This window comes from Amblyomma maculatum, chromosome 1 (assembly GCF_055883805.1).
Source record: "Amblyomma maculatum isolate TAMU_Amacu chromosome 1, ASM5588380v1, whole genome shotgun sequence".
Lineage (NCBI taxonomy): Eukaryota > Metazoa > Arthropoda > Arachnida > Ixodida > Ixodidae > Amblyomma > Amblyomma maculatum.
The window spans coordinates 304,834,194-304,906,282 of NC_139344.1; the positions used below are offsets into that span (position 1 = coordinate 304,834,194).

Consider the following 72,089-nt stretch of genomic DNA (forward strand, 5'->3'; position numbering starts at 1 on the left):
TAGTTGCGAAACGAATAATGCAATTTTGACACTTTCCTATGCAAGCGCTTTTTGTTCTAGGGCTGCTTTACATGCCTTTTTAAAAAGCATTCGGGGCACAGACACCTTTTAATTTACGTATTTCTTTTGGTTTGTGGCTCATATCTCCTTTGTTTTCCTGATTCATATTGTACCTGGCGTACTGAACCAGCTAGAACGTCTCGGTCGCGCCGCTAACGGCGTAACAATTTTCCCCCTCGCGCTCACTGCTCAACAGAGTGTGTTATTTATTTTTCTCTCAGAAGGTCAGCTTGAGCTCGCGAATCTTCTTCTCGATCTGCGCACTGAGCACCTTCTCGACGCGCGAGCGCACCATTCCCTTGAAGAGCCTGGTGAAATAGGCAGAGAAGAAGTTGAACATGTAACTCAGCGGCCCCAGACCGTTTATCTTGAGCGCGAAGCCGAGCAGCTCCTGGACCTTGAACCGCCGAAGCTGCACCACGCCGTCCACCCTGCGTCGGAGAAACATCCACTTGTTCTGTTGAACGTAGCACGGTCAAAGCCAGTTATCAAAAGAGTGGCGATTTAGCGGATAAGGGGAAAGGTTTCAGAAGCGGACCTCGTAGAACGTAAGGTCAAGTGACCCAATGGTGAGCCGGCAGCACAGCTCCATTGTTATCAGCTTCAACAGTGGTGGAAAAGCAAAACTAGTGATACAAAGAATTGAGGCCGAGGGAAACAAGATCGTTTTGTAGACTGCGTGGAGTTACAGATGGCCAATGTTAGGTTGAGAGTACATGCGAGCAATGCTTGAGCCGTGTGTTTCCTTTTTTTGATGGGCGTAGTTTTCCATCATGAACCAACTCGGCCGTTTCGGAGTATGTATATGCCAACAGCGAAGTCTGACGTAAGCAAGATGCGGTGTTGCTGCGATCGCAAGGCTCGGCCGACGGGGGGTGAAAGAAGGCTTAGCGCCCACACGAACCAAAAGGCTTCTAAGCAGATTTCTGATTTCACAGTGCACCTATGATGTCATTCGGTGCAGAGAAGCGATGAACTTCGAAGAACACATGGTGACACTATGAAACTTCATTAGATAAGGTGAGTATTCTTAAAACACCGTGAAACGTATTGGAATACGAGTCGGCAGCACGGTTCATAGAGACACATGCAGGAAAAACTTAAATCAATTTTCCGATTTCAGAAAGTGATAATAAACACGGATAGTGGTTAAAAGTTACCGAATGATTAAAGAAAAAGTGTGAAAAAGTGTGCTACATCATTTTGAAGCCAATAAGTCTTTTAAGTGCCTGAATTAATGCGCATTGTATTTACAAAGACCGACCTACCCCTGAAAATGTAACTATCCGCTGGATGCTTCTCGTGTTGTCCGATATGCTGCCCCGCAGGTTACGTCTTCTTTGAAATACTGCCATGATACAAAGTTTTCAGCTGAAGGCCGTCCTCGCACAAAACAATAAGCGAATCAGCAACAGACGACCAAAACGCCCAGGCCTGCTTCGTCCGCGCTCGATTGGAGTCTGCCTGTTACAGTGGGCCGTACGTTTTCGTTCCCTCGTCATGACGCTTGAGAAGCGCTTTTTGAATGGGGTTTTCTCAAGCCTTGAACGACCGTTATTAGTAAGCTAATTCAGCGTATATGGCAACGTATCAGGCTTCAATAGAAGCATGCAGAATTCGGAGAAACATCCTGCGATTAACGCGTTTGTCGGCGGTATGCTTGTGCTGCTTCACTACACGTATTTTTAGCGGCGTTTTAAAAATATTTTGCTTCCAGAATGAAGCACCAAACTTTGTCACACAAGTGTCAAACTTTGGCAAAACTCTCTCCAACGTTTGACGACCGGTCTTCACTTCTGGGGCTCTGCAAAATGAGAAAATGGTTGGCGTAAGTTGTGTTTACATGGGTTTTTATGGGTCGCCCTCCCTATTCACACGCCCATACGTTTCGCGGTGTTTTAAAAATACTGCACCTCTGAAATAGCGTTAAATGCTTTCACAATGTATAACCGGATGTTTATGATCACTGTAGAAAAAAAATCATCTTAGGTTGCCCGTGAAATTAGAAAACTGCTTTGAAAACTTTCACTTCTATGTATTCCTATTGGCGCTAAGCCTTCTTTTCACCCCCAGTCTGCTGCAGCCATAGAGTTTCTTACTCTTACCTAGAGGGAAAGCTGTGCTGCCGTCTATGGGCGTTTACATGGAGTTTCCAAACGGCCAGTTCAGCCACCATGGGCGCTCAAAGCATCATAGGCCGGAGAGCTACCGAGTGCAGAACTACAACTTTTGGCCAAAACTAATGCAAAGATAAACGTTGTTCTACCATAAATAATGTCCTAAGATTGAATATTTTGACTGTAAATTACAAAAAGAGAGAGAAAAAGCATGCCAGTGTGAGATTTATCCAATATAAGCGATGACTCTTTCTCCTATTGGCTTAGTTTTGAGCAGCACAAATACCAACATTTCGCACTTAATAGGCAAACTTTGAAATAAAAAAATGCTATGAAAATATTTATCGTTGTGCAATCATTTAAGGAAGTTTTTAGTTGCATTTCGGGAAACAGAAATCATTTATTGGCGACGTCTGCTTTTGCGCCTTCGCTACTATGGCTTTCGCGGTCTATGTACGCACCTTCAGATGATGATGATAACAAAAAAGAAACATTGCAGTAACGCCACTCCACGTACCCGAGAAAAACCGACTGTCCCGCAACAAGTAGTACACCGGCCCATGATTCTTAGCGCGCCCATGGTGGCTGAAGTGCAGCGCCCTCAGCTTTCCCTCTAGTTAGTGTAAGGAACTCTATGGCTGCAGCGTCACGAGAGCCGCATTTGTAAATATGGTGTTGGTCTATGGGCGGGTAGTCTGACAACACTTTTTACAAGACGGCCGTTTTGTGCCAGGTTAAAACATCGAAGGAATCACCAGTGAGATGGGAAGCTCTCGGTCAAGTGCGTGCCCATCTTGTGCCCGTCTTATGTATAGGGCAGCGGGAGGGCTTCGGTGGCTAACTGGAATACGTCTCGTTAACTACGGGGCTCAGGTTGGCCCAGTAGAGGGCAGTGAGAACGACAGGGTTCAGGGGTAGTAAGCTGGTATAACGTTTGCACAGGTATAGCCTAGCGGGGTTTATCAGTTATTTGAATTGAAAATTTCGAGAGCACTGTGGAACAGACACTGCAGAAATTCGAAAACCTAAGCGTTGCTGGTGCACGTGGTACATCCCGTTGGCTGTCATTACCTTTATCAATAAATGCACCGTCTTTATAATTTTTAATGTTATCATTGTCATTATCACTCTTGCAGCGTCATTTTCATCGCTCCTATCATCTTAACGGTAGACAAGGAGAATATGGTGTGACAAAAACTCTGTCGTGCCTTACGATCTATTCGTGCTGATGCATGGGATTGTTCAGTCTTTGGAAAAGCCGCATGATTGACAGGCATGCAGAACCACCAAGATCGTCCAAATCCGTGTTTCAGGAGCAGTGTGCTTTGGTGAGGAGTGTGTATGCTGCACGTGAAGAACCTCCAAACTGGATGCCGTATCTAGATGCATGTGTTTGCCTCCCAGAATTTTGATGTTTTGATGATGCTGCATTGTCGGGTTAGGGATATGGCGGGCCCGTATTAAGCAGCCCGGAAACTTTAGACATGGACAAGTTTAAGTAAGGAGAGTTTTTTCTTTTTTTTTACGGAGCTTTTCCTGTGTAATAAAGAAAAAAATGCTGGGCGTGGCGCAGTTGGTTAAAGCGCTCGGCTGGGGATGCAAGGATGGAGGTTCGATTCCCGGTGGAGACAGAATTTTTATTTTTTGATGACATCGTCATGGCGTCATTTGATTGGCAGCTATAGTGTGACCGGTCGAACGAACGCAGACAGTATGAGCCATTAAAGGCTTTCGCCTTAATACATGCGCTTCTCGGATCGTAAGGGACAGATGTGGCGGACTAGGATTTTGCAGCTAGACGTGGTCGCATGGGTGGGTTGTGTAGCTGGATGGCCTTCTTGAGGGTCATCCCATCGTGCATCCTGGGTGGGCTGGCCACAAAATGTATAGCACCCGGTGATAATTTTGCCAGCTAGTGGGCGTGCACCTGACAGCCAGTGGTCCCCATATGTCCAGGAATCAACCAAGTGTTATATCTTGATGTCTTTTAGGCCTGCCATTTAGGAACCTTCTAGTCACAGGCTACGTGAACATAACGAAAATCTGGAAAACGGTAAACGTAATCTATTCAATATCGTGCAGAGTGCAAGGGAAGTGTGTGTACTCCTGACTTCGACACCAATTGATAAACAAAAAGAGCAAACTGATAACCAGACTGATCATGCAGGCAAGACAGATAAAATATTTGGAAGTAAATGTATGAACATGCCTTCTGTGTCGCTAACAAAGAAATAATTGTTTTTTTCTTAATGACACGAATCGATCCACCTGGCGTAGCCAAATTAATTGGCTCTTTAAAAAATGATTCTTCACCTGGTTTCGATGCGATTAGCGCTAAATTCCTAAAAAATACCCGGGCTTATAGTTCAGTTATACTAACCAAACTTTTTCAGCAGTCACTCGACACAGCAAGCCTTCCTAACGACTGGAAAATTGGGAAGGTGGTTCCAATTCACAAGTCCGGTGGTAAGCACTCCCCTCAAAACTTTCGTCCCATTTCGCTCACAAGCACATGCTGCAAATTACTAGAACATATCATTTTCAAGCATGTCGTTACCTTTCTCGATGAGAATTCATTTTTCACACCTGCGCAACATGGTTTTCGTCAAACATACTCATGTGAAACTCAGTTACTTGCCTTTACTGATAAGCTATACCGCATACTTGACAACTCATCATTTGCTGACTGCATTTTTTTTTATTTTTCCAAAGCTTTTGATAAGGTATGTCATAAATTGCTGCTACATAAATTGAGCCATCTTAATCTCAATCCTAACGTCTTCGACTGGATTAAATCTTTCCTTCTTAACCGTTGGCAATTTGTACATGCTAATGACACTAATTCACCGATTACTAACGTGCTATCTGGTGTTCCACAGGGATCGGTCCTCGGACCCCTCCTATTCTTAATCTATATTAATGACCTTCCTTCTGCCATATCCTCTAACATTCACCTTTTTGCTGACGATTGTGTAATATTTCGGGAAATAAATAACGTTAACGATACTGACACTCTCCAGTGAGACCTCAATTTGGTGTCAGACTGGTGCAATGCATTGATAATGGAATTAAACATTAATAAATGTAAAGCTTCGCGTGTTTCCCGTGCATATAACGCTCTCCCTTCATATTATCTTAATGGCACTCATCTTGACTGAGTAAAAACATACAAGTACCTAGGTATTCATATCACTGAAAATTTAACATGGTCTATTCATATTGACTACGTTATTAATAACGCTAACCGCATGTTAGGATACCTACGTCGGAATTTCTCTGCCGCTCCCTCATCTCTTAAGCTTTTACTGTATAAAACACTTATACGTCCTAAGCTTGAATACGCATCATCAATATGGGACCCTACACATGAAAACCTCATATATTCCTTGGAACTAGTCCAAAATAATTCCGTCCGCTTCATTGTTTCAAATTACAATCGTACGGCAAGCATCACAGCCATGAAATCTAACGTTTCACTCCCACCGTTACAATCTCGCCGTAAAATTGGTCGCCTAACGCTATTTCACAAGCTATATCATCACGTTGCGCTTCACGACTGTTTCATATCACCTCCAGATTACATTTCACATCGCATTGATCACCGCCACAAGGTTGGCATCCGAACATGCCACACCAAATCAACTTTTCAGTCATATCTTCCCCGCACATCTGTGGAATGGAACCGCCTTCCCCCCGATATTGCAGCCATTTCAGATAACAAAACCTTACATGACGCAATAGCTAACAATGTTACTCTGAAGGAATTTGATCATATGTTATATCTGTTTCCACTGTGTTGTGTACATTGATTTTATGTTATTTACGCTTTGTGAATGTTGTTTGTTTTATTCTGGAGGAATTTGATTTTGTACTACTTGTTTTCACTGTATTATATTCATTGTTCTGTATCATAATTAACCCGCTCCCCTCTGTAATGTTTTTGGCCCTGAGGGTACAATAAATAAACAGTTAAACTGTGTGGCACAAGTCACGTGCAGTGTGACAGACTTGCGGAATATCTTATCTTCGTAGGCACACACTCTGTATATGAAAAATGCACATGCATCAAATAAACATGCTGTTCAATGTTAGCGCATGTGTTGTCTCCTTCGTGTTGTCCTTGTCTTTCGAGTTCTCAGTTCAGTCGTGTCCGACTCTTCGTGACCCTATGGACCATGTCACGCCACGCTTTCCGGTCTGTCACTATCTTCCTAACATCACATAACTTCATCTGCAGCGCCTCGAGGATGCCATCTAACAATCGCGTTCGCTGCCTACCCCTTCTCCGGTGACCCTCAACCTTTCCCAACATCAAATCTTTCTCCAGCGACTCCTCTCTTCTCATCAGATGACAAAAGTAGCTGAGCTTTAACTTTAGAATTTCACCCTCCAATGAGCAGTCAGGGTTTATGGTCGACAATATCGACTGATTTGATCTTCTGGCCGTCCAAGGAACTCTCAAGAGTCTCCGCCAGCACCACAATTCAAACGCGTCAATTCTTCGGCGGTCAGCCTTCTTCACCGTCCAACTCTCTCATCCAGACATAACAACTGGAAAGACCATAGCACGAGTTATACGGATCTTCGTTGGCAGTGTAATGTCTCTGCTCTTTACTAGGTGGTCAAGGCTAGCCATGGCTCTCTTTCCCAGAAGCAGACGTCTCTTCTAATTTCATGGCTGCAGTCTCCTTCCAGGGTAATCTTGGAGCCCAAGAAGAGAAAATCTGTCACAGCTTCCACTTCTTGTCCCTTGATGCTCCAGGAATTGATAGGGCAAGACGCCATGATCTTTGTCTTTTTAATGTTCAGTTTGTGGGATTCTCTACGGGGCTGCGGCTCCGCTCTCAAAGCAAACAGCGCCAAACAGCCTCCAAACTTCTCACTCTCTTCTTGTACGCGCATCAGAAGTCTCTTGAGTTCCACTTCACTTTCTGCCATTAAAGTGGTATCATCCGCGTATCTAAGGTTGTTGATACTTTTCCCAGCAATCTTCACTCCAGCTGAAGACTCGTCCAGAACGGCCTTCCTCATGACGCACTCATGATATTGGTTAAATAGGCAGGGCGACAGTATGCAGCCTTGTCTCACTCCTTTCTCAATCGGAAACCAATCCGTAAGACCATGCCCAGTTCTGACTGTGGCCTCTTGCCCTTCATGCAGGTTCCTGAGGAGACAGATGAGGTGAATTGGAACTCCCATCTCTTGGAGAGCTTGCCACAATCTGCTGTGATCTATGCAGTCAAACGCTTTCGCATAATCAATAAAGCAGAAGTAGATGGGTTTCTGGAAGTCTCTTGCTTTTTCTATGATCCAGCGAAGGTTGACAATCTGGTCCCTAGTTCCTCTGCCCTGGCGAAACCCAGCTTGCACGTCTGGAAGCTTCCGATCCACATACTGCTGCAGCCTACCTTGGAGGAATTTCAGCATCACATTGCTAGCATGCGAAATAATCGCAATCGTGCGGCAGTTGGAACAATCTCTGGCACTGCCTGTCTTTGAAATGGGGATGTAAACTGACCTAATCTAATCCTGTGGCAACTGCAGGGTTGTCCAAATTTGCTGACATAATGTATACAGAACGTTAACAGCGTCGTCATTGTTTAGGTTTTGAAGCAACTCAGCTGGAATGCCATCAATTCCGCTAGCTTTGTTCTCAGCAAGGCTGGCTAAGGCCCATTCAACTTCACTCTTCAGGATGCTCGGCTCGAGGTCAGTAATCACAACCGTCTTATGTTGGGTTTGCACATCCGGGAGTTCTACAGCCTTCACAATGATTGCGCTAGTGTATCATCCAGGGCCGTGCGGATGCCTACCGATAAGGTTCTAGGGTGGAAAGCTCTGAGGGCCTCCTGAGAATCCGTGTAGATAGAAGGTTTGATTAGCATGGAGAGGCGTAGAGGTTACGAAAATGGCTTAGCTGAGTGAATGTTTGGTGACGGGTGTTTGGAAGGCACCAGCGCAGGACACCACTACTATATGCCCCCCGACCTCGTTGGCAGCTGCGAAACGACAGGTTGTACAACGTGGAAAGCAGGAAATCTGTGTGTGAATGTCGATAGCATGTGTGGGACAGGCCTTGGTGCGTGAAAAAGAGTCCTGCCAGCGTCAAGGTAGATTAAAGAGCGTCAGAGACCTGTGTCAAAGACATTGAAGGGAGGTTGAGGACAGCTTTGAACAAATTGCGTAGAGTGGAGCTTTTGATGCTCGGTTTGATTGAGCGACATGTAGGAAAGGAACTTATTGCCAGCAAGGTCCATAGTTCGAGTTTGTTTCGTAAAAGAAAGTGTCGCAATCTCTCCGACATTGAGTCATTTGATTGGTGAACACACCGTAACACGATGTGATTACCACTTCTGGTTCCGACGTTTCCAGTAGTCAGACGACTTGAGGTCGGGGAGCTAGCGACTGTTAAGTGCGCGCCCTGATCGTGGACAGAAAAAAAAAAGCGAACGAATGGAAAGACTGCGACGTGTGTGTGTTTACGTTTGTGTGTGGTGCGGGCGGAGTCTGTCTTTGGACTCCATCTTACATTCTGTGTGTATGTGTGTGCGTGCAAACGGAGCGGCCGTGGCTAACGCCTCCCTGTGAAAGGTCCGAACTTGGGAGGAAGTCTGCGGGCTGGCGCCGCACGGACGGCCAGCGATGTCGGCCGAAGAAAAGCGTCGCTCCCGAGAGGACACCCGATCCTCCCTCAACCACCCCCAGCCGTGCCTGCGAGTTGTTTTCCAGGAATTCGGCGGGAGCTTGCTGATACGATAACGCCGGAAGACGATGGAAGAGGAGAACCCGGAGAGGGGGAGAAGCTCCGAGGAGTCAGATCGACGCGGCAAAAAAAAGAGAGACTCGTTTCGGGTGCCGTGACGAGAGGCCGCACCCTGATTGAAGTTGTGCTGCAGTTTGTATATAGTGTAAATAAATTTTGTATTCTGCAATTAGATTAATTGGTCCAAGTAATCTGGAGATGAGAGAAATTTGAAGAAAAGAACAAGAAGAACCTGATATTTAACTGCGACACTTTCGATAACGACGCATACTCGGAATACGGACCCAGTATGATGTTTTGGGCTAGTGGGCAGTCAAAATGATCATATTGAAGTGCATAAAACACACGTAGACGTAGGAAAGGTAACAGAAGTACTTTCGACAGAGCTGCTTTGCGTGGTTCCCTGTTAGGTCCGAGCATTCGAAGGTCACTCTGCGCACTAAATTAAAGGTGGATACATGGGCGTCCGGAATAGAGAGCAAGGGCGGGGGGGAGCCCTTGTCCCCTGCTCCCACGCGGAATTGTAGATTTTTTATGCAATGACATTAAAAACTACGCAGCTGGATTAGCACACTTAGGTCCTGCATATTCGTTGAAATCTCGCTGACGCCTCCGATAAACGTGTCCGTTTTTCACGTGTTCTCAGCCGAGGAGCGCTCCAGTCGCCACTGGTTTCAATAGAGGCCCGGGTGCAACAATTTACAATGGGCAATCGAAAAGATGGGTCCCATAGGCGGCGCCCCTTGCTGCCGGTTCGGCGGTAAGCAGTGTCACTTGCTCTGTCAGCTCTGTCTCCAACTGCCTGGAATGAGTCTGCGAAGAATGCCTTACAAGACTAATAAAAAACATCCCGTGCACAGTGTCGTTTTGTGAGCCCTCCGGCCACTTGCACAGGGCACTGAAATGGCGCAGAAACAACTGCGGCATGGGCAACGAAAGGTAGAATGCTAGACACGAAACTTATCCGCGCGTCTGGTGTTGATTAGAAAGGTTGGCGCGCGAAAAGTCTGCGAAACTGGCTGCCCGACAATACGGACACTCCCTTTCACGTCTTATACCGTTAGTTCCGCCGCCATGTGCTTGGAATGTCTCTGAGGAGGATTTGGCTCTGGTGGCAAGCAGAGTGTGTGCAGTTTCTCGACTCTGCGGGTGCGCGAGCGGGATCGAGCGAGGTGAGCGTGTTCTGTGAAGCAGATTTTCTTATAGAGTAATATTTCCTTCCAAGAAAAACTCGATTATTTTATACCCTGTAAACCCCAAGGAACTCCTTAGTAGGTTTGCCTCCCGCTGTCCCAGATGATGGATATCCGACGCTTCAGGGGGGAGGGTTAGCCAGCTGCCCGGCAGAGCACTCAAGTGTGACATGCGACCACATTAAAGCATTGGACCAAAGTGATGCCAGCTCTCATAAGCGGACTGGAGGTGACGCTGTAAGCCGTTGTGATTCTTCTTCGCCTTGGGAGTTTCTAGGCAAAGCTAAGCACACAGGCATATTCCGGAAGTTACGCCTTCTTACTCGCCAGGCGAACTTTTCGCTACCCCTTGGCTTGCTTATTAAGCTACAGCGAAAGGCACCCCTTGTCGTTTCTGCATTTTCCTCCGAGTGTTCACCGGGCTACTCAAGATAGTTTGATCGCGCGCGCTTTCAGCAGCTACAGAAACGAGGCGGCCAAGGATTACGTAAAAGGCACCAGGAAGCAAAGACAAAATCTTATGCATGTGATGACAGGCAAGAAGCTGCCCATTGTACAGCAGCAGAGCACTGCGTGAGCAAATTGAAAGGAACCGCGAGGACCTATTTTATATTATCGTTTGCGCAACGCATGACTTGAAAATTCGCGGGAAGCAGTCTGACAGTGGGGTCTGCAATGATTTCCTCGACTTTCGGGTAGATGCTGGAGATACTCGCCTTCAAGAATACTCCTTCTGCTGCCAGTGCCAAGTACACTTCCTTCTGCGTCCAGAACGAGATCCTCTCAATCTGTGGTCGCATCCTAAGAGAGCAAATGGTAGCCGAAGCTAGTACAGCACTGTCTTTTTCCGTCCTTGCTGACGAAACTGCAGGTATTGGAGGGAAAGAACAATCTCAGTAGGCATTGACTTCAATGAGAAGGCAGGAACGGAGTTTGAGAGCAGTTTTTGGCCAGAGCTGGAGCAGCGATCTGACGCCGGGCTGACTGTTTCAAACCTCGTTGGACGATGGATGCTCCACTCATGATTTGAACGAGATATCCGAAATTCAAAAGGGATCATTGAAGGGAACAAAATGTATCTGTATTCGGTCGTGCTTAGTCCCCATCTTATGCGATTTGTTTTTAACCCGGCTGGACAGGTCTTTTTCTGGTACTGTAACTGATCCCAATGTTATTAGGATTTGTAAGTATATTGACGTCATTGTACTTAACAAATGATGGTTCCTTCATGTACTCGCGTTGTTTCGTGGCCAGCTCAAATCTCTAGGACGAACGTTTGAACTTCATACTGCATCATGATCGGACGTTCTGGATGTTCAAACTTCGTAGCGAAAAACCTTCGTTACCTTCATCGTATTCTAAACTTGTGAAACGTTCAATTGCTCATCTTTCATTTCCTAATTCGCTCGAGAAGTCTTGCCCGCACCTTATGTATGAAATTTGTTTCACAACAGTATAAGCGGCTGGAATGCACTGAGTACCCTTCCCATCTTCTGGTGTCTGTGGTGGAAGGTTTTCTGAAGAAAGTACGCCAGAAATAGAGGATGTCAGTGAAGAGGCTCCGCGCAAGAAAGAAAATGTTGCCGTCATCGCATACATTCATAGGCTGTCCCATAATATTAAATAATAGTGCAGCGATCGGGCACTAGGGTGTTTTTTTCGGCTCCTGATAAGTTGAGTCATCTGTGCAATAAAACTTTGTCAGAAGTCAAAATGGTGGTCGGCTGCTCAAAGAAACACGGAAAAAAATTGTTAATTGCATCCAAAATGTAGTCTATCCAATACCTCTCTCCTGTGGAATATCTAGGACAAACGGACAGATGCCCCAATGATAGGCTTCGGGAGCATGGGCGGGAAGTCTGAAACATAATTTAGGAAATTGTTGTTCCCCCCACTGCCGCGTTTGCAAATGCATTCTCCTTCTAAAAAAAGAAGCTTGGTTTTAAAATTGCTCAAAATCCGGTTAACGCGTGAAATAGTTGAAGCAGAAGGGATCTTTGGAAAAAAATATTGTGTAAGTAGTCTTTCTGTCGCGTTGTTGGCAAAGGAGCTTGCTGATATGCTTTGCTAGCGCATGTTCTTAAGGCGGTGGTATAAAAACCCCATCCTTTCTTTCTAGAATAAATTGCTTTCTTTCTGCGTCCTTGTCTTGGTGCGGTATATATATATATATATATATATATATATATATATATATATATATATATATATATATATATATATATATATATATATATATATATATATATATATATATATTCCTTCGACAATAGGAATTATCAAGCGAACCACACATTTTTTTCTGTGAGAGTGTGCTCCGAAAGAAATCGGTGCCCAACATTCCGACGCTGTGTGAAACAAGATGGTCTGCAAAGTAAAAGTCAATTAGGATTTTCTCTCAGAATTACGTGGCCATAGTCGAAGAGCTGGAGGCGCTAGCGTCAAAGCAATCAAATTCGAACGCTGCACTAGACAGCGAGCTCACATCCTGTGCAACAAACAACAAGCTCATGTTTTTGTTTGCTTACGCATTGTAGCGAAGTACTGCTGGAACCCGTTACCAGCGTTCCGAAAAGTGTATCCATGGAATTCCATACTGTACACGACCATATCACTGAGTTGAGTTTCGCGACCACCAGACTAACGCTGAAAAACAGTTCTCTGGCATCATGAACTGATCAAGTGAGGCAGACAATCGCTTGAACGTGCTGATTTCACTACCAAAAGAGGCCTTTCGTCAGGCCACCCAAGACAACTACGGGATTCAGAGTGCGAAAGAATGTTATCGCGTGGCAATATATCAGCCCTATATGAACTCTCTGACGGTATCTGACTTGTCGTTTTTTTTTTTTTACAGCAATGCGAAGAGCTTGAAACTTCTCCACCCGCATATTGTTGCCCTCGTTGAAGAACTGCAAGGCTGCATCGAAAACTTCAAAGAAGAGGGTTTATTATAGAACGACATGTCGCGCAACAAAACTGGGGACAGTCCATTCTTCCTTTCTCTGGGAAAAAAATGTGGCTCTGGCCTTGATAGTTACGAGCACAATGAAGAGAGCACGAACCTCGCTAAGCTCAACAATCACAAACGACAGGCTAGACGGCCTTTGTATGAATAGTGTACACAGAAAACGTGTGAACAAGATTGACTTGAGCGCGCGGGTCATCACGCAATTTTCCCAGAAAAACCACAGACGTCTGTAGCTGCTATTCAAGGATGACTGACTGACTGACTGCATTTACATGTTGGTCAGCATATCCGTTGTGTGCTTTTCATCAGTTCACGTGTATCAAGAACCCGCCGCAGCGAGACTCTTCACGAAGTGATAGAAACTTTTCGCATTTGGTTCTTTGTTCAATAATACAATTCAATGTCTCCCAAGGCAGGCTCTGCTTATATTTGTCTTTCAAGGGGGCAGTTCACAGCTCAAATAGGTGTTTTTTGGTGCTAGCCTAAATCCCCTCCCCCACACACACCCGGCTAGCGTGCCTCCCTCTGCAAAATGTTTCACGGACGTCTTGGATGGATATGACCTGATGAATGGCCAGTGCCGGTAGACTGGACTGAGACGCATAGCTATGACCTTGCAGAAGGCAACTGTGCAGAATGGTGAATGTAGCAAGACGATTTTTACAGACTAGAAGAGCAATATCTGATGTCCCTGGTGTCACAGAAGGGCTTGCTTGTCAGTGTGTCTGTAAATTGGGCCTACGGCCTCTTAATGTGTTGCAGTAAGCAACCCCCCCCCCCCTCAGGTTCATCCAACTTTAACTAAAATGTGATGTCATCCGCATAGATGATATATGATATATGATAGATAATATATTTAAAGCAAAGGATTACGAAAAAGCATTTGACTCAGTTTAAACATCGGCGGTGATGCAGGCATTGCGAGATCAGGGGGTAGACGAGCCGTACGTGAAAGTGCTGGAAGATATATATAGTGGCTGCACAGCAACCATAGATATGCATAATGAAAGTAACAAAATTCCCATAAAGAAAGGTGTTAGGCAAGGAGACACAATCTCCCCACTACTATTCACAGCTGGCTTAGAGGAGGTATTCAGAGACTTGGAATGGGAGCAGTTAGGGATAAGGGTAGATGGAGAATACCTCAGTAATCTGCGTTTTGCTGATGACATAAGCGACTCGGGGGATGAACTGCAAATAATGATTGATGACCTAGACAGGAAAAGTAGAAAGGTAGGCTTAAAAATCAATATGCAGAAGACTAAGGTAATGTTTAACAGTCTCGGGAAGGAAGAGCAGTTTACGTTAGGTAGCGGAGCACATGAAGTAGTAGGCGAATATGTCTACTTAGGACAGGTAGTAACGCAGAAGCAATGAAAAGCAATACGCAGGCTTGAAAATCAATACGCAGAAGACTAAGGTAATGTTCGATCTTCTGGTTTGATGATCAAATCAGTCGATATGATCATCAAACCAGAAGATAAAATTAGTCGATATTGTCGACCATAAACCCTGACTGCTCATTGGAGGGTCAAATTCTAAAGTTAAAGCTCAGCTAGTTTGGTCATCTGATGAGAAGAAAGGAGTCGCTGGAGAAAGATTTGAAGTTGGGAAAGGTTGAGGGTCGCCGGAGAAGGGGTAGGCAGAGAACGCGATAGTTAGATGGCATCCTCGAGGCACTGCAGATGAAGTTATGTGATGTTAGGAAGATAGTGAGAGACCGGAAAGCATGGCGTGACATGGTCCATAGGGTCACGAAGAGTCGGACACGACTGAACGACTGAACTGAACTGAAAGTAATGTTCAACAGCCTCGGGAAGGAACAGCAGTTTACATTTGGTAGCGAAGCACTGGAAGTAGTAGGTGATTATGTCTACTTAGGACAGGTAGTAACCGCAGATCCGGACCATGAAAAGGAAATAACAAGAAGAATGAGATTGGGATGGAGCGCATTTGGCAAGCACTCGCAGATTATGACTAGCAGCTTACCGGTATCGCTCAAGAGGAAAGTATACAACAGTGCATCTTACCTGTACTCACCTATGGGGCTGAAATGTGGAGGCTAACCAAGAGAGTTCTACTTAAGTTGAGGACAACCCAGAGGGCTATGGAACGAAAAAAGGTAGGGGTAACATTAAGAGATAGAAAGCGTGCAGAGTGGGTCAGAGAAATGACTTAAATTACCGACATTCTAGTGGAAATTAAGAAGAAGAAATGGGCATGGGCAGGACATGTAGTGCGAAGAGAGGATAACCGATGGTCGCTTAGGGTAACAAACTGGATTCCAAGAGAAGGAAAGCGTAGCAGGGGGCGGCAGAAAGTTAGGTGGGTGGATGAGATTAAGAAGTTCACGGGGGTCAAGTGGATGCAGCTAGCACAGAACCGGGTTAAGTGGAGAAATATGGGAGAGGCCTTCGCCCTGCAGTGGGTATAGTCAGGCTGCTGCTGATGATGATGATATTCAAAGTTGGGTATGAAATCGTGTTCAGTGCTAATGGGACAATACCCAAGCTTGAGGGCAAAATAGGAGAGAATGGTGGGGATGCAAAGGATTACCTAAGGCAAGTATGCGACTTTCTAAAAGATTGTTTTTCCTTTCACCTGAAATGTGTGCTGTTGATTCATTAGGATGAATGAGTTACAGCCCTTACACTATGGAGAGAGTTGAGACCATTTACAATATGGCCAAGACAGTAGGTGGTACCGTAGGCACCATGGAGTTTACAGACAGCATAATTTCGATGTTTTCAAGATCACAGTGGAAGTATCAAAAGAATTTGTCAATGGAGCTGCTTCACTTTGTTCACTTACTGGAGCGCCTCGAGGAGCACACGCACGTAGTCGATGTGCACGTGCAGGTCGACTGTGGGTCCACGACCCATGAACTTGACGTGTGCCTTGCTGTCTAGGTCGAGGGCGCCCACGCCTACGTCGGCGAGCACGTCTAGGCCCTTGTCGTCCATCTGGAAGCGGCAGTTGCCCGTTCGTCGCACCGTCGACAGACCCGTTAGTGTGGTGTTGTAGAGGCGCGTCTCGCCGTGGAAGCGCAGCAGGAAGGTACGGTCGAAGCTTGCCACCTGTTCAGGCAGCTGTAGAGGGTCTAGTCGCTCCGACTGGCTTACGCTCTCGAGAATCTGGTCGAACACCTCATTGGCGTGCTGCTCGCCCTGGTCTGCGCGGGCAGCGAATATCAGAGAGAGCGACACTACGTGGGACCGAAAAATGCACTCACTCTGGGCTAGAGCGGAGGCGGCGAAGCACAGGAGCCAGGGCAGCGAGGACATCATGGCCGCTGCGAGGGGCGTACGTATGAAGGCCACTTTTATTCCAAGTCTCGCATATTAGGCGTTAGTGTTATGTGCGCACCAATGTTCTCAGCGTTCACCAAGCTGTCGACTTTTCTGAGATCCAGCGCACGTGGTCGTCTAGGTTTGCTTCCTACTCGGGTGTTAGATTAAGACTAGAATGACGTGGATAGGATGTGCGAGCACGAGATATGTACGTCAGATAAAGACAATAAGAACGCCCATAACTAACCAGGTAATTACCAGGTGCTTATTAGTAATACTATATAATCCGAACAAGATAAAGTAGCTAAGATTGACCACAAATCAAGTGCGTAGTAAGTAAAAACTAAACAAAAATAGACTGAAAAAGACAACAAATAATTATAAACAAAAAGTAAAAAGCAAGAAAAGTAAGGAAATCAGTAATAAAAAGTAGAGTAACAGTAAACTTGTATACTTGTATACTTGGGAAAAGCAACAAAATGCAGAACGGCAAATTACAAAGTATAATGGGGCAACCAGTGCCATAAAACCTGGGGCCCGGCATCCAGCCGTGAGTTCATATATATATGCTTCCTTAAACCGTTTCGTCGATAGTAGATTGATGCGATAGTAGAAAAACAACTGATCTGTGGTTTGACTGTAATTGGGCGCGCAGAAACAGAGATAAATTCCCAATAAGATGCAGTTAAGATACGGTTGCTACATCGTGCAACGCCTAGCTATCACTAGTCTACTTGTACAGTACAATCGATGATTCTGTGGTGTTTCGCTAGACTGTTATCGAAACCGCAGTCACGCGCTTGGCATGGAGCTCTTTTTCTCTGTGTATGTCTCAAGTGTCTCAGGTTGGCTTAGTTCCCGTTTGAATAAAGCGCCAGCGAGCGCTTTCTTCACGTTCGCACCTTCCTGTTGCCCTCAATAAATACCTATATTCATTGCCAAATATCGCCATGCGTGCTCTGCATTCTAGTATGCAGTGGTACAATGCATCTAGCTCTCCGGCTCGCCCGGAGTTCAAAACGAAGTCAAGAAAACTTTTTTTTCAGAGGAATTTCTGCGGGCTCAGCACCTTATCTACAAACATCCCTTCCCCAGTCATACATAAAAAAACAGACAGGAGCCACCGACGCATGGGGGATGTCTTTTTTATCAAAATGAGGTATTAGTGGCAATAAGTGGCCTGGAAGCATACGAAGAACCTCATGCCGCCGGTGATATCCTCATTTTTTCCACCCTTCCCCATTCTACTAAAGTCTTATCCGAGAAATTTGTATCACGCACGAGCAACAGAAGCAGCAAAATCATCATCTGCATTCGATACGATGTCCAACATTTGGTCCCCACCAACAAACAGTGCGTCTACTTGACAGTGAAGAGCGACGACCTCCGCTTGTGGCTGTGTACCTGTGGCCATCAAGCCGCTTCGACGCCGAGAGGTTGAGGGATGTGATCGTAGGCACATTCGGTGCGTGAGTAATTATCGGCGACTGCAGCAGTCATCACACCCTGTGAGGGGGGGGGGGGTGGCGTTAGGATGAACCTGAGCAGAAGAAAGCTCGTGTAATTGTCTCTGACCTGCAATGCCTTAACAAAAGAACTCGAACTTATATTCAGGACTGAGAAGCTGCCCGGACGTGACTTTCGTTCTAACAATGCCTTGACAGCAGCGGACGGTGGCTTTCGGATGTAGAGACCCATGGCAACGACCTGGTCATTCCCGCTCTAAACTCTTGTGCCCCATTAAACACGCAGCAAAGGCGAGGTAGCCGAAGATTTCTGCGCAAGAATAAGACGCCCTCCAAGGCATCTCGCAACGCTGAATTGCACTGCTTTTTGGAGGAACTTGACGTTGCGCTGGCTTGCTGTAGAAGGTCACCAGGGCACGATGGTGTGATGTACTCCGCACATGCTGGATGATATCTTTTGGATCTTACAAGTCCTGGACTGAAGGTACAGTTACTAATGAACGGAAGACTAATCATTTGGTTCCGCTTCTGAAACCGAGAATAATGGACCTTGCAACATTCCGTCCGATTGCACTTGCCATCTGCGTCAGCAGTCACGGAGAGAATGTTGCTAACAGGTGCGGAATGGCACCTAGAGCGATACCAACTCTAAGATTTTTGTGCGAGTTTCGACGTGGCCGCTCCTCTATGGAATATGTTGCTTCCTTGATAGCGTCCATCCAGAAACCAACGAAATTAAAAAAAAAGACAGTGGCGCTTTTTTGGATACTAAGGGCGCCTACGTAACATATCCGGCTATTTTTGAAGCTGCTGAGGTCGGAGACAGCTGCATATGCAATTATTGAGGTTTGCCCAGATTTAAGACCGACCAACGCCTTTACACCAAAATAGCTCCGCAGGGCGGAGTTCTGAGCCCCACCTTTTTCAACTTTGCACTCGTCGGCCTCCTCGACTGCTGTCACAGTCTACTGAGATCTTTATATATGCAGATATCTGTATTTGGGCATCAAGTGTGACGCGACCCCAAGTTCGTGCGAGACTTTAACAGGCGTCGTCAATATTGACGTTCTACATTCGCCTGCAGGGCCTAAATACTTCAATCGAGAAGTGCCCGTTCACACGCATAAGAATGTCACATTACGACTCATGTATCAATGACAAAGCCATTCGCTATGAGAAACGCCATCGTTTCCTTGGAGTTGTCATCGATAGGGATCCTCTCTACAAGAGAGATTGATAGCAGTTATCCAAGCCCTCTCCTTCTTCAGGGGAAAGTCCTGAGGCGCGCACTGTATGCTGCAACTGTGCCGGTCGCTATTTATTCTGGCCCATAGTAAGTAACATTAGAAAGACGAACATCCAGACTCATTGGCACAGCTTCCTTATAGTTAGTAACATTAGAAATGCGAATATCGAGACTCTTTGAATCCAGCATGCGCAAGCTCTTCGTATGTGCCTTGGACTGCCTAAATGTGCCACCAACAGCAGGCGTTATTTTCATCAGGGAGCAACCTGTTACTATACACATTACGGTTTACACTATGACAACACATATTTGGCACCTCGCATTGGTTTTGTGTCATCATCTCGCAACGCTTCCACTAATTGGGCCTCGTACTACGTTCGCCAAAGTCGCTAAAGCTCAGGCGCCCATCTCCCTTCGCAGACACCCCTACTGTAAGACGGTGCTCACCCACGTTCTTGCATTATGCATATTTCCACCATTAAGTTTTACTTTGTACTATTTTCTCTTTTAATCCCCTGACGAAAAGGCTATGGGATATCAATAACATCTACATGGCTTCTCATACCAAACTCATACTTTATTGAACTAATGAGAAATATATGAAATTTTGATATTTGTATAAATATAGCACGAGAAAACCTGCATTAGGTGGTTGTGACTATTATGTGGCAATTATGTATAAGGTTATTGTGAGGTTACTATAACTATTTACTAAGGTTTTACTGTGTACATCATGTTGTATGACCTACTTTGTTTTCTGCCTATGTCGTTTTCTGTCGCCTTAATATAAAACGTATTTGGGCCCTGTAAGGTACAATGAATAAATAAATAAACGAAACATAAATATATAAATCAGGAGTCTACATGGACCTCTGATTCAAATTTTTATTCCTATAATTAAGTGGCTCCGGGAGCAGCGTGTCGATGCAGGTGGCCAACCACTTCCACTTCTTCATTGTGGACATTTTGGCCTTTCTGACATCGAGCTGAGACGCCAACGGCGAAGACACTGCACTTTTTGCGCGGCATTGACACTACCTTCAACAGCCTTGGGATGACGAAGGGCCCCAGAGCGAAAGCTTGTTGCTCTATCTGCAGCATGCCTTTTTCAAGTCCGCTAAACGAACGTGCATCATCGGCAACGGTGGCGTCAATCTCCACGGTCCATATAAACCATCGTGGTGTTAAAGCGGTACAGGCAGGTCAGCTTAGCGTGTTTTTTACAGCAAAAACACACAAACCGGACATCCCCTTCCAGGTTATTGTTTCAGAACGCAATACCTGGCAGCACGTAGTGTCGGGCTACCTACAGAACAACCTGAAGTCATTGCATGGTTATAGCTTATCCCTTCCTTGTTCCTAGTTAAGACACAGTGGTTCAGTTCCTAAAGCGCAATGAACTTCACTGTGCTTCAACGTTCAGTATTCACGCTGAAGAACGTTTCTATTCACTGCCGCACGTACAACACTTAAAATATGTTAAGGAATGTATGATAACCGAATCAAGCCCTACTACGATCCGTCTCTCCTTTCGGCTCCAGGAGTCGCCAGGATGGCTCCCTTTCTACCCGGGGGGAAACTGTAGTGTGGTAATCTTCATCGTTATACCCACTAACAAGCGTCGCGTGCTGGCGCTCTCAAGAACGACGAAGTTGGTTGCTGTCTTTGTGATTCAGTGACGCTCCGCTGCAAATTCATCCTGAGTAGTTGAATCCATCTGCGTCGACTGAATAAACACACCCCTACACATGCTACACAACGATGAGAAGGCCTTCGTCTCCCGCTACAGAAGTTCGGTCAACAGTTTCCTCGAACTGCTGGCTTTTTATCTCACGTCAACCTTTATTGGATGGAACAGCAAGGTGTACATTCAAAAATCTGGTATCTGTATCGGGTCAAGGGTTGCCCCTGTCTGAGGTTAATAGGTGGCTGGAGCATGATTTAGAAGGGATGGTCACGAAAGTATTTTGGTACGTTGACGATTTTCTTGTTTTTGTGGACTGTTATGACCACAACCGTGTTATGGTCAATGTTTTGAAGGCTTTCAAACAAAGGGGCGGTGGTTTTAACTTCACTTGCGAAGCCCCTCATAACGGGAGAATCCAAATTTTGGATATGTCTGTTTTTTGAAGGTCAACGCGTGTGCTGGTCTTTTTCACCGAGGTCTTGTGCGCCATTGTTAAATTTTTCTTCAAGTCATTCGAAGTTCATTAAGAACGGCATTGCTTCTAATGCATTGAGTTCGACCGTTACCAAGTCATGTGCCCATACAACTAACAAAGCTTTTGCGAATCAGGTGACCAGGCTGAGAAACGCAGGGTTTCCAGACTGAGTGTTGGCAGCGGCAGCGCAGAGAATCCTGAAGCAACTAAAGCTAAGCCTAATGAACGTAAGGACACAAAAGAAAGAGGCCAGGAAAAGAAAAAATTCGCCGTCATCCAGTATTTTCACGGTGTTTCCCACGGCCTTAAGAAGGTGGCTCGCCGTTACGACGTGAACATGGTGTTTTCATCTAGAAACAGACTGGGTCGAATATGTGCTGCTATCGAGCGGAGAGACACTCCGCGGGTGAAGAATAATGGGTGTGGTGTGAAGCACTTTGATCCGTGGGTCGATTGTGCTTGCGGGGTGGTTTACACCATTCCGTTGCCCTCTGGCCTGCACTACGCGGGTCAGACGGGACGCTGCAATAATGTGCGACTTCGTGAGCATGCTAGGTCACTCGAAGGCGGGTCGGGGACACACTTCTCCAAGCATGCCAAGGGTCATGATTGCATACCGCTGTTTCATGAATCACGCGTTATCTGGAAACATAGAGACAAGACAGCCCGAGAAATTGTGGAGGCATTTAAAATAAAAGAGTCATCCGTCAAATGTTTAAGCGCGCAGTCGTTATTGTTGCTTGATGCTGAATTTGACTACCTCAAACATTTGTTACGGTGATACGGTTTGACACCAGGTCGCTTTTGACATGAGCCTTGTAACCATGGACCGGATTTCGCATGTGTAGCCTTTTTGTTTCTTTTTGTATTTTGCGGTTTTTTGACATATATTACATGTCGCAATAAAATTTGTCAGTTGATAGTAAGCACTTGGTCTTTCTCCGTATCTGTCCTCGTCCCTGTGGTGCCACAACAAGATGAATCCATACCAACTTGCCCAGTTTTCTTCTCTCGTTTGATATTGAAAAACTGCGGGAAGTTGAACGGTGGCCCGATAAGTGTAAACCACGACTATGCGAAGGAAACAGTAGCAGTACAAAAAAAGCTATGGCAAAGCAGTAAAATGAAAAAAGATAACGGAACAAAGGTAAAACTGCTACATGATAAACTTAAGAATAACAACACTATTTACACGTGTGATCACGAACGACATGAGTGTTGTCTGTACCAAACCCAGACAGGTAAGACAGGTCGACCTAGAGTTAAGAATAAATCTTCTGGTCACAGTTCGCTGTTATCGACCAAATAAAGTGAAGATTCTGATGATCATAGTGATTGTGAGCAAATATAGCTCATAATTATTCTGCTAAACGCCCACAGGGTAGCAAAGAAAACAACTGATTTGGAACATTTGCTAATTTCTGAGAGCCCTGACTCATTGCTAATAACCGAGACCTGGTTACATGAGGGAATTATTAACGATAGCATTTTTCCACCGGGCTACCACGTGTTTAGATGGGATATAAATTCAAAAGGACGGGGGGGGGGGGGGGGGGGGGGGCTATTGTCATGAAAAGCACAGTATCTGCAGTTCTGAAATGGTTTCTTGTGGGAACGTTGTGCATTTAGTAGGTGTTTTATAGAGGCCGCCTTCTACATCACTTGAATTTTTGGATGAATTGCTTTTGTTCCTTAACTCTCATGTAAATAAGAACATAGACTAATAATGGCTGTAGACTTCAATTTGCCACACATTAATTGGGAAACTTTGTCAACAGGTAATGTAGAATAAGCAGTGCGAATAAAATAATGGAAATTATGTTTGCGCATAACCTTAAGCTAAGGATTTTACATCAAGGTCGCAGTCATTGTTGGACTTGGTTTTCTTATCCAGTAAAGTGGCATAGCCGACTGCATCTGTCGAGCTGGCCTTATCTGACCACAAGATGATCTGTTTGAATGTCCTGTTGAACACACAAAAAATTACAGCCGTGCAGACGACACGGCTATTTTAGAAGCAAAGATAAGTCAATTTGCAAATGCATCACAGCCTGAAAATGTCCAGGAATTGTGCCAACGTTTCAAGGACACACCAAGGTATTGCATTAAGAAATTTGTTCCTAATCGCTCAAAGAAATCGAAGCAGCTCAAACCTTGGATCACTAGAGAGATCATTAAGTTAAAACGCAAGCTAAAAAGGCTGTCACGAAATCGGCGCACATTTTTATCAAGCCGGCGCCGCATGGAGGCTTCCACAATGTTCGAGAAAAGCCTCCTTCCCCGCGCGAGAGAGCGCGTAGCTTTGTACGCGTCGCCCTCTTTGCCATTGCACGGGGATGATGGTGGTTCATCAGTCTGGAATGTGCCACAGCTCTCCAGAATTTTCTACGGGTCGTGGCCAATGACGACGCGCGGCTCAACGGGAGGAAAAGGGAGCGCTCTAACCAGTGAAGCTAAGTGTGTGTGTGCGCGCTAGCCTTAGCGCTCCTTAACAGACAGACGCGGCGCGCCCTATTTATTGAGGCCGCGCCGCTTGTGCAGTCAGTCAGTCAGGCAGTGGTTGCGACGTGTTCGCCAGTGCTTCGGCTGGACTCCCAGGGATCACCCGCTGCTGGCAAGCCCACGGACCTGCGAGAGAGCGGCGCTCGACTTGCATGACGGCCACATCGTGACTCTCGAGGCGTCGGACTGCAACAGTGCCCGGTGAACAATTTGGTGTTTGTTTTTGTGACTCTCTCGTGTTTGAACTGTTTGTAAAGCCTCTGTGTTATTGAATACCTCTGTAGTTGCATGCTTAGCGTTTGTTTTTCTGTGAACCTCTCCTCTCTGTAATTTTAGTGTTTGTGTATTCCTCTGTATCGTCTCTTGCTGTGCATAAAGTGTGTTTTGTTTGTTACTTCTGACTCTGACCCTTACTCTGGCTTGAACCGGCGAAAGCTGGGCACCAAACGACCACCCCTTCTGTCACTACAAGGTAGTTGAATTCCAGCTGAGCTTGCCACGCATGTCGAGGGCATCTCTTTAGCGACCGGAACAGCTACCGCCACTCACTCTAATGGTGTCTGGGAGTGTGCGCACCGTTAAGGGCGCATCGTTAATACCCCCCCCCCTCCTAATTATTAACGGGTGACAAAGTTTACATTAGGTAGCAAAATACTGGAAATAGTAGGCGAATATGTCTACTTAGGACAGGTAGTAACCGCAGATCCGGACCATGAAAAAGAAATAACAAGAAGAATAACATTGGGATGGAGCGCATTTGGCAAGTACTCGCAGGTTATGACTAGAAGCTTACCGGTATCGCTCAAGAGGAAAGTATACAACAGTTGCATCTTGCCTGTACTCACCTATGGGGCTGAAACGTGGAGGCTAACCAAGAGAGTTCTACTTAAGTTGAGGACAACCCAGAGGGCTATGGAACGAAAAATGGTAGGGGTAACATTAAGAGATAGAAAGCGTGCAGAGTGGGTCAGAGAAATAACTCAAGTTACCGACATTCTAGTAGAAATTAAGAAGAAGAAATGGACATGCGCAGGACATGTAGTGCGAAGAGAGGATAACCGATGGTCGCTGAGGGTAACAAACTGGATGCCAAGGGAAGGAAAGCGTAGCAGGGGGCGGCAGAAAGTTAGGTGGGCGGATGAGATTAAGAAGTTCGCAGGGGTCAAGTGGATGCAGATAGCACAGAACCGGGTTAAGTGGAGAAATATGGGAGAGGCCTTCACCCTGCAGTGGGTATAATCAGGCTGATGATGATGATGATGATGATGATGAAGGCTACGAAAGAAAAAAAATACGTCAGCAGAGCTTTCAAACACCGAAAAGAAGTTCAAAACAGCGTTACCATATTCCAATTATTTGATACAACACTGGCTAACTTCCTCAAACGTTCACCGCAAAAGTTCTGGCGATATTTCTTTAAGTAGGAAGAACGCAATCAAACAGGTAATGGATGGGGATGATGACGTGACTGATAAAAAAATATTGCAAACATGTTTAATGATTTCTTCCAGTCGGTCTTTAGTAGGAATAAAAATAACATTGAGAGTGAAAATACTACAATTTGCACGTTGCCATACTCGATGCACGACATTCGCATCAATAGGACCCGAAGAAATCGTGCGGCCCTGATGAAATACTGACGGAGTTCCTCAAACGATATGCTGAGTGGTTGTCTTATTACTTGCAAAATGTATTTGAAAGGTAATTTAGGGATCATTATTTACCTAATGCCTGGCGCAGCGCAATAGTAGTTAGGGTTTTCAGAGGCGGTAATCTTGTAAAGAACTATAGGCCGGTTTCACTCACTTCCGTATGTTGCAAGGTTTTTGAACACATAATAGCTAAACGCATCCTTCACTTTTCGGAAATGAACGACCTATTGTGTCCATTCCAGCATCTACAGTGACGCAGTTGAACGATCTTTGCAAGGTTACAGACAGCAGGTGTGGTCTGTGTGGACTTCGCGAAGACTTTCTATAAACTTCTTAGTAAACTGCATCAGTGAAAAAATTCAGGCGTATCTGTCAAGTTGTCAAAATAGAAAGCACAGTATCACATAAGCGTAATGATCTGTGCCACAGGGCTCCGTTTTAGGCCCGCTTTTGTTATATATTTCTGCTATATCGCCTGTCAGAATGAAACGTTTTGCCGAGGACTGTTTAAGTTACGCTGGCGCAAGGTATAGGGAACCTGCACTGGCTAGGCAACGCTGCATTTGTTCCGCAGCGCGCCTAAAAAATGTTGCTGTTAGCCGCTTGGTTCGCGATAAACGACCGAGCATATTCATCGCTGTTATAGATACGCATTTGACAGATAACGTCCTTGCCCAGGCACTCTCCATGTAGCCCAGGGGCCCTATTCTCGACACACATGGCCGCCGTTCGGCGCCATTTTTATTTTCTCTGATTGGTTCTCAGAACAGTCGCGTGTTTCAAATTTGTGGCGCGAAATTTCGGTGTGTCGAAATGGCTTTTTGTGGTGACGTAAAAATGACGTGAGCGTGAAAACAGATTTTTAGCAGCGGTATTCATGATGTATTGAGGGATATAAGTAACTGCGGCGAGAAAAAGAGGTATATATGATAGAAAGGGAAGCACTTACGCTTGTATTACGAATGGGCTGAAATGAACTGCCCACTGTCAAGAGCCCACTCCTGAAATCTAATTGGCTGACGTTGTGTGGCGGGAAATACGTCATGCATCAACATTTAATGATGACGTCAAAATGACGTTTCATTACGCAAAGGATGTTCAGTCATTGCTGTAAATGACTAAAGTTGGGCGCCGCATTTTGAACCACTTGCGGCCGCGAAAAAGACATGGCGAATTCGAGGTGCAGGATAGGCGGCTGTTAGCTCACCGCAGTTTGGTAGAGAGTTTGGGGGGTGGTGGAGTAAGCTGACACATCTTGTTGTAATTGCAGAAAGCACTGAAACGACGTCATAAGGGAACTTTCCAGCTGCGTCATCTTTTAGAGGATTACTGAAGACGCAGATTTACAGCCGCACGAGGGTCGTAGCTACTATCCCGTTGCAAATGCTTTGCTCTCATAGAGAAAATATCCAAACCATCATGAATTTCAGAGAGCACCGCGACGCTTTCTAATTATCTGTCTGATCGGTTCGTCCAAAGACTTTCTTAAATGTCGGCCCTAAACACTGGCTTTTTTGCCTTGCACTAAGCACTGACTGCAATGTCAATGAATTGAACAGCCTTTCCACGATGGGCAAAGCAAGAAAAAATACTCACAGCTTCTATTTTAATACAGGAATGTATGTTCTATGTACATGGCGCATGTTTGCTTGCCACATCTGATGTGTTTGATATATAAAGTTTTAATATGCATACGGGCTCACCATTTGCTTATTTATAAAAAATAAGTACTCCGGAGCACGTTATGACGGTGCGCTCTAATTATATTATGTAGTTGAGTGACATTTTGTGTTGATTGCTTTTTTAATACAGCCTGCAATAATCTCCCTTAATTGACTTTACCGTTTCGACAGTAAGGAACACGCGTGCGCGGCGCCGCCCTAGCGTCATACCATGATTTCCTCAGTCATCTTTCGCTTTCTTTCTATTGCCGTTCTTGCTCTTCAGCTGAAACTCGCGCAGCCTTTCCGTGCGTAGCTGAAGCCGAATGTTCAACCACAAGTATGTCATGACAAACCGCAACGCCACAACATACTTCACTCTCTGCAACCCTAGGCTTTCGAATCACGGAATGCACCGCAGATTATCGGTTCTTGCTGGAGCATCGTCGTTTTTCATACTTGATGCCAATATACAGTAGCAGACCACAGCGCGCTTTTTTCTGTCACTATATTTCACTTTTTCTTCAGAATGCGTAACCCTATTGTGTGCTTACGTAACCTGGCACCGTCCTACTGCACACGTCATGCGTACGTCACAATTTGAACAAAATGGCGTCGAGAATAGGGCCCCAGTTATCTGACGCGCAAAGCTTCGGCAGAGCGTGCACTCTGATCCCTGTAAGCTCATACAGGTGGCGTGAAAACACCCTGCAAAAGCGCCTTAAAAGTATTTGCTCTTCTCGCTATGATATGTGTTACGGCGCGGCGACCACCATAGCAAACTTAATTGCAGAGTGCCTATATCCGCCGCTGCCGTAGCGCGCCTCGACGCGGCGGTAGGGGCAATGCATCGGACGATGCTTAAGCGCGCTATTGCCCACGCACGGTGTTATAAATAATTGTGATGTTTATAACCGCAGCTTCGTTATGCTGATCGACTAAAGGGTAACGGTTGCGAGCTGTGCAGCAGTGGTGAACTGCAATTCGCGTTAACTGCGGTCAAGTTGGATCCACAGTTAAGGCCGTAATGTCCTTAGCACCTTCATCTTTGCGTTTGGAATTAAACGGATCAAGTGGAACGCTGTCCACTTAGGTACGTTATTAGCGCCGTGCTTCGTATAGGTGCGTCCATGTTTATATGAAGCCAGCCTATAAACGAAGGCTAATATAGTGTATCTGAATATTGCCCAAATGCACGCCAAATTCGGCATGGTGAAATAATGTAAAAAAAATTGGAGGCAGTGTGCAACGGCGCATCGCGAAACGACGAGGGATATAGTGTATCCCATCGGCTCGTCCCGTGGTCCGACTTGTCGGCTGCTATTTTGGCCTGCAGTGTGGATGCTGTCACGGGCCGGACCGTGCGCGGTCGACATCATGTGGCCGGTCCGCGGCCCAGTCCGTGGTCCGTCGTGTGGATACGCCAGTGGTTACCACTCGCGTACCTGCTGGAGCATCCCCCTACGGTGAAAACCAGCCGTGCCCACATCGCAGACCTGAAGGCCTATGTGTCGCGGCGACCTTGCGTCGGTGCCCATTGTCACCACAGGCAAGCGACGAGGCACACCCGATGCGGCGGAACGAAAGCGTTCCCCACACCGGCACAATCACCTTTACGATTTTATGCTGGACGGCGGACTTTTTCCTCAACCGAAGGCATATCACCCAGTGAGCTTTCTTGTCGGACCCTACCAGGCCGGTCCATCCCTTTCTGTCCCGCTTAGTTCCAGCCTCTGTGTGTTATTGTGTTATTTTGTTTTTGCCTCTTCTAGCATGTTTGTTTTTTGCTGTTTGTTTGATTCTGTTCTCATTTCCCCTATAGTACAGTGAGTGCCATCTTTTCTCCTCTTTCCTTTTGAACACGCGACGATGGCTCATTAAGCATCTCCGTCTCGCGGCTGTGTTCGGTGCGCGTGGAGGAAAAGTTGTGGTCGTTTGGGGACGGGAAGCTTGGACGATGCCCCCCTTTCACCCAAGACCGCCGAGACTGCGAAGGTGCTCGGGACAGGTTTGCCGCTCAAGGTCGGCGTAACCTTTTGTGTGGTTTGTGCGTGCCCAAGAGCGGAGGCGACGACGTTGCGCCGTGTGTGTTTGCCGGCGTGTGCTGAGAGCAGTGGAAAGCCCGCGTGTGCTGGGCGCGTTAAAAAAAAAGAAAAAAAAAAGTCCCGCGCGGTCGCCACATGTGCGCCTTGGATTGCCGCGGAGAAGTTTCCACGCCGGCCCCTTCGGCGCGTTCACTGTTCCCGCACCGACTGCGATCGGAGATCGTCTGTAACCAACAGCTGCCAACTGGCCATCCAGAAGTCGACGAGCGGTGAGTCAACGGTTACCGCCGGCTCTCTGTGCTGCACCGACGAACTTTGGAACTTTGGCGCTGACACTTTCGTATTTACTTCGTATTCGGAACTTTGCATATTACTCTTCATGTCACCCTGTTCTTTTTTTTTTTGTGTTGCCTTTCTTGAGTGTCTGTTTTCGCGATTCTTTTTCTTTTTTTTTTTGCTGGAGCTGAAGTGCGTGATGCGTGATGCGTTACTTGTTGCGTGATGATAGCATGCTTTTCTTCATGCTGGGGACCTGCCGCGTGCTATCGCTGATGGGTAGAAGGGCAATTAAGGAGAGGAGGATGTGGGATTCGGGCTTACCGCGACTGCCCTTTGCGCCGCCATCGCCCGCTCCCCTGTTGTTCTCCTCTTTCCCTTTCTCCCGGCTTAGGCTGCGGAGAGATGTCCGGACGACTTGTCACTGTCGTTCGGCCACAGCTCCGCCCCTGCGTCCCGATGGCTGATCTCATTGGCGCCTTTTGGCGGGAACACGGTACCACTTCGACGGCCGCGCTCGCGCGACCGTCTGAGCGGGGGCCAGAGAGACCGCTCCGAGACATACAAAGGTGCGTACGCTACTGTTCTTGTCTGCCGACCTTTGTCCGCGCAGACCAGTGTGTACTTGAGTTCGCCCGCTCCGGGTCGTACCTGAGAGCGCAGCTCGAACCTGTCGATCGTGATCCAATTATCCGCGACAGGCGTACCTTGCGGTGGTTGCCCAGACTCTCTCAAAGGAACCCGTTGGTCACCGCGAGAGAGAGAGATCACAGCACGCCATTGCGTGCTTGCGGCGTGCAATCCTTGACACTTAGTGTGCGCAGGGGAGCTTTGCTCCACGCGTGCTCCCGGGACGCGGTGACCGTGCGTGTGCGTGCGTGTGTATGTGTGTGTGTAATGCTGGAGGATGGCATTTCAATAAACGTCTCCTTTGTGAACTTGGAGGCTTGTGTCCTTGCAGCGAAGCGCTCAGGTTGAGTGCGCGCTGTGGTGTTTCAGTGTGCTTGTGGTGACGGCTGATCGGGGCTACGGCTCGCGATGGTTGGTGGCTGATGCTCACTTAGAAACCACAAGTGTAAAGCCGTAAAGGTGACAGAGCAACATTTAACAATGTGCATGCAATAATTCGAGGCACATCTTGGCGTATCTCGAGCGGAAAGCGATCAAGCAGCGCCAGGCAGCCTTGATCGTTCTGCGTGTTACAAGCAAACCGATACGGCTTTTGGCAGCAACAAATAAACACTACAATTGTTCGCGGGAATATATCGTTCATAGGTTGCGAGATATCAGTTTTCTCTGTGAAAAACTGAACAATCATCCAAGCACTGCGAAACCGAGGTTTAGAGCAGGCATATATAGGCAACTAGTTTGGTTTATGGGGTTGAACGTTCCAAAGCGACTCAGGCTATGAGAGACGCCGTAGTGATAAATTCGAGCACATGGGGTTTGTTAATTGTGTAATGACATCGAGAAGCGGCTACCAGGATTCGATCCCTCAGGTGCAGTAGTAACCACTGCACCACCGCGGCTGGGGAGGCATGCGCAAATGTAAGCTGATGATATCTTGCTAATGAGCAAGGATGGCCGTGTGCAAGACAATCTCGGTGGCACGCAGTTCTTCACCGGATTAAATTTGCCCATCGAACTGCATAACCAGGATCACAGCCGGAGACGCACTGCCTCGAGCCACCTGGTGACGCAGCGGAGGGTAATCCACAGAGCCAGTGGAACAGTCAAGCAGTGAGGAAATAAGGGGCAATAATCACAAGGATTACTACGAGCATACACTCGTGGTTTGGTGGAGAGACGAGGCTGGTAGCCTAGATGATGCAGCATTACCCAGACGGCATCGTAATATATGCAGTATTGCAGGCCTGCGTTCTTACACTAGTCATGTCGTTCAGGCAATCATCCCTAGAAGACGTAGAATCGGCAAAAGCAAAATGCAGTACGCTGAACTTATGCACCCCTTCAATGTTAAGAGAGACAAGAAGCAGGATTCGAACCAGACAGTGGGTGTAGTGAGCAGAGGGGGGTATTGTATTCGCTGAACAGAACTGTTGATGATTATTCAACACCTTCTTCAGCAAAAGGCAGAGCTGGCAGTTGACAAGGAAGAGCCCCAATGGGGAGAAAAAAATGAAACCAACTTCATATTGCGCCCTAACCCTGGCACCGCGCAGGAAGTAGATGCAATCGGAAAAGTGCGATGCAGTGGCCACAGGATGGTCTCGAATTAGTTTAGATTTGAGGAGGGAATGGAGCTAGGTAGTAGCCAAGTACATTAACGAATCAGCGTTGAGAGGGAAAGTAGAAGAATTCAGGATCGTGCTACAGTGCAGATACTCAGCTTTAACCGAGGAAGAGAAACTTAGTATACAAACAATGAATATAACCTGAGATATCATAACTGATTGCGCAGTAGAAGTAGTGGGTAGCGTAGTTATGAGGGTAGCAGTAAACTATCTAAAATGAAAGATCTGTGATACGCCAAAACATCAAACTTCCAAACCAACAGCAAGAATATAACTGACAGACATATCAAATGAATAAATAAGTATAGAGTGTGCGGCATAAGGTCACATAATATCGAGAGAATTGAGCATGCTCTCTAAAGAACGGCGATAGCATAAAAACAGTTGAGAACTAGGCACAGGCAAAAATGAGAGACAAGGCGGGAAATGTCTATATGGATAAGATAGCAAGAAGTTCTATATTAAAATGCAGCCGGAATAATTAGAACGATATATACGTCCCGCCGGTAACAAAAATAAAAAAGGAGCAGGCTGAGGCCGCACAATGACAGCAAAGAACACTATCAAGGGCTTGGAAAACTGCAGAACGATCGGTTTACTATTTGTCTGGTAGAAAGTATTTACGAAGGTACGCGCTAATAGAATAGGGACAACCTTTGACTTGGATTGAGGCAAACTTTTGTGAACGTTTCCATGCAACAGATCATCTCTATACTACCAACCAGGCGATATATGTAAAAATGATAGGACTTAACTTTATACAAAGCATTTGACTCAGTCGAAACCTCAGCAGTGATTCATGCATTGCGAAATGAGGATGGAAAATAGCTGCTATAGTTATTTCAGTGCTTAGGGGAATCACCGCAAAGTGGCGTAAATTGTAATAAACGAATCATTACTCATTGGCATTCAGCCGAGCGTCTACATAGGAAAGCTAAGAACCTTTCTCAGAATCTTGGTAGGTAAATAAAAATTTGTCCTGGTTCAGAGTTGGAACCAGGGACTACTGCAAGTCTGGGACAGTGCAAGTGGGACAGAGCTAACCAGGAAGGCTAGCGGATGGTACACGGCGTGAGTTGATCAAGAATCGAATAAAGTGAACAACTTTGCTCCGGGGCGGAGTGCGAACAATGCGGAACTGCACAGCCGGTCCGCTAAACACTTGAACCGCTCATATCGCACAGCATATTGGTTTGGTTGACTTCTCCGTGGAAGCGTGCCGGAAGGAAAGGCAGGTGCCTACGAAGTAATGCCTGCATTCACATTGCACACGGACGGCTTTTCGCCTTGATCGAAACGCGGCCGCCGTGGTCGAACCCGGGTGCCATTGGGTACGAAAAGCCGTATTCTAGTTTGAGAGGTAGGATATCAAAATGGCGACGAATTCAATATTTGTGTAGGGTGGTGTCATACCATCTTCTACTCACGCTGGACGAGACGGCGAAGGCGCCTTCCTCATCTGCTTGTACAATGCATATTCTCAATTAAAGGCGGCTTTGCTGTCTTCTCTCTCGGCATTTTCAACGCCAAAGCACCCGAGACTGTCTCCGCCACCTTCAATTCACACGATGAGATATGACTTTCTAAACGTAAGAGAAAGTTCGTGCGACAGCCTGGAAGATTTCTTCAGTGCGAAAATTCACAAGGTCGAATTTGAGGCTAGAGCAGAAGCGTACTTCGGCTCAGCATAGACCTTTGTAGACAACTAAGAAGATGTGTTAGATTTTGTTGCGACTCACCCCGGGCCTTTTCAGCTCAAGTCATATACTAATCACTTCCTCTCTGCTTCAGTACGGTTTGGACAGCATTGTAAGCTTTCAAATGTTGATCGCGAAAGCGGTAAGAAAGAAAATGGCGAAGACAAAGGGCAAACACACAACTGCTTACTTTCAACTGCATGCAAGAAGCTGAATTTTATCCTTGACATGACCTGCGCATGTTCACAGGATATTTCCAAACATTGATGAATTACACACTTTATCGCGCATGTGAAGCAGAAAAAGCGCTGTCGTAGATGAGAGGTTTATTGGCGACCGTCCTCGTGACGGCTTAAAGCGGAGGTAACTCGAACCATTAGTCTCCCACGAAGAAACATGATCGTCCCAATGCGAAAGTAGAAAATTGAAAAGGGCAATGCTGCAGCATAAGAGGAAACACATGAAGAAAATAGTTTTACGTGCAACGTCACTGCTGCCACGCAAAAAAGTCAGTACACTGACGACCCTAGTCCCACGAGGAACAGCTTCGAGATACACGTTGTCAACATTTCATAAGGTCCGGAATAGCGGCGTACATGTTTTTCTGAGAATCCTTTTTGGCGGACAGCGGTCCTCAACCAAACGTAGTTACCTGGAATGTAGTATACATCCCTGTGGCACAGGTGTCCCGAGTCCGTGTCGCAAACAAGTTGGCTACTCGGCCAGTCGCCATCACTGCGTCCAGCTTTGTATGGGAATGCAACGTAAGAGAGTATTTGATGCCACGTTTTTTGTTCCAGTGTTCTGTGAGCCCATTTCTTTGGTCGCAGCATAATCTGTCACAACAAGTATCCATTTCCTCCCGACGAAAGGTTGCGATGTGCCAGCAGGGCGAACATCACCAGAAAGATAGGACAGAGCGCTGAAATTTCAACTTCATTTTATGCTGGCTATTTTAGCCAGTATCATCCTGCCGTACGATTCAGCCCACTGAAAACTCGTAGACAGAAACATCGTGATGTCAACTTTCGCACTCACAATGGGAGCACGGACAGCGAAGACTGGTTACTCGTAATCTCTCTGTTTGTCTGCAGCTGAAAATGAAGATGAAACGCGACAGCGGAACAAAAGGGTTGCGGTACATGCTCCATCGCATAATCTCAAGAGGTCGAAAAACGAGGAAAGGGAACAGTTGCGCACTGATACCTTTTTGTTTATTCCTTTACCTTGCGGTGAGGCATACATACGCCCAAACAGGAAGATGTTTAAACGAAAGGAATATCTGGGGCGTCATTGAGAAATGTTCCCGCACACTGCCGGGGAGGTGAAAGCAAAAAGAGATGCAATCCCCGAATAAACAAAACGTCCTGAAGAAGCATAAAAATCAACTGACGCGCCAAACCGTTGCAGTGACCCATATATCAGAGGGAAGGTTGCTTAAGAACGCCTTCATTTCACTGCCTGAAAAAGGGGTCATATTTCAGAGGCACCCTTCACATGTTGCTTTGCAGCGCTTATCTTTTTAACGTTTCTTCTCCGTTTTTTTCCGCTTTTTCATTTGCGACTTGCACGCCCTTTATCCCTGTCCATTTTTTCGATTCTTTCCTCCCATGTCATTTGTTCTTTACGTAATAAAATTCATTGTTTTGAGTTGTTTTATCAATGATATTCATGTTCGCGGCAACGAGTGATTCCCAGTTTGTTCGCGCGCTCTGACTGTCACGTAACCTTGATTATTCACCCTGGTGGGGGTTTTACCTTGTGTGTATATAGGTGCGAGTGTAAGTTTCTTCAAATTAAAGTTCAAAGATCAGTGCTCTGTCCTGCCTACGTTTATTCCTGGTTATGTTCGCGCTGCTGATACGTATGGACATAGGAAATGGTTCGAGAATGTCCATGCCGACTTGTTCAAATGGTGCTTTAGGATATGGTTTGGTTATGGGGTTTAACGTCCCAAAGCGACTAAGGCTATGAGAGACGCCGTAGTGGAGGGCTCTGGAAATTTAGACCATTTGGGGTTCTTTAATGTGCACTGACATCGCACAGCACACGGGCGCCTTGTTTTTCGCCTCCACGGAGAAGCGACCGCCGCGGCGAGGATTCGATCCCGCATCCTTGGGCATTGTAGTCGAGCGCCCTAACCACTGCACCACCTAGGTGTGGCGGTGCTTTAGGAGGCTCGTTAGACTGCAATGTGCCAGACGGTTTCAGAGGCGGTGCCTTCCTACGCAGACATTCATTTTTCTCATTTGACCTTTCATTTATTTTACAATCACAACCTAAGAAATTCTGGAAAATCTCCTTCCGGAAAAATTACATTACTCAATTCGAACTCTCAGACGCTAATGACAAACCAATTGAGGTTGACAAATGTCCGTCAGCTGCTAAAAATTACTCCTCATAACTATTCTATATCCCTCCTATGCCTGACCTCAAAGCCTGAAAGAGAAATAATTCGGAGGGAATACCGCAATCGATTAAATCCACAAAACTATTGTCGTGAGGTGACTGCGACCAAATTAGCTCGAAAAGGTTAAAAAATACTATCGCACTATCGAACCAGTGTACTGTGCTTGTTATTTTCATAGCCCCTGAGTAATGCGATTTAAAATAAAAGCAAAAATCACTTTAATTTTGAAATCAGATGATAGATCAAAAGCTGTCAACTATCGACAACTTCGCTGACCAGCATCTCGTCCAAACTCTTGAAACACATGACAATATCAAATATAAACGCTCTCCTTGAATCACTGAACTACTTCTACCCGCTTCAAAACAGCTTTCTTAAGTTTATCGTGTGAAATGCAGCTTCATACTTCAGTACATGGACGACCGTTAAAAAATTGACGCCATATTTCCCGGCTTTGCAAAGGCCTTTGACCATGCTCCGTCTAATTATCTACTAGTTAAGCTCGCCACATTTGGAATCATACAGACATTACTCATCTGGCTTGAGCATTTTCTGAAATGGCATGTGCAGTTTACATCCGCCAACTGTCGTAACTAATCGCAGTGGTTAGGGCTCTGAATAGCTATGCCTAAGGATGCGGGATCGAATCCCGGCCGCTTTTCGATGGAGGTGAAAAGCAAGGCGCCCGTGTGCGAGGTCAGTGCATGTTAAAGAACCCCAGGTGGTTGAGGGGCGCTGGATTATCAAAAACGACCTAGCAACTAAGAAAAAAATACTAGGACTTTTCGCGGCCAAGTGTTTTATTTATAACGTCATCGAAGAACCTTAGGAAAACATTATTCTACAAAATGTCATCTATCATGCTGCATAACATAAGCAAATGTCTTTCTTCCATAATCACATACAAGGACGTGTGATCGCACTTTCCGAAAGACGCCCCTGCTATTTGCGATGTCACAAAGTTATCCGCAGCCTTGCTTGAGGACGTTAATCCCATAAACCATAAGCGCCAACCTTTTAATTACAGGAGAAAATTACAAGTATGGGATTACTATAAACAGGTATCTAAGAATTAGAAGCAGGTGTTGGTCAGATGTGAATAAAAGAAATGTAATTTTTTGACGTGTTTGTTTAAGGCCGGTTTACATCAATTGAACAGATTGTTTTCACCACGGTGTAAGAAGTAGCTTAGGTGACTGAGCGGCGCGGGCTGGGCGCGAAGCGGAGGAGAAGGCGTGGAGTTCTCCTTTCTCCACGCGTCAAGAGAGGGCGCTAACAACTTGCGCCCGCTGAGACCCCCGCGCGCCGTCTTCGCGCGCGCCTACATCATCGGCTGGTTACCGCTGTGTTGCTGCCACGTGCAGCGTGGCCACATGGTTGCTGCCCACCGTGTTTTCTCAACGCATTTTTCACTTGGCCGTCAGGTACGTCTGAACCTTCGGACTGTTTCATGAGCCTGCATAATGGAAAAGTTCTTCGTACCGTTTTGCAACACTGGTTGCAAGTCTTGCAAAGAAAAGTACTCGCTTTTCAAGCCGCCAAACGATGAAGCAAGACTTGAAGCATGGAGACTGGCTATACCTCGTAAAGACCGCATACTCCAAAGGACGGACCGTGTTTGTGAAAAGCATTTCGCTTCTCATTTTATCCTGAAGACATGGTCGGCGGAAATCGACGGTCATGTGTTGATGTCTGGAACAAGAAGAGCGGGCCTTTCAAAAGACGCTGTGCCATCACTTTTCGAAGGCGCTCCAAGCTACCTCTCGAAAAAGATCAAAAGCCCTCGAAAGCATGTGAAACAGCTAGCGCTTCCTGCGGCTACTTCTGTGAGTGACCAGAACAGTGACAGCAGCAGCGCGCTGATGTCAGCTAGCAACATAGATGTTTTTCCAGCGGACAGTATGGAAACATCTTCTGACGACAACGCTTGTGTTGCAAAATCCAGTGAGAATGACTCATCGCAGCTTTTCAGTGGAGTATCTTGCCTACCACAGCCTTCATGGGCAGCGCATCTCATCAATGTAGCAGGAGTGAGGGACGTCGTGTTTATTGACGCCGCGGTAGCGCATAGGACCAGCGACGGATCGTAGGTACTGTTTAACAGGAAGGCGGTGCACATCAAAAGCGACATGACCGTGCAAGTCTACATATTCGACAAGTTGATCGACCCTACTGCAGTGGGCATAAGTCCCGTCGCCACGTCACCCCTTGAAGTTCAAACCATGCTGAGAGTTGACAACACAGATGTCTGTGGGGGAGGACCTAGTTTGAAGGACTTCCCTGATGTGTCCCCTGAATGTGCTTTTGTGGACTCTCAAAAAAACTGGAGACACCACAAATGCCTTTTGGTGACATCTCGGGGTGCCATCTGTCGTCTGTGTTCTGGCCTTGCTGACACCCTAAGGATACATGCTGATCACCGAGCTGCCCGAGCCAAGCAGCAAATACCTTTCAAGCGTTTCAGGTTGTCGGTGGGGCCTGTTCAGCAACAGAAGCTTTCTGCTTTGCGACGTGCAAGGTCAGCCCTTCAGCGTTCAAGAACACGACTGGCAAAGCGCAACAAGCTTCTACTGGTGCAGTTGCAGGCGGCAATGAAGCAGCTAACAGATTTGCAGGAACAAGATATCAAGGAGAAACTGAAGGGACTTGATATACCGCCAGCACAGCTGCTTTTGTTAGAAGAATGTATAGCAGCGGCTAAGTGCGCATCAAAATCAAGCAGACGGTACACGGACTACTGGATCCTGTTGTGCCTCTTGCTGCATATACGGAGCCCGGCCACCTACTCTTTTTTACGGAACAATGACATATTGCCTTTGCCGTGCGTCACCACCGTGAGAAAATATATTAGCATGGTTGGCTAGAAGTGCGGTTTTGATGAGAACTTATTCAAAGCCCTCAAGATAAAGGTTGCCGCAAAGACCGCTTTCCAGGGGAGGGGAATCCTTATCTTGGACGGAATTCAAGTAAGAAAAGAAGTGGCCGTCAACTCGCAGACAATGACGTACACCGGTCTTGTTGATCATGGAGAAAAAAATAATCAAAGCAATGAAATCGCAGATCATGGCCTCGTCTTTGCTTTTGCACTGTTTGGTGAAACATACTTACAGCCAGTAGCCGTATTTGCGTAGAAAGGACCAACTAAGGGGACGCTGCTTTCTCAACTCCTGATCCAATGTATCGTACACCTAGAAAACGCCGGCTTGTTCGTCGACGGAGTAATGTGTGACGGTGCTTCCACCAACCGGGCGATGTGGAAGCAGCTCGGTATCACTGGTTCTCTGGGTCACGTTCGTAATTCTTTTGAGCACCCAATGGACAGTTCTAGAAATGGGTACGTACTGTCTGATACACCTCATCTTTTCAAGTGCATCAGAAACAGGCTACTAGACAAGAAGGTTCTCAAAAGAGACGGGAAGCTGATAAGGTGGTCCTGCTGTGATGCCTTGTTCGTTGCAGACAGCAAGAACAAAACAGAGCTCAAAGTATGTCCCAAAATAACATACAGCCACATAAACCCTTCCAAGATGCTCAGGATGAGGGTAAAGCTTGCTACGCAGATATTCAGCAACTCTGTGGCTAAAGGAATTGTTTTTTATGCAAAGAGAGGTGCGCCTCGTCTAACCAATGTGGAGCCGACGGTCGAATTCACGCTTTTTTTTAATGACTTGTTTGACGCTTTAAACCGGCGCTTTCCGGTAGAAGGTTTAAAACTAGAGTGCAAGGATTTTCGTGTCCTGGAATCTGCATCCGAGTGGCTGGACTCGTGGGAGCAACAGGTCGTGAGCGGTGAAATCCACATGGACCTCTTTGTGACGCAGTCAACTGCCGAAGGCCTACGCGTAACATTGCAATCTGTGCGGGAGCTGTCAATTCACCTGCTGAAGAACTGCGGCTTCAAGTATATATTGACGGCAAAGATGAACCAAGACCCGCTGGAGCGCTTCTTTGGCATAATCAGGCAAGCTGGTGGGCAGAATGAGCACCCGACGTTTCCCACCTTCCTACAGCTGTACCGCATGCTCAGCTTATATTCTTTGGTAAAACCGCCGAAGTTTGGGAATTGTACGGTGCTTGATAAAAAGCAAGCAGCTGTTGTGACTTTGGCTGACATCAGAGAAATATATAAGGGCTCAGCTGCGCAACATGCGGGAAAGTTGCATGAACTGAAGCAAAGACTTGACGGGCTGATCGGAAACTGGGAGTGCGGCGATGTCTTCGATTTCGACGACCCTGACTGCATTGTCTACTACGTTAGAGGGTTTGTGTCAAGAAAACTTTGCTCTTGAAGGACAGAAAGGTCTCGCAAATGTGCCCGAAGCCGATCTCGTGAACTGCAAAACCAGGGGCTGGCTCACGCATCCAAATATGCACCTCTTTGACTTGTTCAAATACACTGAGGAAAGGTTCGCTAAGTACGCAGATGACAGACGACAAAACTACTGATGCCATGCTAGAGAATTTCCACTTCACGTTTCCTTGTGGTACGCACAAAGAAGAAATCCTTGCCAAGTTGCTACATTACTACATATGCCTACGCATGCGTCAGTACTTCAGGCAACTGAAGAACAAGCATGAAAAGAAGAGCCAAGACTTGCGCAAAATGTCTAAGCTTGTGTAAGCAGGACCGCTTCAACGAACTGAACATGCCTTTTCTTCCTTATTCGCGTTTCATTCGCTTCTTTTATCGAGCATGTTATTTGTATTGACGTTTTGTATTACATGCTTTCTTGCCTGAAAATTCTAAAATTCAGTAAATAAATGACGTGAAAAAAAAGTGTTTTGATGGGATGCTATGCTACATATGCGGGGAATAGCAAAGAAATAATGCCGGTGGCTTTTTAGCTAGGGACGCCAAATAAGGTTGATTAAACTACTACATGCGTAATGAAAGAAAAAAAACGCTGTTAGCTTATATCATTACGCGATTGCGACAGCAAGCACGGCCGCAACAGTAGCTGTTCCATAACCCTATAACATCCTGTCAATACGAACGAATTGCTCAGGCCTCGGTTTTTGTTGTTAAGGAAAGGTAATGATTTATATCCAGCCTTCCGCAAAACTGAACCAAACCGTTCCTCGGCCAGATTTATTTCTTACTGCGCGCGGTTTATAATCAGGGCGTCGGACTCTGTCTGCACCCCACAACTAAGTATGAACAGGGTTAAACGAGCAGACCTCACATTAAGCACAAACAGCTCGAAGTTCTTTGAAAGCACTGTGTTAAAACGGAAAATGCCGATGCCCTCAGCAAAGTGCTTCTTGCACCATGAGCGGGGCGCAGTTTTCACATTCACAGGAGGCCGGGTCAAAGGATGGATGGATGGATGGAATATAGGAGCGTCCCCTTTGAAACGGGGTGGTAGCAGTAGCTATCATGCTAATTTTTCTCCATATATCTTAATTATTGATTTAGAATGGTTTATTTGGATGAGATTAAGAAGTTCGCAGGGGTCAAGTGGATGCAGCTAGCACAGAACCGGGTTAAGTGGAGAAATATGGGAGAGGCCTTCGCCCTGCAGTGGGTATAATCAGGCTGATGATGATGATGATTTATTTATTTATTTATTCATATACTCTCAGGGCCCGAAGGCATTAAAGAGGGGAGTGGGAAAGATACATTGGTACAGGGTACAGTGCAGCATAAAACATAGGAGAAACAATAACACGGCGAAAAGTGATCAAAAAAAAAAAAGAGGATTGGCGCAAAAAAAAAAAGCGGAAAAGCAGTTGAGACAAAAAAAAAAACATTTCCGACAGTCAACAATGTCACCGAAAACGATCAAAAACAATTGACTACCATCTATAAATATAGATTACATACGGCAGTCTTAAAAGAATTTGGGTCCGTAATATCAGCAATGTGCCTAGGAAGGTGGTTCCAACTGACAGAAGTGTTTGGAACAAAAGAATAAGAGGCGTGTTTAGTACGACATGACGGAACACCTACTTGTGATGGTTAACTAAACCATCATTCTATTTATTAAATTTTTGTTCCTACATTACTAACATTATGTCACTTCTCTGCTTTTAAGCCACCAATCTTCCAGTCGTTTTTTGCTAGTTTCCCCCGCCGGTTTATTCACCCGGCCACTGCTATCTCTAAACCCCAGAGCTTCAGGAACAGTGATTGCGTCTGCATCAACTTCCGGATGGATACCATTACATTCGAGTATAATATGGTGAATTGTTTCACTGGAGTTTCCGCATATAGCACATGCGTCATCTTCATTGTTAAATTTCTTTTTGTAGCTGCGTGTTCTAAGGCACCCTGATCTAGCTTCAAAACGTAGGGCACTGCCTCTTGAGTTATCAAAGAAATCTTCCTTCCTGATCTGCATTTTCCACTTACGGGATAATTCCACACTCTCTTTCTTTTCCATCGAATTTATCCAATTTTCACCTTCTGTGTTTTTCACCCTTGCTTAATGCTCTTTATTTCTCCGTCCTTGTGACTAGCATACTTACTAGTTAGTTTCCTTGTTCTTTTTCTCCATTGTGAGTCCACGCTTTTTAAGTACACGTATTTAAATACTTTAGCTGCCCATCTGTTACTGTCCAATTTCCTCAGGCGTTCCTCATATAATATTTTACTCTGAGCTTCCCGTACTTCGAAAGATGCCCAGCCCATATCTCCCTGTACCGCCTCATTTGTAGTTTTGCCGTGGGTACCCAGTGCTAATCGTCCAACGGATCCCTGATTTATTTCTAATGTCGACTGTACCTCTGATTTTAGGCACAAAACCGCATTTCCGGAAGTACGTCCGGGCACCATAATTCCTTTCCAAATACCCCTCAAAACCTCATACCTATTGTATACCCACAATGCCTTATGCTTCATTATCCCGGCATTCCTTCTCCCTTTGGCCTTAAGTGATTGCTCATGCTTTCCAATGTATGCCAATCGTTCGTTTACCCATATCCCCAGATATTTATATTCAGCTGCTCTAGGTATTTCATGGCCTTGAATTTTAAGACCCTGATCAGTTGAGCCGTTGAAAATCATCAGCCCCGACTTAACTGCGCTGAAACTGAAGCCTAGTGCGTCCCCTTCGTCTCCGCAATACTTAACTAGAGTTTGCAATTCTTCCAGACTCTCAGCTAGCAGCACAATATCGTCTGCATACATCAAACCGGGGAGGCGCTGCTCTACCGCCTTTCCACCTAATCTATATGACAGGTTAAAACCTAGGTTACTGTCTTGTATCCTCCGTTCCTGGTTTATCATATAAAGCATGAACAGCACCGGTGATAGAGGACAGCCTTGTCTTAATCCTTTGCATACTTTGACATCCTCCGTACTTCTTATCCCTTCCAGCGTAATTTATACTTTGTTATCCCGGTATATTTCCTGTAGGAACTCTATTATCTCATAACCGATACCTTCTTCTTTTAATATGTTCCACAGGAGTTCCCTGCTTACGTTGTCGTACGCCCCGTTTATGTCCAGGAAGGCCAAATACAAAGGTCTATTTTCCACTCTAGATATTTCGATGCATTGGGTAAGCACGAACAGGCTATCATCTAAGCGCCTACCATTTCTAAAGCCGTTCTGAAGTTCTCCGAGTATCTTGTTACTTTCTACCCATGCTTGCACCTTTAATTTCACCGCCTGCATGTCTAACCTGTACATAACCGATGTTATGGTAATCGGCCTGTAGGATTTTATGTGCATCCTGTCTCTTTCCCTTTATAAATCAAATTCATTTTACTCTGCCGCCAGCTGTCCTGAATTTGCTTATTCGTTATGACTGTTTCCTGAGCTTTTAACAACGTTTCCTTACTTTTTGGACCGAGTTCATTAATCAGCTTGATCGGAATTCCATCTATTCCTGTAGATGTGTTTTTAGGAATATCTTTTTCTGCCTTTTTCCAGTTTAGATTGGTCAGCTCTAAGCTGCTTTGTATTCTGCTACCTTGTGTTGCTTCCTGATTTGCGGAGATTGCCCTATCGTCACTCTTAAATGACTCGGCTATAACTGATGTAATGTAGTTCACTGCGTTGTCTCCCTTTAAACAATTTCCCTCGTTATCTTGAATCCGATCCTGCTTTCTTTGATTCTTCTTCCCTAGCCAGCTTATATGGTTCCAGAATTTTCTTGCTCCGCCTCTAGAGGCATCGTGTACGTCAGCCATCCAGCGATCGGTGGACTGCTTTATTTTACTTTGGACGAGGGCCTGTACCTCAAGTTTCTTTTGTCGATATGATTCCCATTTTTGGTCGATTTCCTCCTGAGATACCTGTGCTTTCTTTGTCACTCGGTGTTCCCTTGAAGCAGCCCGTCGTTGTTCAATAGCTTCCCTGATTTCCTTATTCCACCAGCTCCGTGGCTTCCTCTTTCCATTCCAGCGGTTTGCTACTTTAACCTCCTGAATTTTCCTCCTTATAAGTAGTTCAACCTGTTCATAATCCCAGTCTTCCATGGGGCTTTTCTCTATTGCTTCCTCTATGTCTGCTGCTATCTGCGCTATTTGATCGTCGTTTAATTTTGCGTTTACGTTTTGTCTAAGTTCCATTTCTCTTTTCATCAAGGGCCCCATCTGCAGACTAATGCGTTTATGATCACTTCCCAGACTACACTCCCCTTCTTCGTCTATTTCCATTTTTGTGACCTTGCTATAAATTTCCTGCGACATTAGACAATAGTCAATGCCTGTTGCGGAATTCCCACGTGATTTGGCCTTCACATTTTGTTTCTCTGTTTACTATAACTAGATCATGTCGCTCGCAGAAATCTAGCATTAGCTTCCCGTTACAATCCGTGTATCCATCCAGATCGTCGATGTGGCCGTACATGTCCCCCGGTAGAATAATATTGGCCCCGTTTCCAAACTGGCTTATATCGTTACTGAGACATTCAACAAGATCCCTGTTTTGTTGCCTGCATTGATGTCCTGTTCCTAAATAAACTACCCCTAGCCATGTCCTTATGCCGGCAATGGTTCCTGAAACCCAGATATGTTCTTTACAAGATGATTTAATTCTTTGCCAATTTGTTCCCTGGTGTATCAACATACCTACCCATCCACCCTTTTTTTCCGTTCTCGTTCTGTTGCACCCTTCCCAGACGTAGCCTTCTATAAAAGGCAGATCTTCTAGATCCCTGAGATGAGTCTCGCAAAGAGCGTACACACCTATTTTGTCATCCTTCAACTGCTGTTCTATCTCTAGCCATTTCGCTCTTTTTCTACCTCCTTGCATGTTTATGTAGCTGATCCTAGTGCTAAATTTCTTTTTTGAACTTTTCTTTCTCGACCTACTCTTTGCCATATTGGGGGGCTCAGCCTCCATTATTACACTTTCTTCTGCTTCACTTCTAACTACCTCTGTGCACGGAGTCCTGGCGGACCCCCTAAAAGAGCTACAGCCCTGCCTGCCAGGCGCCAGCCGATCTCTGCTCCCACCCTTCTGTTAAAATGAATGCCATCTCGCTGAAAAGCCCTACCAAAACCTGCTTTATGTACCTCCCTGTTTACCTCAACCACTTCGAAACGCTTCTCCAGGCTTAACTTTCTTATTTCCTGATTAACTGTCACCACATCCATTTCCATCTTACCGTTCAATCCTAGCACCTCTGGTACTGTGCATACAACTATCTGCGTTTGCTGTGCTATCTCCCTGATCTCGTCAACTCCCTTAGCTAAACTTTCCACCACTCCTGCAGCGTCACCATTTAGGACATCGTTTAGCCCCGCGGCTACTATTACCATACTACGCTCTGCGGAATTCTTCAACAGCCTATTTTTACTCTCTTTTAGCACTGCCCTCATTGTTCTCCCTGGGAAGGTTTCAACCAACACACTCTTATCACCCTTTACACGTTCCAAGATATCTCGCTTGCACCTGTTCATGTTAGAATCTCCGGCGATAAGCACTTGGGCCTTCTCTCTCCCTCTCCCAATTGTTGGTTCCAGCTTCCGGTTATCTGTGTCCTTATCTCTGGGATTTTCATTCTTCCTTACTTCTTCCTTTTTTTCCGGGCGCAGTTGCTCGCGCCCGCAAAGGGGCGCAGTTGCTCGCGCCATCTGTAGGCGCTCTCTAGAAGCAGAGCCTTTCCGCCGTGCGCCCCGCGCCGCCGCCCTCTCACCTAAGCTACTTCTTACATCGTGGTTTTCACTCAGTTTAATCTTCAGGGCTGAAACATTTGTCCTAATTAATCACAATAGTGCCATTCTTGTAAATTGGGTAATTTAAACAATATAGACACTCGGGCGTGTTGGTTAGACATTATCGGTGCCGCACATACGACGAGACACAGCGTTGAACTTGCAACTGACGTTTTGTTTAAATACTTAGCTGGGATGACTACAAGAAAGACTTTTCATTTTGCAGCTAAATGAATAAAATTCAGTTACATCACAAATGATCACCATAGAGCAACCACTTCGACTAGAGGCGCCATATACGCACTCTCAGTCTACTGCAGCGCTCGTGTCTTCCCGTGGCTCACAGCCTTAATTTATTGTATTTTACAGAAAAAGGAACCAGATGTGTACTAGGGAGAGTGAATCACTTTTGCTCACAAACAATGATTGTGAAAGCAAGGGGAGATAGAAGGAAACGTGCCGCAAAACGCAATTTTCCTGCGGGCTGTAGTATAGTTATGGGCCCGATAAAGTTAAAAGTATTGCTTTGCACAGTTTGAATACATTTTCACCTGGAAAGGTTTGAGCTGGAAAAGCAACAAGGACTGCGAGCGTTCACCGGCTCTGCCATATTACACTTGCTTATGTAATGGTTGGCTTACAGGTAGTGCGAAAATAAAGTTTTCGCGCAGCAAAGTACGGCGCCAAAGATTTAAAAGATTACGAATACAAAACTCTTCGCCCGGTAATCAAAATAAGATTGCTTGAAAACGCTTCATTCGACGGCAAAGAAATGGGGTCATTTGCGCTCAGGGGTGGTCGTCGCGGCATTTTATAACCACCTCGTGCTTTAAGGAGATTCCCCAGGACGCTAGGGATTTCAGTACAGTGGCACACAGCCCCGCTGCAGACTGAGCAGGCGAGGATTTTCTAGACGTCGTTGCCACGTGGGTGCTTCCAAATAGATGGTTATTTAGTGACAACCTTCCGCTTGTGATCTCGGGTAGATGAATGCATGCACCCTGACACGAGTTATTCTCCTACAGGATGCAGACTCCAGAGGACAACCGCTGCCCACCTACGGATGCACCCTGCCGGGCGCCACGTGTCGTCGTCACTCGCAGCTGGCCTTTGTTTTCGCCCTCATTGTTTGTCACGCTCTGTTTAAAATGTCCGGTCAACAGCAAAGGGACAAAGCAACGCGCAATGTCGGGGACCGAACGAGCAAAGAAACCCACCTTGAAGGAAGATGACCGGGGGAAGGAGGCAGACGGAGCGCATCGCTCAGCTGCTTTATAGCCGGACGTCAGCTGGGAAAAAGCCACCTGTCGGGTGCCAGCAGCCGGAACCCACGCAGATAGGGAGAGAGAGATTGATTGTGCTGCTGGGTTGGATATCGGAGTGAATATTCCTAGCAAGCGCATTTACCTTTTTACATGTTTGTAGCTAGGAATTTTTCAAGAGAAAAAGAAATTTTCATGAGAGAATTGCATAATCACATCCCTTGAAGCACAAACGAACGAGCAGCACCGCCCAGGTCAGGCGTAAAAATAACGTGACGTGGCTTCATCCCTTCTGTTTAAACGCACAGGTGGTGATCCTCTCTAAGGCAGTCGTAAGGTGCCCTCACGCCGGATCGAGCCGCGGAGCCCTTAACGCAATATTTTGTTCTCCCTTAGCACATGTTTCCTCCTAACTGCTAGCCGCTTTCTTATTACCTTTTGTAGCCAGTTCTGCTCTAGCTTTCATGCTTTTATTATATGTCCTGGCATCTAATCCAACTTAGCTACCACCTACTTCTATTGCGCACTTTGTAATTCCTTCTCTCGACGCGACGTTAAAACCGCTGCACAGCTCCAATTTGCTCTACCTTCCTTCTTACGGCAGTTGATGGGTTCAAGCCTTGGCTAATTCGAGACCTTACAGGGCGGCTACATCACCTTATTTATTTAATACCTTCAAGACCCATGGGGCATAACAGAATGGAGTGGAATGCATGGGAAAAATATATAACGCAAGAATACAGAAAAAATAAAAAGATACAGAAACAGTAGGAACAACAACAAAAAGGTGGCCAAATAGATTACAGGGAATAAATTGTTCTTCAACAGCAGATCTGAACAAAACAATGTCGGTAAATGTACAACTGAGGTGGCGTGTGATTCCATTCGTTGCTGGTCTTGGGAATAAATGAGTTAAAGTATGTGTTTTTGCGACAAAAGACCATGCCTACTTTATAAGGACGCTCTCTACGGGATGAAATGTACGCAGGCTCAGAGAAAAGTGCTTCTTTAAGGTGATGGTTATAACTTGGTAATTACGAAAGAAGCTTCAAGGTAGCTTTGATATAGCGGATAACGCGAGTAGTTATGAAGAATAAATCATGTGATTTTACACAGATTCCAATGCTTGGGTGAGACACTCGATACCGAGATGCTACATCGAGCATGCATATTACACCTAGGTATTTATGCGCTCTTGGGAATTACTTTCGATCTGGTCAGAAACGGGTTCCAGGAAATTCGCACTGCTTTGCACTTATTAGGTTTAAACCATTCAGGTCACATTTGGGTTGAGTCCGAGAGAGAGATTACGTAATCATCGCCGAAGAACCCAACAGAGGAATTAATTTGGTCAGTCATCAATGTAGGTAAGTAATGGCACAAGCACGGAGTACAAACTGTGCTCTCTTGAGAATAAAATCCACGCTCAAATGTTTGGATCACAAAGTAATTGATGGCTTAAAAGATCCTTGGAGAAATCAATGCACTTGGGCCTCACATGAAACGCCATGCTAGATTGGAATAGATTCTGCATGATACGCTAGCTAAGGAAATCTGCCTATAGTTAGTAGCTGAAAGCGCGCTTATATAATGGGACCATAATGCTCACCTTCGAATTGCTTGGTAGCATTGGATAATTCAAAGATTGTGTAAAGGGTTTAGACAATATTATAGATCAGTACCTGTCGGTACTTTTAAAAACTTTCCAATTAGTACAGTCTACGTCTGAAGATGAAGGCAGTTTTAAAGTCCTAATAAGTTTCTTACACCGACAAAGTCGATAATTAAAGTGTCCATCGGAGGAAAAATCTTGCCGTCAGTGTCAGACAGAAAAAACAGACTGCAGTTGCAAGAAAATATTTGAAAACACCCCATAAAATGCATCACAACATTTTTCACTAGGTATGACAACGCCCTTTTAATCAGATAAAGTTATCCTGTTGGCTTTCGGGCAGCTAATAAAGTTCCTGAATTTTTTAGTATCTGTGACCAGTAATGAAGCCAGAGTCTCCTGAAAAAAAAGACGTGTTCAGTCCGCTTAAGTGCTCTCTTGTACAAAAGGCTTGCTGTCTGATAGGCAACCCAGTGATATATTTTACCTTGCGAAACAGTCGCTTTTTTATTTAGTAGCCGCTTTAATGAAACGTTGATCGCTGCCTTCCCGATATGATACTTAGGGGTATCCATTTATCTTTTAGCGAATTACCTTTTTCTCTAAACAAGGACCAGTTCTCTTCGGTAGTGCGCGAAAACATTGAGTAAACATTATTGTATTGTATTGTACTTTAATGGCAGAAAGTGAAGCGAAACTCAAGAGACTTCTGATTCACGTACAAGAACAGAGTGAGAAGTTTGGGCTTAAACCGAACATTAAAAAGACAAAGGTCATGGCGTCTTGCCCCATCAAGTCCTAGAGCATCAAGGAACAAGAAGTGGGAGCTGTGACAGATTTCCTCTTCTTGGGCTCCAAGATTACCTCGGAAGGAGAATGCAGCCATGAAATTAGAAGACGCCTACTTCTGGGAAAGAGAGCCATGGCTAGCCTTCACCGCCTAGTTAAGAGCAGAGGCATTACACTGCCAACGAAGATCCGTATAACTCGTGCTATAGTCTTTCCAGTTGTGATGTATGGATGCGAGATTTAGACTGTGAAGAAGGCTGACCACCGAAGAATTGACGCGTTTCAATTGTGGTGCTGGCTGAGAATCTTGAGTTGCTTGGACGGCCAGAAGATCAAATCAGTCGATATTGTCGACCATAAACCCTGACTGCTCATTGGAAAAGCTCACCTACTTTGGTCATCTGATGAGAAGAGAGGAGTCGATGGAGAAAGATTTGATGTTGGGAAAGATTGAAGGTCACTGGAGAAGGGGTAGGCAGTGAACGCGTTGGTTAGATGGCATCCTTGAGGCGCTGCAGATTAAGTTATGTGATATTAAGAAGATAGTGAGAGACCGGAAAGCGTGGCGTGATATGGTCCATAGGGTCACGAAGAGTCGGACACGACTGAACGACTGAACTGAACAGAACAGGATGTCCTATCTGCAAATCACCAGATCACCACCATCATCATCATCAGCCTGACTATACCTACTGCAGGGCTAAGGCCTCTCCCATATTTCTCCAATTAACCCGGTTCTGTGCTAGCTGCATCCACTTGACCTCTGCGAACTTCTTAACCTCATCCGCCCATCTAACTTTCTGCCGCCCCCTGCTACGCTTTCCTTCCCTTGGAATCCAGTTTGTTATCCTAAGCGTCCGTCAGTTATCCTCTCTTCGCACTACATGTCCTGCCCATGCCCATTTCTTCTTCTTAATTTCCACTAGAATGTCAGTAACTTGAGTTATTTCTCTGACCCACTCTGCACGCCTCCTATCTCTTAATGTTACCCCTACCATTTTTCGTTCCATAGACCTCTGAGTTGTCCTCAACTCAGAACGCTCTTGGTCCTCAGAACCCTCTTGGTTAGCCCCCACGTTTCAGCCTCATATAGGACCAGATCACGAGGCAGATATTCATCACTTGTTGTGGGTTCGCCCGGCACTGAAGCCGACGAGAATTCGGCACCTGACGGCAATGGGCCTTTCGCTGAACAACTCATCTTCATACATTGCATGGACTCAAGGGCCTTATCATCGCTCTCTCTTGATCTTTATTAGAACAGCTAACCTTTTTTCTTTCATTTAATACCCCCTTTAATTTTTCACGTATTCCATTATGGGGGGCCCTGAGGCAATAAACAACGTTATTAAAAAAAAAACGCTTATCACCCGCAAACAAATGGACTCGCCGAACGCCTTAATAAGCCAATCGCCGATATAATTTCAATGTATATCGACAAGGACCATCGAAATTGGGACGCAATAAGAATGCTGAATTAGGCGAGTTGGTGCATTTGCATTTTTTTTTTCGAAGAGTGTGCCACAAGGCATAAGTTGAGAAAGGGGGAATGGGATGCAGGAGATATAAAGTTAAAAGAAGGAGTGCAGTCCAGTTGTGCTTATGAATTCGAGAAGGTTGGCAGTATAGCGATTGTCCATTGTCCATTTCTCATAATCACTATCGCGGAAACGTAGCGCAAAGAAGACAAGGACAAAATGAGGGATGCACAAACGAGCGCTCGTGTGTGTATCCCTCATTTTGTCCTTGTCTACTTTGCGCTAGGTTTCCTAAAACGCAATACTTCCCTATGTCACCTTCGAGTATAATACTGCGCCGCAACAAACGACGCACTTCACTCCGTTTTGTTTAGTCCACGGCCGCGAAGCCATGACTATGCTGGACGTAATGCTGCTTTTGATAATGCTAATCGTGCAGTCATGTGTGCTGATGAATTCGTTCTGCATGCCGAGACCACTCGCCAACTTGCTCGACAGCGTATCTGGCGCCAGCAAGAAAAAGACGCTCACCGGTATAACCTACGCCACAGAAATGCGAGTTACGAGCCCGGAGAACAAGTTTGGGTGTGGAGCCCAATCCGTGTAAAAGGGCGATGTGAAAAGCTGCTTCGGCGATACTTTGGCCCGTATCAGGTAGCCCGCCAACTCGGTGAGGTGAACTATGAAGTTCTTTCCTCGGGAACGGTCCGTTCCTCTCGACGGTGTTACGACCGTGCATCCGCATTTGCGCGCTCTATTGTTCGCCTGTGGGCATGGATAAGTGTTGTGGATATGTGGTGATGGTCCAATGGCTCTAAGTGAGCCTGTTTCCAGGAATCCTGTTTTGTAAGCCTGTTTTGCTTTGTGGACACCCTGCAAATGCCAAATTGACCCTGTCAAGAGAACGTCTGGAAAAACACAAAGAAACGTCCCCCTGCGGGAAATGCAGGAAGTGCTTTCTTTCTTTTGTTCACCCTTCCAGTCGAGAAGCCCTATCGTCCAGTGAGGAATGCCTACTTTCCAAAGGAGACGACAGAGTGACATGTCCGCTGACGTGCAGGACAAGAAAGGAGCATGACGCATACAGCCATTAAGTGATTTCCCAGGAATGCAGGAAAGATTTGCAATTGTCGAAAACGGACAATGCTGGGAGCGTATGCGGCGCCCACGTGCACTTGGGTTTCTGAGAAGTAAACCCACTTGTCAGAACCAGCCTGTGGTTTCTTTGCTGAAGAATAGAAATGTACCTCCTCTCCTCGCCGTTCCCAAGCTTTTCCCGCCAACAAGTGATCACGCCCAACGAATTAATGCCGGACCAGTCAGTGCTTCAGACCATCAGTGCAGTGATGTGTTCGATTGGATGCCGATATCTGAGGGGCGTGCCCTGGATTTGGTTGGTCAGCATCTTCAGAGAGGGGCTGGACATAGGGGGTTTTAAGGACGCTGCAGAGCACGAAATGTCGCTCTGGGCCCTGGGTAAACGGCTCATCCAGTCGCTTCTCGCTATGAACTCTTAACGCTTGCCATTTTGCTGATGTACCCTTCTTTTTCGTGTAAATAATCTTGTAAATAAGTTTCTCAAAGTGCCATAAAACCTGCTTGTACATATTTCACCAACTTCGAAGATTCAATCCTACTTCAACCCCGAGTCTCTGCACGCTACCAAGTGAAGGCCGGGTCGACTTAGTCCCAGCGTCACGACAACTGGTGACCAGCGTTGGGATCTGAATCTACAAGCCACAACATCTGATGACTGGAGGTGGGATCTGGATCTACAAGCTACAACATCTGGTGATTAGAGGTGGATCGGAATCTACAAGCCACAACATCTGGTGATCGGAGGTGGCATCTCAAGCAACAAGCAGGAGCAACAATCGGCCAACAAGAGAGCAGCTCGGAACATCGATCGCATGTGTGGGTGAGTGCTTGGCTTTTCTTCTGATGTGGACCAGGTTCTAGAACAGGGTTCGATTTTAGAACTGGTAAAAAGTGTTGAAACGCCTTTAGGTTTGGTAGTTTGCACAGTTGTTTTGGAAGTAGCCGACACTCGGAGCGATCATGGACCTACAAAAGCTGCAGAAACCGGACCTGTTGCTATTGTGTGAGGTATTGGGAATTGATACAAGTGGTTTGGCACGAAAACCCTTGATTATAAAGGCAATCACTGATCTGGGAACCGATGATGAGGAGCTCAGTGAAGCATGGAACCTCATCGGTCAAAAAAAGGAGCAGCTCAGACAGCAGAAAGAGCGGGAAAAAGAGGAAAAGGAGCGGGAAAAAGAGGAAAAGAAGCGTGAAATTGAAAGAGAAGCAAAAAAGCTGGACCCAGAAATTGAGCTCCGGAAATTAGACTTAGAGTTGAGCAAGAGGTCGGGTAATTGTCCCCAGCTAGCGGTACCTCTTCTCAACAAGGAGGCAGATTTCAAGATGTCAAAGTACATGCAGCCATATGTGATATCAGGGGATATCGGTCTGTATCTGGCTAACTTTGAGCGAACTTGCGAAAAACTGTCCTTCCAGCGAGACACTTGGTCTCAGAGATTATTGACGGTTCTGCCCTGCGAGGCAGCGGAGGTTGTCGCGCGGCTGAGCAAGGAGGACGCGGACAACCACGAGAAGGTCAAAGCTTGCCTTCTGAGAAAGTATAGGCTTAGCGCCGAGGCGTTCAGACAACGTTTTCGGAACGCTACTAAGTCCAGGGACGAGAGTTACCCTGAATTCCTGTACAATTTAAGAGTTAATTTGGGCGAGTGGCTAAAGAGCACTGATTCCTACAGTGATAGGGACGCTGTAGTCGAGCGAATTCTTTTGGAGCAGTTTTATAGCTGCCTCCCAGAAAAAGAAAGAAATTGGTTACAGGACCGAGGCGACATTAAGTCGGCAACTGAAGCTGCCGAAGTCATTGAGGAGTACGCTTCGCGCCGACAATTCAGCAACCCAGCAACGGATAGGCTCCGCAATCCCAAGTTGAGTGTGAATAACCGTCAGAAAAGGCACTTTGCTAGATTTTCAAACGAAGAAAGGAAGGCTTCTTCAGGCAAACGCGCTAGAAAGGACGGCAGTGAGAAAAGTGGGGAAGTGACCAATGCGCAGAACACAAAGAACAAGCTTGGGGCTAGGAAGCCGCTCACATGCTTTAGGTGTAATGAGCAGGGTCACATTGCGGTCAACTGCCGGAAAGAAAAGATTGCTTTCTCGTATGTCAGTGACTGCGATGAAAATATGCAGCTTTTGGAACCTTACATGCATGACCTAGTAGTCAACGGGAAGCCTTGCAAGGTACTGCGCGATTCGGCCGCAACGATGGATGTTGTCCATCCGGCGTATGTGTCGCCTTCCGACTATACAGGACAGTGTGCGTGGATCCGCCAGGTAGTGGAGGAACAGAGTGTGTGCTTGCCAATCGCGAACGTGGTCATCGAGGGCCCTTTCGGCGAGTTAACAACCGAGGCTGCCGTTTCAGGAAAGCTTCCTAAAAGCTATCCGTATTTGTTTTCCAACAAATCGGACATGCTACTGCGAAAGAGGGGCATCCTGTTCGGAGACAGAGTTGTGCAAGCCTTAACACGTTCAAAGGCGCGAGAACTAGCTACACTGCTCATACCAGAAAATTCCACAGCGGAGGAAACGGCAGTTAAAACAGTGGTCGATGCGGAAGATAGCGGGTCAGAAAACTTTGAGAGAGAGGCATCTCAGATAAGTCAACTGGAAAGTGAGCTTAATGAGACGCGGAATGAGGACGTTTTTGAGAGTAACCTCTTGCCGCCAGTGTCTAATAATCTCACGAGACTTTTAAGTGGAACCCGAGAGGACTTAGCTATGGAGCAAGCCAATGATCCTAAGATACAGGAGCTTCTCAAAAGGACGGAGCAGATAGGAGAACTAAAGAAATCCCAGCTGTCCGATCTGGGCGAGATAATAACAGAGTTTGAGGCCTGCTTCGTGGACAGGCCAGGCAGGACTGATTTGACTGAGCACGATATTGAGCTGACTTCAGACGTGCCAGTGCGATAAAGGTGCTACCGATTTTCTCCAAGGCAAAGAGAAATTCTGGATAGGGAAGTAACTCGCATGCTGGAATTAGGAGTAATAAAACCCTCGGAAAGCGATTATGCTTCGCCTATGATCTTAGTAGAAGCTCCAGGTAAAGACCCTAGGCCTGTGGTAGACTACCGAAAGCTAAATTCTCTCACCAGGGATCAAGTGTATCCTATTCCGAATATTGAGGAGAGAGTAGAACAGGTCAGTAGAGCGGCATATGTGACTACGCTGGACCTTACTCGAGGATACTGGCAAGTACCGCTCACTGAACGCGCCAGCAGATACGCGGCTTTCGTCACTCCGACGGGCAGCTACCAGCCAACAATGATGAGTTTCGGGCTCAAAAATGCTCCATTTTGTTTTTCCCGACTCATGGATAGGGTTTTAAAGGGGTGTGAAACATTCGCGGTGCCTTATTTAGATGACATTGCGGTTTTTTCCGACTCATGGGCGGACCATATGGTACATCTAAGAGCTGTACTGAGCCTTTTGCGTCAAGCTGGACTAACCGTAAAGGCCGAGAAATGTTGCCTGGCAAGGGCTACCGTGGACTACTTGGGTCACAATGTAGGTCAAGGTTTCAGGAAACCCAGCGAGCGGTAGCAGACTACCCGCGGCCGAGCACGAAGACGGAAATTCGGGCATTCTTAGGGCTGACGGGATACTACAACCACTACATCCCTCACTATTCATCTTTGGCTAGCCCTCTGACCGACGCTCTCCGCAAGACAAAACCGACAAATGTAATCTGGGACGAACAAAAGGAAGCCTCCTTCGTAAACCTGAAGGCTGTGCTGATTAGCCGTCCGGTATTGCGAGCTCCAGACTATGGCCGAGAATTCACGGTCCAGTGTGATGCCAGTGATCGAGGGCTAGGTGCTGTTCTCTGCCAGAGAGATGACGACGGTAATGAGCACCCAGTGCTCTACCTGAGCAGAAAACTGAGTTCTATAGAGAGGGCTTATTGCGCGTCAGAGAAAGAGTGCGCTTGCATTGTATGGGCCATTCAAAAATTGCAGTGCTATCTTGGAGGGGCCAAATTCAACGTAGAGACGGACCATTGTCCCCTGGCTTGGCTGCAAACTGCGACATCGAAGAACAGTCGCCTTCTTAGGTGGAGCTTGATTTTACAGCAGTACAATTTTGAAATAAGATACAAAAAGGGGAAGTTAAATGGGAATGCGGACGCGCTTAGCCGCTCTTTCTAAGCGGTCCGAGGTGTTCCTCACCATGTATCCAAATTGATAATCAGGTTTTTTTTTTTTTCTCGTGCACTTGTACATGTGTGACTATGTAAAGCAGCACATTTGGTTTTCTAGGAATACGTGGGTCCTGAACGTCTTGAGAGTGGGCTTTTCTCGAACAACAATGGCAGTTTTCTTTTGAGCTGGTCTCTTCAGACGGGAGCCGAGTGCTTGTTTAGACATGTGGTTGAGTTTCAGACAGCTCGAGCAATTTGGCCTACAACAATCAAGACAACGCGACAAGCAACAGCGAGCTTCAAGCGTTCACGTGCAGGCCATTAAGTCGTCTCTTCATGCAGCAGCTGCGACTGCTGCCCTCCGAGACTCTTCTGGCGGGGGAGGAGGCTGTTACGACCGTGCATCCGCATTTGCGCGCTCTATTGTTCGCCTGTGGGCATGGATAAGTGTTGTGGATATGTGGTGATGGTCCAATGGCTCTAAGTGAGCCTGTTTCCAGGAATCCTGTTTTGTAAGCCTGTTTTGCTTTGTGGACACCCTGCAAATGCCAAATTGACCCTGTCAAGAGAACGTCTGGAAAAACACAAAGAAACGTCCCCCTGCGGGAAATGCAGGAAGTGCTTTCTTTCTTTTGTTCACCCTTCCAGTCGAGAAGCCCTATCGTCCAGTGAGGAATGCCTACTTTCCAAAGGAGACGACAGAGTGACATGTCCGCTGACGTGCAGGACAAGAAAGGAGCATGACGCATACAGCCATTAAGTGATTTCCCAGGAATGCAGGAAAGATTTGCAATTGTCGAAAACGGACAATGCTGGGAGCGTATGCGGCGCCCACGTGCACTTGGGTTTCTGAGAAGTAAACCCACTTGTCAGAACCAGCCTGTGGTTTCTTTGCTGAAGAATAGAAATGTACCTCCTCTCCTCGCCGTTCCCAAGCTTTTCCCGCCAACAAGTGATCACGCCCAACGAATTAATGCCGGACCAGTCAGTGCTTCAGACCATCAGTGCAGTGATGTGTTCGATTGGATGCCGATATCTGAGGGGCGTGCCCTGGATTTGGTTGGTCAGCATCTTCAGAGAGGGGCTGGACATAGGGGGTTTTAAGGACGCTGCAGAGCACGAAATGTCGCTCTGGGCCCTGGGTAAACGGCTCATCCAGTCGCTTCTCGCTATGAACTCTTAACGCTTGCCATTTTGCTGATGTACCCTTCTTTTTCGTGTAAATAATCTTGTAAATAAGTTTCTCAAAGTGCCATAAAACCTGCTTGTACATATTTCACCAACTTCGAAGATTCAATCCTACTTCAACCCCGAGTCTCTGCACGCTACCAAGTGAAGGCCGGGTCGACTTAGTCCCAGCGTCACGACAACGGCCAACATCCGAAGTGATTCACGTTGCACGAATAAAGCACTACCACGGCCGCTCGATGGAAACGCACCTAGTGCGCTTCCATCGAGCGGCCGTGGCACTACCATGCTCGTTAGCTGCTCGTTCGCCCCAGCCACCCTATACTACCGATGTTCCTTGTTGCTCGGATCGCCAACGGTTAGCGGCGAGGACGGCACCTTTCAAAGACGGGGCGTAATACCGCATTACTAGGATAGGATAGGATATGATAGGATAGGAAATACGTTAATTTCTCTAGGAAGGTCTTGTGCTAGTAGCAGAAGAGGTCCATCTTCCGTATTCTCACAGGGTCGGTGCCCCTATTCCAGGGCTCCGCTGAGCTTCGCTGCTCGCTGAGCGTGCTGGATTAGACCTAGCTGGCAATCCAGAGCGCCGCTGGAGAGCCGGCTCCCCCACTGTTCCGCACTCGGGTCTTTACGAAAGCTATCGTTATTTCTACATTGCCACGTGATGTGGTATAACGAAGGTTTGCTACCGCACCATGGGCAGGTGTCCCGATATTGTGACGGGTAAATTTTGCTTAGGATATGCAGGTTAGGGAATGTTCCTGTCTGCAGTCTTCGCCAGTACACTGCCTCTTGTTGTTTTAGATCCCGATGAGGCGGCGGATAGCGGATCCGTACCCCCTTATAGTAGTTCAGAATGTCTGAGTACGTAGGGCCGACTCGCTCGGGTAGATCGTCCGATTGGGAGGAAGCTCGGCTCGTGTACCCTCGAGCTACCTGATCGGCGCGTACGTTCCCCGCTATGTCGGTGTATCCTGGCACCCAGTAGAAGTTGTGTGTGACTTTTGATGGGGTCGTGCTCTGGAGGAGCCTGAGCGCGGCGCGACCTATGCGGCCGTTCTTGTAGTTACGGCACGCTTCTCTCGAATCTGTAAGAATGTTAAGGGACGTGTTGCTTCGATACCCGGCTACCACCGCTAGAGCAACGGCCAGCTACTCCCCTTCGGTTACCGTGCAATCCCTGACTGAGGCGCTAGCTAATTCCTTTAGGCTGGAATCAATAGCTACCGCCACTGCGCTGTTATGTGAGCTTCCTGTATACGAAGCCGCGTCCGTGTATACCGTTGTGGATTTTGTAGCTAAATTTTCTTGTACATACTTCGCCCGGGCTGCCCTACGGGCCACACGCAAGTTGGGGTCCATGTTCCGGGGAAGGTAGCCAACCTTTAGCGTCTGGCGAATTGCGTGCTAATCACTCTTGTGGCGCCGTCATGTGGCAAGACTGGATTACCGACGTTTTAGCTAGCCTTAGCCACGCTAGTGACGCCTGCTTTCTTCGTCTTCCCTCTCTCGAGCTCCCTCCAGCCTTGCCGCGCCCCAGTGCCGCGTCACTGTGAATAAACCCACCTACTAACCTTCTGGTTGTTTGACGGTGACAATATTTAGGCCTTCTCTTGTCGTTTTCTGTATCTTTCTCCCTGACCTATGCGCAAATATGTTAAAATAATTGTAAGACCCAAACCAGCCCAGCTTTCTTCACTGAAAGACACAAAAAGCTATTGATATTGTTACGGGGCGGCAAGGCCGATGAAGACAGGAGACAGAAGATTACCGATGGCGATGGTAGATGACGTTTTTAATGAATGATGGCGGACCTAGCGCGAGCGCGCCTGCCCATGCCATTGCCGCTTCTTCTTCTTCGGTCGTAACACTACCCGGGGCCACCGAGCGATCGTCCCGATCGGTGGACGAAGAAGTCAAAGTTGATCAGATTTATGACATGACGGCGATCTTGTGCGGACCGGTGAAGAAAGAAGAGAAAGAACGTAACAGCTTGCCGCCATGATGACCAATGAACTGAGAAAGCAGTTGATGGAAAGGCAACAGCTTGGCCTTAGTTTAAGCAGCCCGACATTGTTATCATTTGGCGCCACCATCCTTGGGCACAGTCACAGGTCTGTGTTTACCGCCATGCAAAATTTTTTACTGGACTCAAATCGTTTGCCTTGCTAAATATTTGAACATCACTTGTTCTAAAATTGTAGTGTCAATCTCCCGTGAGTGTTACCACTTTTCATTTTATATTTCACTTATTTCCCGTTTTGTTTCCTTTGCTCTACCCCTCAAAACATTTTTTTTATGCAAGTATATTAAAAAAAAAATTCTTTGCTACCCAATTCTTGGCCGATCCCCCTCTGTGGGTATGTGCCATAAGTTATTTGGACCACAACAACAACAACCCTGGCCCAGGAAGCTTTCGTTGAAACGGTCGCCAGGATTTGATGGCTGGGTCCTAGGCACGCATCAAACGGCACAGGCGGGGGCGATGTCTTCGTGTGTAGTGTTGTATCGGGTCGGTGGGGTTCGTCTGGTCGGCGTCTCGGGTCGGTCGGATCCTTCGGTCAGGTTTTTCATGCGCTGTGTCTTATGATGTGTCTTGTACGTGTTCGTGGCGTCTCGAGTCGGTGGGATCCAAAAGTTGGGCTGCTTGTATTTCTTCGTGTCTTTTGGTCAGGGCGGCGGACTGGGCGGGGGTGGAGAACGGCAATGTGGCATTAGGTCCGGCAGGCTGGGGAACAGCCAGGTGATGCGTCGTCCCAGGAACCCGCTGCCGACGGCACAAGATGACACAGGGCGCCGAAGCTCCGGGACAGGATGACAAGTGATGATGATGTACCCCGCGCCTCCAACCAAATGTTACGGGGCGGCAAGCCGATCAAGAAAAGAGACAGAACATGACGATTGCGATGGTAGATGACGTTTTCAATGAATGATGGCGGACCAAGCGCGAGCGCGCCTGCCCATGCCATAGCCCGCTTCTTCTTCTTCGGCCGTAACAATATTATCAGTTGTGCACAAGTAGCACGAGAAAGCTATTCTTTTCAGTCTATCCTGTCACCAGGCCTTGCTGGTAAAAAATCCACCCTCAAAACAAGTATCTTGCCTCAATCTATTAGCTGGAAAATTTTGATCAGGAAATCCTTGAATAGTAAAATGTTTTTTGAGATACTCAGGTGCTCTTAACGCCAAATAGTAAACGTTAAATTAAACACAAAGGGCAAAAATAAATAGTGCTTCAAGGAAAAAGGTGCGCTTAATGTGCAAAACGAAAGTAGGCCAGTTTTTATTGCGCCCTGTACTTTCACCAGGTGGGCACACTTTGCAGCAGCAACCACCTACGGATTCCAGTGATGTCTCCCGGAACCATGCATTATTCAATAAAAAATAAGTTTGGCCGGCGAATCCTTACGAAGACCACAACCTTAATTCAAGAACTAACACTTTGAAAGCCCCCAATCTTGGCGTCGGCAAGGTGACCGGCGCGAGTGGAGATCTCGCAGGAGCCCGCCATTCGTCTTTTCGTGTATTAAGTAGTGATCGAGCACTACATAATTTCTCCTCGCAGTGCCGCTTCATAGGGTCGTTTTCTGCATGCCACGTGAACAGTACTTGTACGCGGGGAAAGAACGGGCCACGTCGTTGGTACTTGCGACTAGCACCGTGCCCATAATTCGTTGGCAAAGACGTATGTCCTTTGGTTGCTTCCGCTTGCAGTGGTGGCTGAAGCAAAAGTGATGCACACAGAGTAACGACCAGCACTGTCAACATGAAGCCTTTCGCCGCGATGCACATGATGTAGTCATGAAGGGAGCAACATTGCAACCTTAGGCGCAAGGGTTTCTCAATGGCGTCGTAACCGGGAGCCTACACCTGCTTTGAGGACGACGTCGCAGCCAGGTCGGCGTACCTGACGATGACATATGCACCCACAATGACCGTGCAGAGCAGAAGGAGTAGGAGCATAACAATGCCGGTGAAGGTGCCCAGGGCCAACTCCTCAATAGCGGGGCCGACCTCCTCCTCGGAGCCCTGCTCGATGAGTATCTCCTCCTCGCTGCGCTTCTTGCACATCTCGTCCCGACCGCCAGCCGTTCTGTCAAACTGCCACCGCAGCGCACGCGCTCGGCAATGCCTCTTCTTCGGCATTATCCCCCTTCGCTGGCGCATTCGTGGCTCGACACTAACGTCGAGGCAAAATAGGCGTGAAATTTCTAAGCGGTATTAATCAATTCTCTCTAAGCACAAATCGCTCATTATTTTGCCCTCTTTTGTTTTTTGCCTTTCAACAAACCTCTTTTGTTTTTTGCCTTTCAACCAAGCGGACCTTATGACGGGTGTGAAAAGAAAACACACATATGAAATATGCATGCGTGTCTTCATTCTGTCGGTTGGGTATATCAACGACGATGGATACCTAACATGATGCAGCAGCAAGGAGGTGTGTCAAGTTCAATGTGGCCGGTCATTATCAGACAATCCCAAGGTGGGCAAGCAGCAGTCAAAGAGGGACGCAAGGTTTCTCATTTATAATTACTCCAGAAATATGTTCAAGGAAAGTAGTTGATTTAATTGTGATTTCACCTCTCATTCACGTATCGAAGCGACACAGAATGAAAAGTGTTTTTACTTAGAAGGCAATGAAAATTTAAAGCTTTGTGCACTGCTCATCCTGCTCACCGCTGTCGAACAATCTCTCAATTTCTTTGCGTGCATAACGACGCGTTGCTGTATTTACTCCGCGTGATTCAGGTTTTCTTCCAATAATACGACTTGATGCATTTCACTTTACGTCTTCACTGAAGTGGCGCCTCCTAAACTGGTATGAGTCACTCTACCACGAGAAGAGTTGTTGCGGCTCTTCACCTTTTATCGACGCTTGGTCGTTTAACGTACCAAAACGACTATAGTAGTAGAGGGCTCCAGAAATTTCGACCACCTGTGATCCGCGTTCATACGGGACGTCGAAAGCAGCCACTAGGATTCCATCCTTAACCACTGCACCATCGCGACAAGAGGTCATATAAAAACAGGTCATATAACAATATAACACTATGGCGGCAAGAGGTCATATTTCAATTGTTACGGGTTCTGTACTGCTGAAAATACGTTGGCCGGGAGCAAAAAGTAACGATGAGAGATAAACGCAGTTTAGAAAAAACTAACAATTCGCATTGACGCCAAACTAAACGAGTGCAATTCGACTGGGAAAAAGATAGCACACGGATGATGATCCAGGGCCTTCTGGGACAATACCCGCACTTCTTTATCTCACTCATCCAATGGTTACACAATAATACTGCAGTTAACCGGTCTATTTCATGTGGTGATGCAAAAAGGGGTATATACAGAAATATTTACAGACCTCTCAGCATTTGCAGAGCTGCCTTATACTTAAAAAAAAGTGCAAATAAAGGGCGGCAATGGTACACGCTGTCTGCTAAAGCGAAAGCCAGTCTGATTGAAAGTCATTCTTCTCATAAATGTCCTTCAGTGGGAGCATTATTCGGCTAAAATGAGTTCTTAGTGGCACAACAGGTTAAACGTTGCGATCCAACATGGGCATCTTCCAGAAGTGGAAAAAGGAGAATCATATTGTAGGCTTCGTAATCAGGTCGCGTAACTGCAAAGTATCGCAGACTGTATACCAATTTAGAACAAAAGCTTTCTTTAGGGTTCTTCGCGGCAAAAGCAAACTTAGCGCATCATACAGACGGCAGTTGACAGAAGATGGTTTCCTATGGAGCCGTGTGTTTACAGGGGAAGCTATGCAATTTAAAGAAAAAAAGTTTTCTTGTGAAATCGGAATTTTACGCTTGAGCCCATCATGTCGCTAAGATCGAACTGCAAAGACCGATACAATGACGGTGGAAAAGCATTGGTATCAATTTCCTGTATAAACTCATATATGTACTCGATCGAAAGCGAGACTCAAAATTCCCTGCATAAATCCTAGTAAACAGGGGTTGTCAGTAAACGTTGAAGAAACCACAAAGTTCAGAAGCCCAGTCATATAGTTAACCTGCTAGAATTCTCTAATAATCGGATGGGAGAAGAAACGGGCAATCAACTGCCTCACATAAAGGCATATAATGGCCTCCGCGCAAACAGGCCCGAGCAGTTTATCAAGTCGGATCGGCTCAAGCTTTGTTGACTACATAAATGTCGCAAATATTCTGTGAAAACACTGGATATAAAGTATCGCGCAGTGGAATACAAAAACATGTTTGCCAAAGATTGACAAAAGCATATGTAACGCTGAACGACGCTCTCTCCAGTAATGTGCGCTTGACTTTTAAATGCATGCAATGGAACTTTCCGATATATTTTCGAAGCATTCCTCTCCTGCATATAGGAGCGGTATTGAGCCCCAAAGGCCATAACTTTTGGAGGGATTCATCACAGCACCAGAGATGATTCCAAAGCGTTCTATCGTGGGCATAACTTTGTCGCTGCTAGATAGAACGAGAGGAAGAAGATATGAAGGAGCGCTGAACAAGGGTAAAGAGGGGAAGCCTCAGTTCGCAGGTCAAGCAAACGACAAGTGGACTTGTCTGTCGACGAAATGAACCAAGTGGACGAAGACAAGTTCACTTGTCGAAACGTGTGGGGCCCTGCGCCACATATATTTAGGGCCCGCGCATTCAAAGGCCGCGCCAGTTCCCAACACTCCCTGCCCGTTTCCCTCTCCCCGCTCGTTCGGGGATATCCAGCCCCGCGAGGCACACGCCGTCGCCTCTTCGCTCCTGGTCGAGCCGCTGGCTGATCGCTGCCTGCCCGCCCAGACGACGACCCCGATGACCTCCCGCACCGCCATGGACGGACCCCTTCGGATGTGAAGATGTTTATCACACGGTCCGCTGTGAATTTGTCTTGCGTATCCCTCGGGCAGACCTGCGAACGAAGGCTTCCCCCCTCTACCCTTGTCTATGCTAGTATTATCAGTGCAGAAAATGCAAGCATTTGCAAACGTTCTGACCTTGTTTCCAAAGACAGGGAAGCAATAGATATTATCATTGAGTAGATATTCAAACAACGTGGCTCCAGGTAAAGGGAAGAAAGCAGCGGAGACCCCATGTGCAATCAAGCGATTCGAGCCACGTTCAGTACAATAGATTTATTGATTGGTGACGTGAAGCAAAGCAGGATTAATGTGCGCACGGGCATAAAATGTTCCAAGCAGAAATCGCAAATATCTGCGGGGGGGGGGAGGGGGGGAAGAAGCATTGTTCTAGCCTCTCAGGACGTTTTGGGAGCTCAAGTGCCAGAATATACCGACAAGAAGCAGAACCTGTGGCCTGGGAATAGCGCGGCACCTCAAGCCGCGCGTCTGGTAATTGTCGATGAGAAGAGACATTGAGAACTGTAGGTTATTTGATAAAAATTTCTTTAAAACAAATTGTAATAGACGTTTGACGATTTGATTTTGGAGTGTGACGTCCCAAAGCGAAAGTGGAGGACTCCGCAAATTTCGACCACCTGGGGTTCTTTAACGTGCACTGACATCGCACAAAACACGGACGCCTAGCTTTTCGCCTCCATAGAAAAGCGACCGCCGAGGCCGGGATTCGATCCCGCGTCCTTGGGCACAGTAGTCGAGCGCCCTAATCACCGCGCCATCCCAGCGGGGCGTAATACACATTTGCCAACGTGATGCGCCTATATTACTTTGCACTGAATGTAGTTTCTCTTCGTAGTGAAACGCGAGATAAGGTCCGAATTTCGCATATCGAGGGACGCGCGAAGCAATCTTGAGTAATAATCCATAAGTACTGACGCTGCTTCGCTATAGTACTTGTAATCAGTCTGCTATTACAGACAAATCTCGGAATCAGCTTTCCAGACGCACGATGCCGTTCATCAAGCAGTTTGTCACGTCCGGCGTTCACAGTTCAAAACACGCTTAGTGCGAGACCAGACTACGGCACATCTGTATCGCTCCGCATCATACCGTTGTAATTTACTTTTAACGCCAGAAACTGCCTCTGTATATAAACCACATTCCTATACATACAAATTTCACAAGCCTTTCATAAGTGTCTGCTTCTTATATTTTCGATGAATGGCTTTAAGTGAGCCAAAAGAGCTATAGCCCTAACTCACTACTTGAACATCTCGTAAGCAGCAAACAAGGGTGTATTTCCAGGAAAACATTTACAAGCGATGAGTTTAACTTCCAATGCACCCACTGCAGTCTAAAGTTTCAATGGTCATTTCCTTCGAGCCGAGCCACCACCATACAGTGATTACAAAAAGAAACGGGTATGCTTTTGCATACAAGCCCACGAGAAACTGAAGTATAAGATGCACAAATCTGGTCTACATGACGGTGATAACGTCCTTGAACGCGTGTTCATCGCGAAGCACGATATGGGGCTCCTGTATCGATTAGTCCTGCATCTTCCGTAACAATGGACAAAATTTCACCGCTCCTATAACTGCGTGCATCAGGACTAGTACAGTCAATAGGGCCCAACGCAATTGAAGCCACCCATTAACCCTGCATGTCGGTTGCAGTCCAATAAATTAGCCATGCTTTCAAAGAATCGCTCAGCGACAGCATTAAAAGCGCAAATATTAATTATACGCCACGTCTTCCTAAAGAGTAGAAAATTATATCAACCAATCCTTGGAGTCAATGTTATATGTCAAGCCATAAAAAGGGAGGCTCTCTCGCACAACTAACCAGAATTTTTTCTGCCATCTTGGACCCGAAACAAGTCAGAAGAACCATTCCTAATCGGTTCGCAGTACGACCCACTTACATTCATTATTGTTTCGTTTGTAAAGCGCTGCTTATTTCAAAAGCGCCACTCGCAAACATCACAACCATCTTGAAAATCGGTTCTTAATAAGAATAAAGGAAAATATATTGCCACGCACATAGCACCAATCTCTGGTGTCAGGCTATGGCGCCGCTCATGAGAAAGTTGCCTCATTCGAGAGCCTAAGTTGAGCTTATTATTTAGATAGGAATAACTCAAGGTCGGACTTCGAAGAGAGGATAACCAAGTAAACAATTGGATTCCAAGGGAAAATTAGGTAGATAAATGAGATAAGAAATTTGCAGGGGTCAAGTGGATGCAGCTATCACAAGACCGGAACAATTGAAGGAAAATGGGAGTGGCCTTCGCCCTGCAGTGGGTATAGTCTAGCTGACAATGATGATTTAGATAAATAATTACAAACCATGTACTGCTCAGAAACAAAACGAGGAATCTGCAAAAAATGTCACGCAAATCATGTTTTTTTCCTTCGTCGCAATGAGTCACATGGCACGTGTATTCATACATAGCAGCCGTATGCGAATGCGACGCCAGCAGATACAATTTGGTTGACCGAGTTTTCAGTGTGATAAGCAGACGCTGATGGTTCGAAGGCCGCCTTGGGCAGCAATTTACTGGTGAGCCCTTGAGTTGTATTAGAACTTCCCACAATCCATAATTCAATTTCCACTTTCGTCTTTTTTTTTTTGTCCCTAGCGATGTCTGCTTGTTTTAACGTCTTTGGCAAGTTAAGCTATGCCAGGAGTGAAGCTACGATGTTCTAATATGAAGACGGGGTGTATTGGAATTACTGGTAGGAGTATTAACTCACAAGGTGTATTTAATGTGCTCTCGTTTCAGCCCGTATAACTACAGTGTCGACAAAAAGGATGCACTTTATCGCTTTATCCGCCATCATTGATACGAAAATAGTCCAGATAGAAAGGTCGGCCGAATATTTAGGGGGATTAGGTTTGTGATAAGGATTACTCATTCACACCCACCCAAGCGCATCCATGCAGCTTCAAAAAAAAATTACCAGGAACTTCTTAATTAAAAAAAAAATTCGTCCTGATCCGGGGATCGACCCCGTGACCCCCGCCTTTCCGGTGCAGCCGATCTACCTAATGAGCTAACCAAGACAGAACAGATGGTATGGCGAGAGCGAATTCATCTATAATAATGGTGTTGGTTTAGAGAAAACCCCTTAGGTGGAGTAGATTTGTAATAAGCAATCAATTACTCATTGACACCCACCCAAACGCAGCCATGCGCCTAAAGAGGTACGCTTCAACGGAAATATAGAAAGGTGGCACTGAAATCTAAAAGTGCACTATTGAGAGAAAACGTAATTAATTAGTAACCTGGTCTAAGGGTGGCGCGGTGAGAAGAGGATCGGACAAAAATCTTGAAAACCAGGAAGAGGGACGCGGTCAAGTGGACCGAAGGAACTGCCGCAAGAAAAAAAATTACAAGGGTTCAACGCTGCTGAACCAAATATTGAGAGAAAGCATTAGCTGCAGGTGGCCGAGTGTTCTTTTCTTCTTCCTCAGCCCACATATAAAGCCCCGCTTTAACCAACATGTATGAACGTGCCTTAATGGCCTATATGGGTAACGTGAATGATAGGGTCCCAGCAGGCTGATTCTGACATAACCGTCCCATGTAAAACGAGAGACCCAAGTTGGCAGCTCCTGCCGGCCCACATATAAATTTTAGGAAACATAGCGGAAAGAAGACAAGGACAAAAATGAGGGTACACACATAAGCGCTCGTGCGTGTATCCTTCATTTCTGTCCTTGTCTTCTTGGCGCTACGTTTCCTAAAATGCAAATGCCCAACTCGCCCAATTCAGCATTCTTGTGCAATTCCACATATAAAGCCCCGCTTTAACCAAGCCGTATATGCGTTCCTGACGTCACGTATCACGTGAGCACCAGCTTCGTCTCTAGCGATCCACGCCGACCGCTTTTGTGTCACATGGAGTGTGACGTCACAGCGTCACGTGGGTGTGGTCGCGCCACACTGAAGGCTCGAAACGTAGAGTAGTAGTGCTTTCGCAATAAAACCAGAGGAGGGAATGGCAGTAATTGTTCAATCGGTGAACTGCAGCGTGAGAACGGAAAGAAGCACCGGTGAGACGGCGGGAAGACGATGATGAGCTCTGCTTTAAAGCAGACTGGTATGGCATAAAAAACGCGTTAACCGCCTTGGCACCAGCTGAAAAAAACGACTGTTGAACTACAAAGGCAAGAACGGTACCTGGTTGAAATGTCGCATAGATCGATTTCGTTGGGGAGTGATGTGCTTTGTGCAGCCGTTCTTTAGTCCCTCGATTTCGCATTACGTTAACCAGCGAGGGTGCCGAGCAAAACAGCATTTGGCCAGTATATGAAAGCGGCTTCGTAGGATTACCGGTGGCCATTAAGTAACCCTACAGGCTGCAACAGAATCTCCCTTTAGGCGCTAAGGATGGACTTTAAACGTTTCTTATGAAAAAGAAGACTGCAAGGACTCGGAGACAGTTCTCTTAAAACTGAAGCAGTACAGAGCCTGCTCGATGTAGGTGAAAAGGTGCCCAGAATAAGCAGACTCGTATGTTTTGAAATTTTTTGGAGCAGAAGAAGCTACGGCGCCCACAACTGTATTCACTAACTACCGTATAGCGCCAGCTCTGCCATCTGCACAACTCAGCTTTGAGAGATGATTTTCTGGAAGCATATCCTCTCTTTATATCCGCGGATAATGTCCTCTTCATTGGGTCTTCTCTCCTGCCAAATAAAAAAGCTGGCAGCATTTACTGAAAATATTTTCGAGCAGTCATGCGACTAAACATGACACCTCCGACGGCTACAGGAGTGAGGCGAATGATTAATACGATAGTGACTCAAACGGCGGAGGGAATCGGGCCACAACTTCGCGCTTTGCAAAGGCGTCCGCCTGTTGTCACACATACATAGTTAGTTTGACCTTGATCTGATTTCAAAGTCCATTAGTGGGAGAGGGTTTGTTCTAAAATAAAAGTCGTGAAATATTGTGTACCTGGAAGGCGCAGCACAAATCATTATTTTCTTTTAACTTTCTTTCGGCGCGCAACAGCTTTAGCTGGTTACGTGCCTATGAAAATAATCATTATTCCCATCCCGATCATAACATTTTTCTGAGGTCTGTACTACCAAGTGGATCCTGGCACAAATTTGATGACCAAAACAATACACGGACATACGAATTTTCGGCTTTTATTATATACTGCGACAAGAAAAAAATACCCAGCATTGAAAAGTGGACTAAAAATACAAGTGAAGATTTCTTTTTTTTTTTTATCTAAATCCTTTTGAACCGGTTCGGGCAAGTAAGAACCGGGTCGAACCAGAACAAAATGTGTTTTCAGACCTGAAACCGAACGCGAAAGGCGTGAATCCGAACCTGAAAAAAATTCCGGTTCGACACCCTGAAAACAACCCACCCACAACACAGGAAAAGGGCATTAAAATATGCCTGAAAGGGCTGTAGTGCCCTCTCGATCTCCTTCTCACCCTCGAGCTTTCTTCCTTGGATAATAAACGGTCATTGAGGCCCTGTCTGATATAGCATTTTCCGCAGGACATTGGGATCGTGAACACCACTCGTATGGCACATCTAACAGAAGCACCGCAGATGCGGTGGCACAGCTTAGCCAACTTATTTGGCGCACAAACTACAAGCGGCACATTGTGCCTGCTTTTTATGTTTTATGAACATAAGGCATCACTTTGGTTTTCAGAGGAGGGTTTCAGCAACTGGCGTGAGGAAGGATCAAAGCTGTCGCCCATTTCGTGCCAGCGCCGATTTCAAACAGCTCTTTTGACACTCTTGGGATGAGAAAAGAGAGCGGATCAGTGCATCAGCGCCCCAAGAGCAGCTCCTCTGTTCGGGATCCTTACTGATTTGAGACAAATGCAGTGCATCAGGACCATCCCCAGTCGCAGCAGCGTCAGCAGCAGGGCTGGGTGGAGCAGTGAGCTAGTACTCGGCTGAGCGGGGTTTTCTGGATAATTTTTAAAACAACTTTTACAAGGATAAATAAGGCTATCAGGCTTTTGTGCCTCGTTCATTGGGATGTGCAGTTCACTGATACCTTTTTTTTTTTAATCTGTTTCTGACCTTCAAAAATCGAAGAGGGTAAAACCGTCTCCATCTGTTTAGTCTGTCAAAAGATGTCATAGCTGGCGCCGGCCCATTGTGTGCCATGTGATTTGACGGCCTATATAAATGTTACTAGCTGACAAAATAAAATCAGCTGACAGTAGCGTTATTTTCTGTCGTGTCCTCTTTTGTAGCTGCCCTCTTTTTGTGCTGTCTTCGTACAGAGTATCATTAACCAACTAGCGCTGCACCCTGTTTTATTAAAATACACAGGTGCTTTTCAAAGTTGGCATTTATTATAATGATTTATTGATCTATTATATAAACTATTTAGAGATTTCGAGGAATTCACCTTAGATAAAGAGAGGGAAACAGGCCACTAGGAGAGAGGCAAGAGTGAACACGAAGGCAAGGAAAAGGGAGTACCATTCCCGTTTAAACTCTGTCACTTCAGTCAGAGCCAGAAGGCGAGCCATATTTTCAGCAGTAACAAAGGGGAATTGTATGCCGTAATTTTAATTTAGCATTATTTAACGTTCAGCAACGCCTCTTTTTTCATAAGTTGACAAGTATGGCACTTATCACATCACACTATCACGTCTTGAAAGATTAACGAAAATATTGACACTCTACGACAAAGGGAACTGTGATGCTATGAATAACATGCCTTACGGAATTCAGTAGCTCTTTTCTTTCAAACTTTTTAAATCGCTCTGTCGATTCTAACTGGTCTTTGTTCAGTGATAAAATGCGCGAACTCATCCGCACGCACATCCCTACCAAAACCATCGCCATACGGTCATCATAACACTAAAAAGGCTGCTCAACCAAAAGAAAAGGCTGTTTCTTTTCTTTTGGTTGAGCAGCCTTAGCATAGGAAAACGCGTAAGCATAGGAAAAGTACCATCTTTCTTTTCCACGCAAAGCAGGCTAAGAAAACTTTTTTCGCATCCCCAGACAAATTTGGAAGGTAATTAATGCCATCCTCTATGCGACGTACATCCCACATAGCGATACGGACACTAAATTGTGCTTTTTCATCTAATTGCAGAAGCGAATCTGGAAGACTATCCTTGATTTGATCATCCCCCTATGCCGGAGATACATTTTAATGCTGACGGAATTGTAGCGTTACTTCATCAGCTGGCATAGACGAAATTAACTCAAACGTTCTCTGGAATACTAAACACACTTTTCCATATTTTCCACAAGTCACTAGAAACCGGTACCTCTCGACTGGAAAGTTGCAAAAATCATCCCCGTGCACAAAAAAGGCCCTTCCTCGTCTAGTAAGAATTGCCGACCCATATCACTCACTAGCGTTTCCTCTAAATTACTGCAGCACGTAATTTATTCACACATCATCAACTTTTTGCAGTCTGTCAACCTTTTTCACCTCTGTCAACACGGATTCTTGAAAAACCTATCTTGCTCTACCCAGCTAGCTCTCTCTAATAACGATATTAGTTCTAGCATGGATACTAACACACCGATAGATGCTGTAATCTTAGATTTTGAAAAAGCATTCGACAAAGTTGCCCGCCAACGCCTCTTATTCAAACTTTCTCGCCTAAACCTTAACCCACTGGTATTTAGTTGGCTTCGCGACTTTCTTACTAATCGCAAACAGTTTGTATTGGCTAACAACAACACAACGTCCATGTCCCCCGTTACCTCAGGAGTGCCGTCAGGTACCGTATTAGGTCCTCTATTATTCTTAATCGATAATAATGATCTTCCAAATAATCTCTC

At 46.2% G+C, this 72,089-nt stretch overlaps 1 protein-coding gene across 1 annotated transcript; it reads right to left on the reverse strand.

Annotated features, from left to right (window-relative positions):
• Positions 1-249: 249 nt before the first annotated feature.
• Positions 250-47,126, reverse strand: LOC146206982 (mite allergen Lep d 7-like). Its single transcript, XM_084587078.1, has 4 exons — positions 47,091-47,126; positions 16,337-16,396; positions 15,916-16,276; positions 250-491 (listed from the first exon to the last, which is right to left on the reverse strand). The coding sequence occupies exons 2-4, from the start codon at positions 16,389-16,391 to the stop codon at positions 278-280; spliced, it is 630 nt and encodes a 209-aa protein (XP_084443204.1). The 5' UTR covers positions 16,392-16,396; positions 47,091-47,126; the 3' UTR covers positions 250-277.
• Positions 47,127-72,089: the final 24,963 nt, after the last annotated feature.

Excerpts from the sequence above, each read along its gene's own strand:
- LOC146206982 (XM_084587078.1), bottom strand. The coding sequence starts at position 16,391 with ATGATGTCCTCGCTGCCCTGGCTCCTGTGCTTCGCCGCCTCCGCTCTA. Across the intron at positions 16,277-16,336 it reads CGCCTCCGCTCTAGCCCAGA|ACCAGGGCGAGCAGCACGCC; the intron begins GTGAGTGCATTT and ends CTGCCCGCGCAG. Across the intron at positions 492-15,915 it reads GTGCTCCTCGAGGCGCTCCA|GGTGGACGGCGTGGTGCAGC; the intron begins GTAAGTGAACAA and ends TCTCCGACGCAG.